Raw genomic sequence first — 61,066 nt, 5'->3', positions numbered from 1 at the left:
CTCTCCCTCTGCTCCCCACCTGGATCCTGGGGGCAGAGAGGGTTCCCTGTCTCTATCTCTTCCTCACTCCCTAACCGGGGGGTGTTGTCTGCCAGGCTGGGTTCTCTGCTCCCTACCTCCAGAGACGCGTATTAAGCAGAGAACACCCATGTTCGGACTTTCTCCCACTACACCTAAGCCTAGGCAGACTGAGCAGAGTACAGATCAATGGGATGCCGGCAGCTGGAGACCCCTTAACCATCTGCTAATTGAGATCTCTGTGGAGGAAGGATGGAGCCTTGGGGCCGGCTAGTCGGGCGTGGGGGCCACGGAGGTCAGAGGAAAGCTCACCTTGCTCGCGTGCAGTCGGCACTCACTGATGAAGGTAGCACTGGCCCCTTTCAGAGACCAGTGCAGCTTCTTCAAGCCAGGCTGGATCTTCCTGTCCAGGTATCGGATCCGCTCCTTGAACAAGGCCCTCTCCTCTGGGGACAGCATAGAAATGATCCTAAGGGGGCACGGAGGGCGAGACGAGTCAGGCTTCCAGCCTCATCAGCAATTCAGATCTATGCAGTGCATTCCTCCCATCAATCCACAGAACGGGCCTGTCTCCAGACAGGTCAACGGTGAGTCCCCAAAAAGGATACGAGGCTGGGAAAACAGGTCGACAAAGCAAGCGCAGAGACGTGGCCATGCTCGGTCTGTAAAAGGGATGGGTGTGGCACATGCTGGTGCGATCAGTCTGGCTCCATGGATCGGGCCCTTGATAGGTACATGCAGCAGGGTCTCCTCCCCACCCCCTGGCTATTGCAACTCTGGACTACACACACACACTCACACACACACCCCTACCTCTGCTGATGCCCCTCAGTCCCCACTCACAGCCCCTTGCTGTCCCAGCCCTGCACTCCCCAAACACGGCTAGGTCATTAGCTGACTGCTTGGAGAACAAGTGAAATCCGAAGATAAAATTCACACTGGACATTCAGCTCTTTCAGACCAGCGCGATAAAGAAACCAACGCATGCACAAACAACCTTAGGGCAACCAAAAGCAATTGACGAGTGAGCGGCAGGGCTGAGTCAGAGCTGTGCTTGGAGGTGCCCTCTTTCAGAGGAGATGCAAAATGAGAGTTGTGACCCTGGAGTTCTCCCTACTCAAGCTCCCCGCCCACCTCCTCTCGCCCTGCTTGTTCCCCTCTTCCTCACTGGACTCTCAAGGGGTAACAGAAGAAACTGAGGAAGGTGGAGGCTGCATGACCCCTATATAACTACAGCCCCAATTGGGATGCCCCAAGGAAGTGTTCTTGAGGCCCTAGCCGTCTCTACTCGCTAGGGAGTTCCAACTCTGTGCAGAGCCCAGCACAGAAGCGGGAATATGTAGAGGGCACTGGGTAGAAAAGTGATGTCCTGGCCAAATGCCATCCTCAGTGACTCCTACTGTAATTTCAGCCAGCCAACGGCTTCTCCTTTGCGTCCTGTTTTAAACTGCTGAGCAGCAATACTGTTGAACAGCGGTTGTGTCCCACGCCAGGGGCAGCTGCATGTCAGTGCTGGGTTAGCTACCCCTGTGCAACACTGGTGTGTGGCTGGCAAACTCCTGCAATGCTCCACCCCAGGGGAAACTGCCTTTCCATGGTGTGTTAAGTGATCATTGCAAGTCTATAGCTTGTAAAGTGCTTTGAGATCCTTCAAAATGAGAAATAGGAGCAGGAGGTATTTCTACAATCAGTTCCTGCGTACCCACCAGAGCGACGTGCTGGGGCTGGTGCAGCCCGTGATTGTATGACTAACCCCTAATCCAGGGCAGAGAGACATGAGCCATGAGGTGTTTGCCAGGCAGAAGAGAGGTGAGCCCCAGAATGCCGAGCCCTGGGCTGGGCAGGTAGGAAAGGCAGAGGTGATTTTCAGACCTAGATTTGGCAGTTGCAAGCCTGCACATACTGGAAGTTTTGTGATTGATGCTGGAAATGCTGTTTTGTTGTTACACAACGTAGAATTAAACCTGTCAAAGGAACTCACTGACAGAGAATGTTATTGAGGCAAAGAGTCAAAAACAGATGAGGTAGTTAGATGAATAAAAACAACATCTGCCACGACAATTGCTTGGGCAGAAATTCCAAGTCTTCAAGATACCGGGAGGAAGGGGGTCCCCGGCGGAGCGTCAGGATGGCTTCAAACATACATGTGTCTGTGCCCACACACGCACTCCCCCAAGCAACACAGGATAGTGCTGGCCTGAAACGGGGTGGCATGTTACTCCTGGAAGCAGTAGGTGTTGGCCCCTGTCGGAGGCAGGGATATCCGACGAGATGAACCGTTTGTCTGGGTCGGTGCTGTGTGAAGGCAGGGATACCACACTACACAGACCAGTGATCTGACCCGATGCATCAGGAAGGCAGGGCTACTGGGCGAGATGGGTACATTGGTCTAACTAGTGCCCAGGAGTCGGCTGGGTTGTCAGTCCTGCCCTCTCTCTCTGACAGGCAGACTTTGGGGTGAAGGAGCTTTCTTATGTCTCTCCAAGAGCCACTCTGCAGCTGACTATGGGGCAGTGCTAACAGGCCCCCAAGGAGAGCTCTGTCCCATTTTCAAGTTGCAGTGGGGGAGGTTTAGATTGGATATTAGGAAAAACTTTTTCACTAAGAGGGTGGTGAAACACTGGAATGCGTTACCTAGGGAGGTGGTAGAATCTCCTTCCTTAGAGGTTTTTAAGGTCAGGCTTGACAAAGCCCTGGCTGGGATGATTTAACTGGGAATTGGTCCTGCTTTGAGCAGGGGGTTGGACTAGATGACCTTCTGGGGTCCCTTCCAACCCTGATATTCTATGATTCTATGATTCTATGACAGAGATAGAAAGGGCCCCTGACGTGGCGGCATGAGACAGGGAGAGATGGACGCTGGAACAGGGTCTTGCCATGGATGTGGGATACTCACCTTTAGGGGTCTGTCGATGCGCCGGTGCAGAGCCCGCAGCCAGTGCGCCAGGCCCGCATAATGGCACATGTGTGCCGGCAGGAATGGCAGCTTCTTGCTCAGCTCTTTGTTGACCAGGGCGAGCTCTCTGTTGAACAGCATGTAGACATCCACGGCTTTCTTGTCAAAGGTGCGCTTGATGGCCTAGGGGAGGAAAGAGGCCAGCTGAGCCCATGCAATGCAGCAGCTGCACCAGCAACCCACTGCCCATCCAGGGGCTGGTCTCCCCACTTCATCTGGGGGATGCACTCGTTGGCATAACCTGGGGGCTGTCAACACCCCCGTACTGCCCAGCTAACCAGTCTGGGAGCAGCCCTCCCACAGCTCACAACCCACGCAGGGCAGCATGGCATGATGTGACGACGTTGCATGCGTTGCGGGGAAGGAGCATCTGCCAGTTCTCCACACATCGCCGCCAGAATGGGGCACTGTAACGAAATCTACCTGGAGCGGCAGGGACGATCAGCTGATGCAGAAGGCTGCGTTCCCACCTCCACCCAGGGCTGTCTACCTCCTTGGTGGGGCTCCCCACTGTCACATAGGGCTGTGTACCGCCCGCGCAGCTCTCCACAGCACACTGGGCTGAACGCTACTGTGCTTTCGGTGTGGGGAGTGTTTGATGCCAGGCACTGAGCTGTTAACAATCACTACACAGCACCTGCTACTTGTCTCAGGCACGGTACAAAACGCTGAGCACCAAACTGCTCTGTCATGGAAACAGATGGATTTGTCCTGGTGCACCTGAGAGCAGCCATTGGCTCGAAGTAAATGAACACCAATAATTGTGAGGCTGAGATGCAGCCTCCTCTCACAACGATGCCAGGGTGCCAATGCTGCAGTGAGAGTATCATCCCGCAGGGCAACGCCAGGCCATGTCCTAGTCCTGTCACTGCGAAGGGGGAATCACGTGCCACTTCCACGTACCTCCAGGAGGTCTTTGCAGCGCTGAACAAAGGCATCCACTTGGGCAAAGATGCTAGTCTGGTCCAGGACCCAGCCTTTCCCGGAGAGCCTGTTAGAAGTGCAGAAGGAGAAAATGTTTGTCGTGCCCAACGGCCGCCTCAGAGGCAGGCACTGAGATGGGGAGTAGACTCTCCTAGGTGGGCATGTTAGCTCCATTGCTTCGCAGAGTCAGCCTCATGTTTATCGTCCAGGCCTTGCAGAAAAGGTAGAGCACCGCTCTGGGGACAGAAGGCAGTGCCCTGCTGGCACAAGGGATAGGAACGTCACCCAGAGATTCCTTGCTCACAGACCTCAGGTTCTGGGGTCTCGGACATGAATCCCAGGATAGGATTTCACAAATGCACGTTATTTGAATTGAGGATCAGCCCACAAAGGGCACATCAAGCCTGCAGACCGTCTCTCTGCTCCCTCTCCCAAGAGAGCCCCAGGAAAGGCTGGAAGAGCTCACAGTCTTTGAGATGCCCCAGAATCTCTTCCCACTGACAGGGAGACAGGGCTGTAGGAAGACACTGGGGGATTATCCTATCCAGGAGCTCTGGGGAGATCACAGACCCTGAGAGCAAAGCTCAAGTACATAATCCCCACTCAGCTGTATTTGCCTGGCTAGCCCGTTAATGTCTTTGTCTTATAAAATATTGATCCAGCTCTACAAATCTGAATCTGAAGCAGACAAGTAACATTTAGACTTAATTGTCAAGGACCAGGCACCCACTTAAACCTGACATCCCTAATCACAATGATAGATTACAGTTTTTACAGCTCAGGAGAATCAGGGAAGGGAGGCTGGAGCCAGGCAGAAGGGACTGGCTGGTTTAGGGGACTGGGACACAGGGCCTTTCCCATCCGGCTCACTAGTTCCACTCATTCCCATCTACCAGCCACCGAGCGTGTTTCAGTTTGTCCCTAGTGGGCTGGATGTCTCTGGCCCACCTTTTGACAGTCTGGGCAAAGGTACCAAGGTGAGCTATATCGCATCCCTGCTCTAACCAAGTAGACCCTCTCAGAGCCGGGGAGAGAACCCAGGAGTCCTGGCTCCCAGCCCCCCTTGCTCTAACCCACTAGCCCCCCACCTTTCGGAAGAGGGCTGTGATTCTCTCTCTGGTATTGTAGTATGGGGAGTTGACCCATATGATGCGGACCAGGCTGATGAGGTGGGGAAGCTTGTCAGGGATGTCTTTGGGCCGCAGTGTAGACAGCTCCTGGAACGGCTCTTTCAGGATGGAAAGGAATCGGAGGTTCGATTGCGCTTGCTCAGACCCGTCCTGCAAAGCAATCACCAGGGGGAGAGAAGAAACTCAGACCCCAAAGTGAAAATCCAAGGGCTCATCTCATCCGGGTTTCTAGCAGGCAGTCTAATGCTGAGGAACAAGGTGACTCAGAGTCTATTAGGCTCCCTGTGAAAGCAGGACGCTCGGCCTGCAGGGCTCCAAGGCCCAGGTTAGACTCTCAAGGCCTTTTCGGTTCCTGCACCAAAGTAAAACTGCATTTCCTCACCGGGAATGCTCGAGGGGCATCGGCAGAGCCCCGGACTGGAACAGTAGCACTGCATGTACATGTAACCCCTTGGGGTTTAGAGGGCATGGCCCCTTTAAATCTTTTTCCTACTGGGGAGGGGGAGCAGTGAGAGAAAGGAGGGAAACTTGGGGGTGTGGCTCTGGGGGGAGGGGGGAAGAAGGGCTGCAGCAGGAAGGCCCTGGACAAAGTGAAGGAGAGAGAACCTGCCTGAAGCCGGGGAAGGACAGGGTGAGCCAGGAGGAGCACTGTGCCGGGGGGGAATCGCCTGAGGAGGACAGGCCGGAGCTGGACCCAGTACCACTGCAGCCCAGAGCTGCACGGGGCGTGAGTACTGGGGCTTGTGACTCTGCATTGGGAATAAGGAGGAAGGCTGCTAGTTAGTTAAGTGGGGAGGCTGTCGCTCTGTGTAGCTTTGCAGGGAGCGGCGGAAGAGGGCACCGAAGGGGTTTGTTGGGGAAAGTTCACTGGCACCGAAGACGACCAGGAGCACCCAAGACTCAGCACTGGCACCGAAGACGACCAGGAGCACCCAAGACTCAGCACTGGACTGAAACGTTGCTCAGGACTCCTGACCTCTGCGTGCAGACATGTTGCTAGTATGTGATCAGTTGCACCACAGAGCCAAAAAATCCATTGTTGCATTGGCCGGGAATCGAACCCAGGCCTCCCGCGTGGCAGGCGAGAATTCTACCACTGAACCACCAATGCAGATGAACTGTTAGGGCAGATATGCTCTTTCCCTTCCTGTGTAGGTGGCTCCCATCTCTGTTTAGCATCCTTCTTCCTGGAACAGCATCCTGTGGTCAAGGGAGCTGAAGCCGAAGCCCTCCTCCTGGCAACACCATCCTCGCAGCCAGGCATTCACCTCCAGGATGCATCTGTCTCTGCCGAGGCCCCTAGCCTTGACTGGAAGGACTGAAGAGACCAGTACCTGTGCTCCCAACTCCCTCACCCTTGGACGAGTAGCCCACATGGACGAGTAGCATGGGGTAGTAGTCAGACGGCCGGATGATCCTCGACAATCCCTCACCTCTCGGATATGGGCCCCTGACTGGCAGCATACCTCCCGGGATGCCATGTCAGGGCGACAGATGGGTGCCTCCGTCCCCCTCAGAGAGAGTCTCCAACGACCACTACCCTATGTTCCCTCCTGGGAGTGGTGGCTGTGATCCTCCCAGCCTTGGGGGTACATGGCTTCTACTCTTCAACCTTTGGGGGTGATTCCTCACTCGTTGCCAAGGCAGCATAACTATTCTCTGTCACCATGGTGGGTGGGTAGGGAGTAGGGGGAGAGCACTGCTTGCTGCCAGAAGTAACCAGCAGCCAGTGTCCTCCCTGTGTCAGAGCCATGTCCTCCTCCTCTGGTGGTGTGACAGCAGTCCTCTCTAGCTGGATAGTGTCCTCAGCCTTGGATGTCTCCACATGAATACTCTCAAGGAATTCCTCGTAGGTACGGATGCTCCTCAGCCTAGCCACCTCCTCCTGTAGCACTCCCACCTGCTTTCTGAGAGATTTCACCAGCAGGTACCTTTCACACTGGATGGTCCCCCCCACTCTAGCTTCCCATGAGTGGGAAATGCAGGCCACAGTCTCTGCAAACCCACACCAGGATCTGGGCAGAGGCATCCATGGTTAGGGTCTCTGTTTGGATACAGCTGCAGGAGGGCCGGTGCAAGGATGTTTCGTGCCCTAGGTGAAACTTCCACCTCGTGCCCCCCCCACCCCCCCCGGGGAGCCCTGCGGCAGCTCCCCGCCCCCCCCTCCATCCTGAGACGTGCCCCCCGGCAGCTTCCCAACCCCCGCCAGCCTGGGGAGCCGTAGGCCAGCTCCCCACCCCAGCTCATCTCTACTCCGCCTCCTCCCCGAGCACGCCGCTGCCGCCCCACCTCTCCCGCCTCCCAGGCTTGCGGCGCCAATCAGCTGTTTGGGGCCGCAAGCCTGGGAGGGAGAGAAGCAGAGCAGAGGTGAGCTGGGGAGTGGTTCTCCTGTGTGCTGTCCCCCCCTGCTACTTGCTCCAGGCGGCCCTCTCCGTGCCCCCCTGCCCCAGCTCACCTCCGCTCCACCACCTCCCCAGTGCGCACTTTTGGCTGCCCCCAACAAGTTGGTACCCTAGGCGGCTGCCTAGTTGCCTAGTGGTTGCACTGGCCCTGGGTGCAGGTGGAGGAGACGGGGCCCTTCCTAACCATCACGGTAATGTTACGACCCCCTCCTGCCAAAACTCCCTCTCTCAAACTCCCCTGCTCGCTAGCTCCCACGGGTTGCTTAGCCTCTGGCGTTTAAGGCCTTCCCTCCTAGGTCAGCCCTACCCCCTTGTTAATCGCACAGGGGGAGGGTGAGCACGAGGCTGATCAAGGGAACAACGGCTCAAACTGTCCCCAAACATACAATCCCAATTAGAAAAGGAATACTTGTGGCACCTTAGAGACTAACAAATTTGACCCTGTAACTGAAATAACCTGAAAGAAAAAGAAAAACACAAACAGCCAAACAAAGGTGTGTGTGGGGGTGCAACCAAAAATTATATTATTTTAAAGAAGTTCTGTATTAAAATCACAAATGAGTTTGATTCCCCAGAGTTTAAATTCCAGGGTATTACTAATTAAGAGGTCTCTTGGTTTTTGGTACTGTTTCTCTCCCTCTATGTGTGAAACTTGCAAGCTGCTAATTGTGTTAGTACTTTCTAAGACAGAGTCTGTTCTCAGAGCAATTCACAGAGAGAGAGACTCAAAGCAATACTCGAACAACAGAAACAGCACCCAGAGACTCCCCACCCTTTTGTTGTATTAACAATTGTGATTAAAATAGAGATAGAGGATGAATGTGGATGGATGCTTGGTGTGGATAATAACTGAATGATCAGGGAGGTGCCAGCCTAAGAATCCAGTGTCCATCGGCTGAAGAAGGCGTCAAGTGGAAATAACCAGACGAACCCCCCCCCCCCCCGCCCCGGAGGGCAGACTGGAATCCACCCAACAGCCTCAAGAATGGGAGAACCAAAGAACAAGATAACATCTTGGAGCCGTCAGGAATGTGCTATCTGCTGATTGATTCAGCAACAGCATGATGAAGCAATTCCCATAGACTGGCATAGGAAGAAATTCCTATAAAAATAGACTCTAAAAAGTGAGAACTTTGGGGTCTGATTCTGCAAACCAACTTCCAGGAGCATCAGATGAGCATCTGACAAGGCCCTGCTCCCTCCTCATGTCCAGGCCACCTGGCCAGTGGCTTGGCATGAGCAACTCTAAGGCTGGTAACTATGATAACAACCTTGCAGAACCTGTGTGTGTGGGTGTGTATGTGTTTGTATGAATGAATGTGTGAATAAATATGAGATTGAATGGAATGTTATAGCTATAACTAACTGCTTACTATGATTCTTTCTGTATTCACAATAAATGTGGTATTTTGCCTTTTTCCCTTTAATAAGATCCTGCTGGTTTTTATTTTATTGGTACAACACTCAAAGGTGGGGGGCTCAGCTCAAAAAGTTTGAAAACAGCTCAGGGGGCAGGGAGGGGGTAGCTAGGGGCTTTGTGTGGGCAGGAGGTAGCTCAGGGGGCAGGGAGGGAGTGGGTAGGGGCTGTGTGTGGGTGGGGTAGCTGGGTCTGTGTGCAGGCAGGGGCTGTGTGCCAGGAGGGCTCCTCTGCAGTCCCTGTTTCCTTGAGGGCTCTGCCAGCCACGGACCTGGGTCCCCCGTCCAGGTAGCTCTAAAGGGGGGGCTGGGAGCTATGGAACAGCTTCAACCCCCTACAGCAGCAGAAGACCAGGGAACCCCCCCTCTGGCTTCCTGCCTCCGACCTGGCCAGGGGGTGGGGAGAGAAGGAGGTGGGGGGGGTAGAGCTGCCCCAAGACTGCCCTGCTCTTGCCCTGTAGATTGGGGGGGAGCAACGCCCCCTGTGCCCCCCAACTCTGCCCATGGGCTATCAGCTTCTGCCCTGTGGGGAGTACTGGGGCTCGGGGCTCTGGAATTCAGCCTGCTGTTCCTGGCTTTAGCCCCGTGGGGGGTGCTGAGGATAGGGGCTTCAACACCCCAGCTCCTGGCTTCAGCCCCATGGGAAGTGTTGGGGCTTGGGCTCTGGGTTTTAGCTGCAGGGCCCCACAGCCCCCCTGTTGAGAACTGCTGCTCTAGGAGCATTCCCTGTGTTTTATTGGAAGCCACCAGAATCAAACCACAGCTGCAGCAAGTATTCAGAGCTAGGCCTTGCATAGGAAAGCGGAGTCTGAATGAGTCCTCCCCTGGCATCTTGATGAGCTGTGGAAGAGGAGCTGATCTCACAGTCACCCTGCCTAGGTGCTCAGCATGATGGGACTGCTTGCCCAAATGATCACTTTTGGCTGGTGTTGGATCCCCAGTTTCCCTCTTGTTGGGGCAGGAGTAATAAAGGGTTGTTAACCTTGTTGTGTGAATCGAGGGCAGCAGAACTGTACAGTAATTCCTCCCTCAACGTGGTAGTTACATTCCTGAAACATGCTACGTTAAGCAAAATGATGTTAAGTGAATCCAATTTCCCCAAAAGAGTTAATGTAAATGGGGGGTGGGGGGAGGGTGTTAGGCTCCAGGGACATTTTTTTCGCTTGGTTGGGGTGGTGGAGGGAGGGGGTGGGCTATTTCCCCGATGCCTCGCTGCTAAATGATGAACTAGCGCTGGGCTGAGCCCTCGGGGGTGAACACGGCATTGTTAATGTAGCCCCCCACTCTACAAGGCGGCACCCATGGAGGGAGGAGACGCAGCATGGCAGAGACACACAACAAACCCAACTGTGGCTTGCCTCGGGCACTCTGTGCCGGCAACGTGTGCGTGAGACACACACCGTGTGTGTGACAAAGACACACTCGTGTGTGTGTGTGCATGAGTGACTCCCACTGTGAGAGTGACAAAGACACACTCTGTGTGTGTACATGAGTGACACCCACTGTGAGAGTGACAAAGACACACTCTGTGTGTGTGCATGAGTGACACCCACTGTGAGAGTGACAAAGACACACTCTGTGTGTGTGCATGAGTGACACCCACTGTGAGAGTGACAAAGACACACTCTGTGTGTGCATGAGTGACACCCACTGTGAGAGTGACAAAGACACACTCTGTGTGTGTGCATGAGTGACACCCACTGTGAGAGTGACAAAGACACACTCTGTGTGTGTGCATGAGTGACACCCACTGTGAGAGTGACAAAGACACACTCTGTGTGTACATGAGAGAGACACCCCCCCCCCCGTGGGTGTCAGAGAGAGAGAGACGAGCATTGCCCCTTTAAGACGAGGGCCCCACTCTCAGGACTTGCCCTTTTCAGTAGGTCAGGCAGTTGAGACAGCAGTCGCGCCCGGTACGGGAGTGGGGGAGGGGGACACCCTGACGTCAGCCCCCCCGACAGCGAGCAGGAGGCTCCGGGGAGCTGCAGGGGGCGGCTCCCCGGCCCGCAGCGGCCCAACCACGTGACAGGGGAACGTCGCGCGACCCTCCAGCCGCACGTTCTCTGGCGGCTCGGCGACGTCACAACGGTCCCCGCGAGGCGCCCGCGCCCCCGCCCCCACCCCGGAAGCGGCGCGGCGGCGGCTGAGCGATGGCGGAGGCCGAGCCCGGGGCCGCGCCGCTGCCGCACGGTGAGGGGGGCTGGGCGCGCCGGCCGGCGGGGGGTGTCTCGGCGGCGGCGTCTCGGCTCCCCTGACCCGGGCCCCCGCCCGCTCTCTCGCCTTCCCTTGCAGGCTGCCCCGGCACCAGCAGCGTCCAAGCCGGCAAAACCGCCGCCTGCCAGGGCTGCCCCAACCAGCGGCTGTGCGCCGCCGGCGGCCCCGCCGCCTCGGACCCCGGTGAGCCGCGCGGGGGGTCCGGGGAGCGCGTGGAGCGTGTCTCTGGGGGAGGAGGGGGGTGGGGCGAATGGGGGAGGGGTAGCTATTGGGGGGTCTGGGGAGCGCATTGAGCGTGTCTCTGGGGGAGGAGGGGGGTGGGGTGCATGGGGGAGGGGTAGCTATTGGGGGGTCGGGGAGCGCGTGGACCGTGTCTCTGGGGGAGGAGGGGGGTGGGGTGCATGGGGGAGGGGTAGCTATTGGGGGAGGAGGGGGGTGGGGTGCATGGGGGAGGGGTAGCTATTGGGGGGTCTGGGGAGCGCGTGGAGCGTGTCTCTGGGGGAGGAGGGGGGTGGGGTGCATGGGGGAGGGGTAGCTATTGGGGGGTCGGGGAGCGCGTGGAGCGTGTCTCTGGGGGAGGAGGGGGGTGGGGTGCATGGGGGAGGGGTAGCTATTGGGGGGTCCGGGGAGCGCGTGGAGCGTGTCTCTGGGGGAGGAGGGGGGTGGGGCGAATGGGGGAGGGGTAGCTATTGGGGGGTCTGGGGAGCGCATTGAGCGTGTCTCTGGGGGAGGAGGGGGGTGGGGTGCATGGGGAGGGGTAGCTATTGGGGGGTCTGGGGAGCGCGTGGAGCGTGTCTCTGGGGGAGGGGTAGCTATTGGGGGGTCGGGGAGCGCGTGGAGCGTGTCTCTGGGGGAGGAGGGGGGTGGGGTGCATGGGGGAGGGGTAGCTATTGGGGGAGGAGGGGGGTGGGGTGCATGGGGGAGGGGTAGCTATTGGGGGAGGAGGGGGGTGGGGTGCATGGGGGAGGGGTAGCTATTGGGGGGTCGGGGAGCGCGTGGAGCGTGTCTCTGGGGGAGGAGGGGGGTGGGGTGCATGGGGGAGGGGTAGCTATTGGGGGGTCGGGGAGCGCGTGGAGCGTGTCTCTGGGGGAGGAGGGGGGTGGGGTGCATGGGGGAGGGGTAGCTATTGGGGGGTCTGGGGAGCGCATTGAGCGTGTCTCTGGGGGAGGAGGGGGGTGGGGTGCATGGGGGAGGGGTAGCTATTGGGGGGTCTGGGGAGCGCGTGGAGCGTGTCTCTGGGGGAGGAGGGGGGTGGGGTGCATGGGGGAGGGGTAGCTATTGGGGGGTCTGGGGAGCGCGTGGAGCGTGTCTCTGGGGGAGGAGGGGGTGGGGCGAATGGGGGAGGGGTAGCTATTGGGGGGTCTGGGGAGCGCGTGGAGCGTGTCTCTGGGGGAGGGGTAGCTATTGGGGGGTCGGGGAGCGCGTGGAGCGTGTCTCTGGGGGAGGAGGGGGGTGGGGTGCATGGGGGAGGGGTAGCTATTGGGGGGTCTGGGGAGCGCGTGGAGCGTGTCTCTGGGGGAGGGGTAGCTATTGGGGGGTCGGGGAGCGCGTGGAGCGTGTCTCTGGGGGAGGAGGGGGGTGGGGTGCATGGGGGAGGGGTAGCTATTGGGGGGTCGGGGAGCGCGTGGAGCGTGTCTCTGGGGGAGGAGGGGGGTGGGGTGCATGGGGGAGGGGTAGCTATTGGGGGAGGAGGGGGGTGGGGTGCATGGGGGAGGGGTAGCTATTGGGGGGTCGGGGAGCGCGTGGAGCGTGTCTCTGGGGGAGGAGGGGGGTGGGGTGCATGGGGGAGGGGTAGCTATTGGGGGGTCTGGGGAGCGCGTGGAGCGTGTCTCTGGGGGAGGGGTAGCTATTGGGGGGTCGGGGAGCGCGTGGAGCGTGTCTCTGGGGGAGGAGGGGGGTGGGGTGCATGGGGGAGGGGTAGCTATTGGGGGGTCGGGGAGCGCGTGGAGCGTGTCTCTGGGGGAGGAGGGGGGTGGGGTGCATGGGGGAGGGGTAGCTATTGGGGGGTCTGGGGAGCGCGTGGAGCGTGTCTCTGGGGGAGGAGGGGGGTGGGGTGCATGGGGGAGGGGTAGCTATTGGGGGGTCCGGGGAGCGCGTGGAGCGTGTCTCTGGGGGAGGAGGGGGGTGGGGCGAATGGGGGAGGGGTAGCTATTGGGGGGTCTGGGGAGCGCATTGAGCGTGTCTCTGGGGGAGGAGGGGGGTGGGGTGCATGGGGGAGGGGTAGCTATTGGGGGGTCTGGGGAGCGCGTGGAGCGTGTCTCTGGGGGAGGGGTAGCTATTGGGGGGTCGGGGAGCGCGTGGAGCGTGTCTCTGGGGGAGGAGGGGGGTGGGGTGCATGGGGGAGGGGTAGCTATTGGGGGGTCGGGGAGCGCGTGGAGCGTGTCTCTGGGGGAGGAGGGGGGTGGGGTGCATGGGGGAGGGGTAGCTATTGGGGGAGGAGGGGGGTGGGGTGCATGGGGGAGGGGTAGCTATTGGGGGGTCGGGGAGCGCGTGGAGCGTGTCTCTGGGGGAGGAGGGGGGTGGGGTGCATGGGGGAGGGGTAGCTATTGGGGGGTCTGGGGAGCGCGTGGAGCGTGTCTCTGGGGGAGGGGTAGCTATTGGGGGGTCGTGGAGCGTGTCTCTGGGGGAGGAGGGGGGTGGGGTGCATGGGGGAGGGGTAGCTATTGGGGGGTCGGGGAGCGCGTGGAGCGTGTCTCTGGGGGAGGAGGGGGGTGGGGTGCATGGGGGAGGGGTAGCTATTGGGGGGTCTGGGGAGCGCGTGGAGCGTGTCTCTGGGGGAGGAGGGGGGTGGGGTGCATGGGGGAGGGGTAGCTATTGGGGGGTCCGGGGAGCGCGTGGAGCGTGTCTCTGGGGGAGGAGGGGGGTGGGGTGCATGGGGGAGGGGTAGCTATTGGGGGGGTCCGGGGAGCGCGTGGAGCGTGTCTCTGGGGGAGGAGGGGGGTGGGGCGAATGGGGGAGGGGTAGCTATTGGGGGTGTCTGGGGAGCGCGTGGAGCGTGTCTCTGGGGGAGGAGGGGGGTGGGGCGAATGGGGGAGGGGTAGCTATTGGGGGGTCTGGGGAGCGCGTGGAGCGTGTCTCTGGGGGAGGAGGGGGGTGGGGTGCATGGGGGAGGGGTAGCTATTGGGGGTGTCTGGGGAGCGCGTGGAGCGTGTCTCTGGGGGAGGAGGGGGGTGGGGCGAATGGGGGAGGGGTAGCTATTGGGGGGGTCCGGGGAGCGCGTGGAGCGTGTCTCTGGGGGAGGAGGGGGGTGGGGTGCATGGGGGAGGGGTAGCTATTGGGGGGTCTGGGGAGTGCGTGGAGCGTGTCTCTGGGGGAGGGGTAGCTATTGGGGGGGTCCGGGGAGCGCGTGGAGCGTGTCTCTGGGGGAGGAGGGGGGTGGGGTGCATGGGGGAGGGGTAGCTATTGGGGGGTCTGGGGAGCGCGTGGAGCGTGTCTCTGGGGGAGGAGGGGGGTGGGGCGAATGGGGGAGGGGTAGCTATTGGGGGTTCTGGGGAGCGAGTGGAGCGTGTCTCTGGGGGAGGAGGGGGGTGGGGCGAATGGGGGAGGGGTAGCTATTGGGGGTTCTGGGGAGCGCGTGGAGCGTGTCTCTGGGGGAGGAGGGGGGTGGGGCGAATGGGGGAGGGGTAGCTATTGGGGGTTCTGGGGAGTGCGTGGAGCGTGTCTCTGGGGGAGGAGGGGGGTGGGGTGTATGGGGGAGGGGTAGCTATTGGGGGGTCTGGGGAGCGCGTGGAGCGTGTCTCTGGGGGAGGAGGGGGGTGGGGCGAATGGGGGAGGGGTAGCTATTGGGGGGTCTGGGGAGCGCGTGGAGCGTGTCTCTGGGGGAGGAGGGGGGTGGGGTGCATGGGGGAGGGGTAGCTATTGGGGGAGGAGGGGGGTGGGGTGCATGGGGGAGGGGTAGCTATTGGGGGGTCGGGGAGCGCGTGGAGCGTGTCTCTGGGGGAGGAGGGGGTGGGGTGCATGGGGGAGGGGTAGCTATTGGGGGGTCCGGGGAGCGCGTGGAGCGTGTCTCTTGGGGGGAGGAGGGGGGTGGGGCGAATGGGGGAGGGGTAGCTATTGGGGGGGTCTGGGGAGCGCATTGAGCATATCTCTTGGGGAGGAGGGGGGTGGGGTGCATGGGGAGAGGAGGGAAGGGGTAGCTATTGGGATGTCTGGGGAGCGCGTTGAGCGTGTCTCTTGGGGGAGGGGTAGCTATTGGGGGGGGTCTGGGGAGCGCATTGAGCGTGTCTCTTGGGGGAAGAGGGGGGTGGGGTCAATGGGGGAGGGGTAGCTATTGGGGGGGTCTGGGGAGCGCATGGAGCGTGTCTCTTGGGGGAGGAGGGGGGGTGGGGTGAATGGGGAGTGGAGGGGAGGGGTAGCTATTGGTGGTGTCTGGAGAGCGCATTGAGCATGCCCCTCAGGGGAGGGGGAGGGGGTGGGGTGCATGGGGAGGCAACAGCGGGTGGTGAATGGGGAGAAGAATCGAAACAGGCCCGCAGCCCTTTCAGGTGGCGGGGGGCCTAGGCTGAGTCTGAGGGTTCCTGGTGTGCTGTCCCTTATGCTCGTGGCGCAAACTCTTGGGAACGCCTTTGACTTTGCAGCTATAGAAGAAATAAAGGAGAAAATGAAAATTGTGAAGCACAAAATCCTAGTTTTGTCTGGGAAAGGAGGAGTCGGCAAGAGCACTTTCAGCGCCCACTTGGCTCATGGCTTAGCTGAGGACGAGACTAAACAGGTGAGAAACCCCTCTCCTATACGTCTTTGTATGGCTGTACAGAGACTACAGCTTGGGGTAAAAATATAGACAGGAATATCGGATTGAAACTTCATTTTAACACGTCGAAGGTGGTAGGAGAAGAGACTACATCACTTTTTTTTAGAATAATGCTAAAAATTATATACCAGACTTTTGTTACTTATCAGACATCCTAAAACTAGAGTTACAGATGGTTCTTATGGTATTGTACTTGATTTTCATTACTGTTGTCAAAGTCCAGTAGCTTGGTGGTTAGTACATGAATAAAAGAAATGTTCTAGATTTATCTTGCACATACCTGGGCACTGTGGGGAGAAGGTAAACGTAGCTCAGGCATGTGGTTGTCTTAGGGGTTCTGTGAGTAAGAAGGAGGCTTTATTTTGCTCCTATACCTTCCTTCCCACCCCAGAAAAGTGAAAGCTATTAACATGCATCTTTAAAAAAACAAACAAACAAACAAAAACAACCTGACATACACAGGAAAAAACCTTAAAATGTCATTGGTTGTTTCAAGTGCAGTTAAGATCACAGAAATAACTATAAAAATGGCGTGTGCCATTCTTCCCCAGTAGCTTCCATTATCAAATCTGTTAAGAGTCTTGTGCTGACTTGTAAGCTTGACTGCCAACAGACTCAATGTCAAGTTATTGTGGTGTGCAGCTCTTCTTGGCTTCCTACTTCCTCAGTTACCATAAACAATATTTTCTTAAATATGAGCTTACACATTTGTATTGTTCATACATGAGGTAGTCTAGAATGTAGCTAACTCTTCTAATGCTGTCTGGATTCTCCAATACCGATAACAGTAAAAAGTTGTCTTTGTCAGTATGCACAAAGAGAGATTTTCTGCAACACATAGAGCAAATAGGTTCAGTAACAACATCTTGAACATGTGTGCTATGTGCTTAGTACTGATAGAATTTTATTTTTATGAACTTTTTTTTCTAAAATCTCTCTCAATAGGCTTGCAGTTAATGCTATGAAATCCGCTTCTGTTTTTCAGGAAAGAACTTTCCTTTAATTAATAGCTTTTAAATTGTTTTCCATGCTTGTAAGTTTCCACATGCAGTATTACTTCATTCAGAAAGACAAATCTTTCACAAACACTTCATATTGTAATCAACTCTCATTTTCCTTTCCCTTGATGTGGCACAACTGATATTTATATGGAACAGGTTTCTACAGAATATTGTTTGACATATACAATCAGTGTTTCAGGCATGTTAAAGAAATAAAAAAAACTAGAAATAAGTTACTTTATTTTCTGACACATTATACATTAGACAAATCACAATGTGTAATAACTAAGTGAAATATTTTCGTATGCTGCTTGCCTGTTGGCAAGTGAAATCTGTGACTGTGGACAGTTTGGCCTTTGTGCTACTAAATAAGTTAGTTCAGTCTGCACTTTCCCAATGTAAATTAAATTACTTGTCTCTGACGTTGCCTCCGTGCAAGTAAAACTAGGTTTGCTGAGGCCTGACAAGGTGAGTCTTCATAAGCAACAGTATAAATTCGGAACATTGGTAATTTTCCCCCTAAGAAAATGCACTAAAAGTTATTAGATCTTCTTTTCAACCATACAGTGCAGTTGCTTAAAATTTTATTTGGTTCATATGCTTTCACTATCAGCCATTGATGGTTGCATTCTAATTACATCTGATAGCTGCTTTCAACTACCTGAAAGGGGGTTCCAAAGAGGATGGATCTAGACTGTTCACAGTAGTAGCAGATGACAGAATGAGGAGTAACGGTCTCAAGTTGCAGTGGGGGAGGTTTAGATTGGATATTAGGAAAAACTTTTTCACTAGGAGGGTGGTGAAACACTGGAATGCGTTACCTAGGGAGGTGGTGGAATCTCCTTCCTTAGAAGTTTTTAAGGTCAGGCTCGACAAAGCCCTGGCTGGGATGATTTAGTTGGGGATTGGTCCTGCTTTGAGCAGAGGGTTGGACTAGATACCTCCTGAGGTCCCTTCCAACCCTGATATTCTGTGATTCTATGATTGTCAGTTTGAAGGTAGTCTGTGCAGTTTGTAGTATTATCCAGTAATTTCTGATACTCAAGATTACATGCGTGGGCAGTGCCATCTAGGTTCTAAACCTTTTTATAAATCCACCACTCTGTTACTGAGACATTAAATACATACACAAATACAGAAACTGTTTCTGTATAATTTATATACCAGTCACTAGAGGGAGCGTGAGTTACGCCCAGGTCGCAGAGCTGTGTTACCATACATAAAGATCAACAGGAATTGTGTGAAGATCATGTTACATTTGTGCCTCTTAAGCGAGAGGGGTTGAGGGTGGGGAGGAGCTGGGGTGGAATTTGTTAGATGTAAATGATTAAAACAGACAAAGACAGGATTTCAAACTTCTGGGAGGATACTACCAATCATTTTGTTATTCAGTACCTCTTTTAAGGTGGCTATATAGCCCTTTTGATTAAGCAATATAGTCTTTGTAGGCAAACTAAGAATAAAATTGAAGGATTAATGCTCAGTCTAGAGAGGGGCTCTTAGTGAAATTCTTGGATGGTGAAAGTTAGATGTAATTGCATATGCAACCTGTTTTGGCTCACTAGCTGGCCAACCTGTTATAGAACATTTGTTCTCAGCTATTCTACAGCTCTACATTCATGTGGGCTATGGAGTTTGTAACTTCCATCACTTGCTTAGAAGGCAGGTGGCATTTGGTGCAAGAACTGAGTGTGCTCAGCAGCTATAAAGCTCTGAGAGCTGGTGGGTACTAGCTCTGTGCCCAAATGCAACTTAGTGTCCCTTTAAAGAATCAAAATACATGTGCTTAGAAGTCTTTCTGGTTGGTTTGTGAGGTTTTTAACTGGATTGCAGGGGGTATGTCTTTTTTGGAGGGAATACTGCAATAGACTAAACGTGAGAATGGCTAGTGTCAGAATGCTTCATTTCCCATTACTAATCTAAGCTAAACACTCTCCAAATTTCAGTTCATTTTAGTGTTTGCTTCTAATTTATATCATGTAAACAACCGTGTGCACTTATTTCTAACTTTTTTTTTCTTAGGTTGCTCTGCTGGACATAGATATTTGTGGACCATCAATCCCTAAAATAATGGGTATAGAGGGAGAACAGGTATGATTGTTTTTGTTTTAAAAACAGTAAGAGCAACTTGTCTCAAGTGGCCTAATAGGTTATTTATTGGGCACTCTGCTTGACTTAATTTGCTTTTTTGTATATTTAGGGCTTGTTTAAGAATAACTTCTTGGGGAATTTTTTTCAGAGTAACAGCCGTGTTAGTCTGTATTCGCAAAAAGAAAAGGAGGACTTGTGGCACCTTAGAGACTAACCAATTTATTTGAGCATGAGCTTTCGTGAGCTACAGCTCACTTCATCGGATGCATACCGTGGAAACTGCAGCAGACTTTATATACATACAGAGAATATGAAACAATACCTCCTCCCACCCCACTGTCCTGCTGGTAATAGCTTATCTAAAGTGATCATCAAGTTGGGCCATTTCCAGCACAAATCCAGGTTTTCTCACCCTCCACCCCCCCCCCCCACAAATTCACTCTCCTGCTGGTGATAGCCCATCCAAAGTGACCACTCTCCCTACAATGTGCATGATAATCAAGGTGGGCCATGTCCAGCACAAATCCAGGTTTTCTCACACCCCCATGCTTACATAATAAAAAGCAAGCTGAGCCCCTTCAAATTCAGTACAGTTTGGCTAGCTTGTACAAGTAAGTTGCACGTTTGAAGTAAACAGTTAATGCCAGGATAACACAACATAAAATAAACTTTATTGCTTTTGAAGACTATAATACTGCACAATCATCACTTTGTACAAAATTCTGAACTTTTAGTGATCTGCAGCCTTATTATAGCTCTGCTTTTCAATTTGAGATGTAGAGGCACATACCGTGTGTTGGTACTAATCATGTACACCATTGGTGTTAGCAAGGTTCACCTTTGTTAAAGACTAGCTAACTGGCATAGGAGAAAGATACTTAACATTCTGAACAGGGAATGTACTTTTAAACATTGCTTATAGGTTATGGTAGGTACTGTTTGTATTAGAAGGATATTTGAACCGCCTTTGCCATGTGATTAGCAGCCTCTAAGACATTTATATATGATTAGGCTGACATATTAATAGGAAAGTAATGCCATTGACATAAGGAAGTATTATCTTGTGTTTCTCTGGAGTTGGTTTCCAGTCCCCGTTCTGGTTTTGTACTACGTAGCAAACTTTTAGCAGGTATCCCCGTACTTACAGGCAGTGGCTAGCAGCATCTGACTCTTTCTTTCCTTCAAATATTTCTCAGAGTGGTGTCCTTCAGGGTTAACTTTTCTGCAGCAAGGGAATGAGGGCTATATTGCAAATTGTTAGGCAGCATGTTTGCTGCAACAGCCATTTGATCAACATCAACAGAATTCGTTGTTTGCTGCCTAATTCAGTGACTCTGCCTTTTTGCAGTTTCTTATATGGCCATTTGACTCTTTCAATACAGTTAGCATATTTCTTGGCATCTGGTTTGAAATGTATCATTACAGTGTAGCTTATATTTTACATACATTGTGTATATACTGCATATATGGGTTTTTAAAACATTGCTTTTATCCTCAGGTTCACCAGAGTGGTTCTGGATGGTCTCCGGTGGTAAGTTAGTGAGGTTTTTTTCTTTTCTGTTTTAAAAAAGAAAACCGTTTAGGGGGGCCTATTCCAGAGAGAAACTAGAACTATTTTCTCCCTCCTACCCACTCTTTTTTTTCCATATACGGAAGTCCTGCTTCTTAAAGATGCACTACAGGTTAAACAGCATAGCTTTAAAAAAAATTCCTTCTGTTACTAACATCACAGTGGGTTATTATAATTGAACATTTTAAAACAAAGTAAAGTTTCGCCTTTTCAGCTGTTTCCCTTTGCACTTATTTTGGTTTGGACAATGAAAATAGACTAGTCAGTTTCAGTTATTTTTGGTTCTCCTGCACTTGCACAATACTTCACTTCCAGTTATAACAACACTGCAGATAATTAAATCCCAAGGAATAACAGAGGTGATGTTCTTAACAAAATGCATGGAAATATTTCAGATTTTGTTCAAATTTTTGTACATGCCACCACACAAATATTTTTCTGATGCTGAGAGAGAAAGGGAAGTCATTTTCGCCACATGCCTTCTCAGTAGTGATTCTGTGAAGAGTTATTGCAGTAATTGGCATTATCAGTTTGTAAAAGGCTCTTTAAAATGTGACTATAGTCAGATTACTGACTGTTGTACAGAAATCATGCAGCCTTTGACTGATGGAAGAAAAGTAAGGACACTTCATTTTTTCAAACATCCATTTTCTTTAAACTATGTTTTGATCCATTAAAATCTTTTTAAGAACTGGTAAGGATATTATTTTGGTAAGTAAATTTCTTTCTGGGCTTTTTTAATAGTATGCTTTCTCTTTTCTAGTATGTTGAAGAAAACTTGTGTGTCATGTCTGTGGGGTTCTTGCTCAGTGGTCCTGATGATGCTGTTATCTGGAGAGGACCCAAAAAAAATGGTCTGTATCTCAAGTATTTTCACTGTTGTTGATTATTGCAATTTAGACAGTGCTTCCTTTTTCCATATAAAACTTTGTTTGTTGGCAAAGCCGTTATTCTTAACCATCCTAGAGTGAAAGGAAATGCTATCGTATATTGAACTGAGCTCTGTAACATAATCAGAACAACTTAGTTTAGACTGGTTAGATGGAAACTAAGGAGTCTATATTTGATATATTGCATGCATACTACTGATTAACATGTACATTTGATACTTTTTTCACACTTGGGCAGAATTTATATCTATAGTTTATTGCCCTGTGTTAACACGGGTCTGTTGAACTTTCTAAATAGGCATGAATATTGTTCATGTTTTAAAAAAGATTCTTAAATTGATTGCATATCTGAAAGAAACCTCAATATTCAACATCATAATTTCCAAGTTACCTGATGTTCAGGGTTTTTTTTTTTTTTTGTAAATGAATGTAGGTAGCAAAACTGTCTTATCTGGTTGTTAATTCAACCTTTTAAATGTATACTGTTTGTTTTACTATCCTTTTGTGCATAAAAGAAGACTGGAAGTAGACTATTTGGTTATGGAAATAGACAATAATATTCTTTTGAGCCAGTTTTGCTGATGAATTTATGTAATAAAACGGCTTATTCTTTTTTCAGACCTTAACGTGTGATTTCCATGTTACTGTAGATTTTAAATTACTTAGTTTTAGCCCTTTCGGTCCCTCATCCCATTGCTTTCTGCTTAAATTTTCTGAAATAGAATGTACCTAACTTTTTATTGATAACACTCAATTCTAGTTTGACAGTGCATATGTTAAAATATAGAGAAATTTGAGTAGAATGCTCTGGAAGTAGAACTTAAGGTGCAGATCTTTCTGAAACAGTGATTCTGTACTGATATTGTAAGGATCCAGGATTGTTTATCCAAAATCTTCAATATTTAAAATGATCAGCTGAAAAGACAGGATCTGAGAGTAAAACTGAATTCTTTACTTTATAGCGACAGGTTTCAGAGTAGCAGCCGTGTTAGTCTGTATTCGCAAAAAGAAAAGGAGGACTTGTGGCACCTTAGACTCACAAATTTATTTGAGCATAAGCTTTCGTGAGCTGCAGCTCATGTCATCGGATGCATTCAGTGGAAAATACAGTGGGGAGATTTATATACACAGAGAACATGAAACAATGGGTGTTACCATACACACTGTAATGAGAGTGATCAGGTAAGGTGAGCTATTACCATCAGGAGAGCGGGGGGGAAAAGCTCTCATCACTTTCGTTACATTCTGATCACTCTGGTTACAGTGTGTACGGTAACACCCATTGTTTCATGTTCTCTGTGTATATAAATCTACCCACTGTATTTTCCACTGAATGCATCCGATGAAGTGAGCTGCAGCTCACAAAAGCTTATGCTCCAAATAAATTTGTTAGTCTCTAAGGTGCCACAAGTCCTCCTGTTCTTTTTACTTTATAGCATCGCTATCAGTAATGAAACTTCTGACAGCAAAAATTATGGCTTCAATGACCTCTTTTATTGCTTGCCATAGATGGAGTTTTACAGATGTAACTGATTGGAACTTGCTAAATAATTCTGATACATGTGAAGTAATAGAATCCATCTCACTCATCTGTGTTGGCTCTGCACTGTTCTGTTAACAGGAGTAAAAATATACATTTGCTGAAGTCAGACAGAGAGCAGATATTTTCAGTGAGAAGGTGCCATTTTACATACTCTCCTTGCAAAATAGACCCATGCTTTGAGTGTGGCTGCAGTCATATTTTGGGTAATCTTTTAGCACAGAATAGATTCTCAAAGTGCCTTTCAGACTTTTTGAACAACAGACCAAATTCTGACTGTCTCACTCAAGCTTTTTGCCCCTTTAAGTTTATGCTGGAGATTGAGGAAACTGCACACTTGCTATTTTCTAGCTTGTATGTTTCTAAATTTCAAATTTGTTGTTCATCTTGCATCTGTTTTTAGGAATGATCAAACAATTCCTTCGTGATGTGGATTGGGGTGAAATTGACTACCTTATTGTGGATACACCTCCAGGTACTTCAGATGAACATTTATCTATTGTGCAGTATCTAAGTTCCTCACACATAGATGGAGCAGTTATAATCACTACTCCTCAGGTAAGAGAAGTTCTGCTACAAATGTTAAATCAAATCTTTGCTTTGGAACACTTATTAACTTTACAGAAATGACCTCGTCAATCAACTATAGCATGTAGGCACAAAGGAATGTCTCTCCATGGAAGGAGATGATTTAAGTCTGCCAATTGGCTTCAGAATCTTCTTCCTGCCATTTGTGACCCATGCCCAGCATGATCCATTCATCACAACCAAATTATTGGATGCTGATCCGTAGAGATCAGATAATTTTCTCATTCAAATGACACTATGTGGAACTTGTTTACAGCTCTATGGCATGTTGGAGACTTCCTGAAGGCAAAGGACTGTGAACTTGCAATACTGTAGACTTACAGATGGTGCTAGGAGGGAAGTAAGGAATGATGATAATAGACAGCAAGAAGATACTAGCGATGTTGGGGTGGGGGGAATCATGGTGAGCTTTTATTGATTGATTGATTTACGGACAGTAGAACCTCTGGGTTAGTATACTTTTCCTTCTTAGGATATGTATAGTGGGGGGGGGGGGGGTTGGGGCGGGAGAGGGCTTTTTGTTTCAAGTCAGGTACCAGTGCTGAGATTAGTGGCAGAAGTCTAGCTAAATCAGAGGTACGTTCTCAGTGGGCAGTTTGAAGGAGGGGGAGAAGAGGCCAATTATGCAGGAAGAGGCACAGTTTTCCAGGAGTAGGATCAACAAGAAAATGTCCAAAGGCACAAGTGGCAGGAAACAAGTGGAACATTAAGTAGGGAGTAGTGAGCAGAATGCAAGGGACGTGTAGGAGGAAGTGGAAGGAAATGAGGTCAAACATGGTTTTAGTAAAGGGAAATCATGCCTCACCAATCTACTATAATTCTTTGAGGGGGTTAACAAGCATCCAAGGGGATCCAGTGGATATAGTGTTCTTAGATTTTCAGAAAACCCTTGACAGGTCCCTCACCAAAGGCTCTTATGCAAAGTAAGCAGCCACGGGATAAGAGAGAAGGTGCTTTCATGGATTGGTAACTGGTTAAAAGGTAGGAAACAAAGGGTAGTATAAATGGTCAATTTTCAGAATGGAGAGAGGTAAATAGTGGTGTCCCCCAGGGGTCTGTACTGGGACCAGTCCTATTCAACATGTTCATAAATGATCTGGAAAAAGGGGTAAACAGTGAGGTGGCAAAATTTGCAGATGATACAAAATTACTCAAGGTAGTTAAGACCCAGGCAGACTGTGAAGAGCTATAAAGGGATCTCTCAAAACTGGGTGACTGGGCAGCAAAATGGCAGATGAAATTGAATGTTGATAAATGCAAAGTAATGCACATAGGGAAGCATAATCTCAACTATACATCAAAAATGATGAGATCTGAATGAGCTGTTACCACTCAAGAAAGAGATCTTGGGGTCATTGTGGATCGTTCTCTGAAAACATCCACTCAATGTGCAGCAGCTGTCAAAAAGGCAAACTGAATGCTGGGAATAATTAAGAAGGGGATAGAAAATAGGACAGAAAATATCATGTTGCCTCTATATAAATCCATGGGACGCCCACATCTTGAATACTGTGTGCAGATGTGGTCGCCCCATCTCAAAAACGATATATGGGAATTGGAAAAGGTTCAGAAAAGGGCATCAAAAATGATTAGGGGAATGGAACAGCTTCCGTATGAGGAGAGATTAATAAGACTGGGACTTTTCAGCTTGGAAAAGAGACGGCTAAGGGGAGATGATAGAGCTCTGTAAAATCATGACTGGTGTGGAGAAAGTAGATAAGGAAGTGTTGTTTACTACTACTCATAACACAAGAACTAGGGGTCACCAAATGAAATTAATAGGCAGCAGGTTTAAAACAAATAAAAGGAAGTATTCTTTCACACAACACACAGTCAACCTGTGGAACTCCTTGCCAGAGGATGTTAAGGTGAAGACCATAACAGGGTTCAAAAAAGAACTAGATAAATTCATGGAGGCTAGGTCTATCAATGGATATTAACCAGGATGGGCAGGGGTGGTGTCCCTAGCCTGTTTGCCAGAAGCTGGGAATGAGTGACAGGGGATGGATCTCTGTTCTGTTGATACCCTCTGGGGCACCTGGCACTGGCCACTGTTAGAAGACAGGATACTGGACTAGATGGACCTTTGGTCTGATCCAGTAGGGCCATTCCTATGTTATGTAGGCATGTTTATGAGAAGGGTGAGGGTTAGGGAGTGGTGTTAGAATTGATCTTGGAAAGAGTGAGTAAACCTGTTCCTGCACATCTTCCTCAACACCTTCACCAGATTAGTTTTTTGATGTCTTTCTGTAAACTAACAGTAGATGCAAAAGTAATATTCGCATAATCCGTTCTATTTAAAGAATACTTTTCACTGAAGATATGACATTAATGCAGGCGATATGCATAAAGATGGTTGAACCCATGCCAGAATTGTTGGACAGATTTAAAGGTGTTGGAAGCTAAATTGGTTGAATAAAGATCTAAATAGCTTGATCATCTTTGGTCAGTCTCAAGACAGAAGATACCTTAATTGAGTAAACCAGATAATAGGTTATTTGTTTAATCTGCTGGTGGAAAACATGCTCAGAATGTGAAGAGAAGTCAGCAAGATTGTAACAGTTGCTTGAAAGATTTCTGTGCTAGGTAAGTTTGCTTTGTAGGAAAAACCCATAGATCGAAAAAGTCCAGTGTATGTGGACTGACAAAATAACACTTGCTTTTGATAGGAAATATCACTTCAGGATGTTCGAAAGGAGATCAACTTTTGTCATAAGGTGAAACTGCCAATCATAGGTGTTGTTGAAAATATGAGTGGCTTTGTATGCCCAAAATGTAAGGTAAGACTATCTAAAACTTATTGCTAATATTTTCACTCGTCTTAATATACGCAGTCCAAATGTATGTATGTTTTGTGGTGACCATGAGGGAAGGGAAAGGATTTACTTATCATGGCACAAACTTGCTTGATCTCCTGAATTAAAAAAAAAAATCCTGTTTCTGTTGGTGGAAACAGTATCAAGCTCTTTTATACAGGAACTGTCGTCCTTAAATAGTTACGAAAGGTGCATTCCTGAGGCCAAGGATTAGTTTTGTAGGTTCTTTTAGGAGCCAGAACATTGGATAACAATGGAGGCTTCAGCTACACAGCAGGATGCTACGTTGTTAGACATCTATATTTGAATAATAGACCTACTTTAAGACCTGTAAAAAGAGAAGGAGTACTTGTGGCAGTGTTTAACAACTCTGTCTTAAATGCTCCTATTAAGAGGAGCCACTGGCTGGCATCGCTGAATCGCTGATGTGGGATGTTGCAGCTCCTGTGAGGTAGGAAACTTCTGAAGTGCTGTGTGTTCAAGAACTACGGCAGCCTGCCTTCTTGTTTAGTTTGTATGCAAACATTGAGGTGTTTCTAACAGTTTACTAACAGTTTCCTTTAGATGCTGAACTCCTGACCCCCCTGTTACATAAGTGAGCTACACATGTTGCTTTTGCTTCAGAACTTTCCTGGCATTTTCAACACGTGAAAGTACAAACTGGGAGCATTATGGAATGGGGGGTTGCTACACTGTGTACCGTAATCATTTTCTAGAAACAGTCCCATGCTGGATTGTATGTGCCAGTCATGATAAACGTGGAGTCTGAGGATTGGGCTAGGATGGGAACAAGATGACAAATTACATGTTACTAACTCAGAGAGAGAACTAAAGGATGGTAACGACCATCCAAACATGCAGACTAATGCACGATCAGCTTGTCTTAGGAATGTGGGTCCATGGGTTTCAGGTGAGTTCCTTGGCATCAACCTGTTACCCATTTGAACACATCCTCAAAGCAGTATGAGTTCTTGGAAAAGTCAGACATAATTGTCAGTCTCTGCTTACGAGTCCGAGGTCTTGGAAAGAATTAGGTTTCCGCAGGTCAGCATTAAAGAATATTGACAGCTTTTGTCTGGCCACACTGTCTGCTTTCAAATCCCTCGCTCTTGTAAATTTAAATTCTAACCCACAGTTTTAAAATTAGGATTGTGTATATACCACAATAAATGTCTTGGAGGAATAGTAACGTACACTAGAAGAATAGAGGACAAATGTATTAGAAATGGTACTTGTGATTTATATTTGCCCCTACAATGCTCTTAATGGGCAGAAATGATTTGTGTGAAAGCTTAGGTCAAATGTTTTAATGGTGTAGAACTCCAACGTGCAGCGATAGTATGCCAGGAAACTACCATACATAGCCATCAGAAGCCCACAATGTGGGGCTGTTTTAACTGGGATTTCAGTTAGTGATGTTTTGAAAATACCGCTAAAAAAAACTGAAGAACTGTAGTTCTCAAAATGATCTTTTGTGGAGATGTCTTGTAATACTAGTTCTTTTTTTTTTTAACATTACAGATTGAATCTCAAATCTTTCCTCCAACAACTGGAGGAGCAGAGAAGATGTGCCAAAATTTAAATATTTCTCTCCTGGGGAAAGTGCCTCTAGAGCCTCAAATAGGTAAGCTTGGCAAATTACATAATAATAAACAGCAACACTGTGCTTGCCATTACTTCAGGGTCATTTTTGGCATATCAACTAAGGTTTAGATTTATTCACTGCGATAAACAGTGTCCAATAGTTGACTTTTTTAGAATGAAAATTCCTGTAAATACAGTTTGTGGAACGGTGATAATATGGTTTGGTCTGAAATGAGTAAAATGATGAGAGAACTTCCTGCTTAGGTTTAAATAGTAATCATGTCAGCTGTTCACCTTTAGTAACATGATTCATCTTGTGTGTGCCATTTTTTTGAAAAACTGCTCACTTACTGTTGCATACTGGATGTAACCATACCACAAGGAAGAATAAAATCTTGTAACATCAAGTTTTGATACAGTTAGAGTTTCTATAACAACTGAAAAAATGCTAGTTGTATGAATTTAGTTAGGTTTTTTCCAGTGGATAATTACATATACTAAAAGAAAAGAGCTAGTATGTAAAATACCACGTTACGAGTAGATCATGTACACCAATCTACACAGTATTGGGTGTAAAGCAAGGCCATCTTGGTGCTAATTTTCCATGGAATTAAGGAATAGCATCCCGTGTAGACGGAAGGATGGTATAGACAGGACGTGTACAGAGACGTCTAAATCTAGGAAAGCCGAGGACCTCAGTCTGAAAAATGACATTGTTCTGCTACTTAGTTCTAATAGCTGTCTATAAGACAATAGCTACCATGCTTCATTCATGTGTTACCAACACAGGAAGAACATAAGCCCTTGCTTGGTTCACTGGACTGGTACAGCAATTTTGGGGAGGTAATTTTCAGGCAGGTTTTTTTTGTTTTTCTGCATCACAAGGTTTTTAGCTTATTTTTTTTTTCTTTTTTAGGGAAAAGTTGTGATGAAGGCCAATCTTTTTTCTCTGAAATACCTGAGTCCCCAGCTACTTCATCTTACAGGAATATCATCCAAAGTAAGTATGTCATGTTAAAAGGCTGATATGTGAATTACTTGTCTGAGCAATTAGTTTCTTAAACATGTTATGAAGGTGTAATTTTGGCAGAATGTACAGTATAAGAATCATGAAATCGCACCATTTGTTATCTCTTTACTTGTCTCAAGAATGACTTCATTTTATATATATATTATATTTTAAACAATTAAATTCTGTTAAAAGGATAGCTATTTAACTCCAGGTAACTAAAATAAGTGTGTCTTCTATGGCTTCTTTGACCTTCATTGAGTTCCAGCAAATACATCATGTACTCTTACTAAGAAAATAAAATAGTTCTGCTAATTTTCTACGAGCAAGCATTTCTTAAATGGAATTTGGCAGCTTACCAGTGAGTGAAGTTTTGAATATGTCACTCTGACACTTCTGGAAGAGCAAATGTACAAAATGCAGAAAGTATTCAAATAGCAGAAGAAAAATGGGTCTAAAATTCTTTAAACCATTTCAAATATAAGTGAGGGTAATATGATAGACAAAATTTTGTGACTTATGCCCACAGCAGGCAATAGATCCATGCAGTGATTGACCATACATAAAATAAATTCACTACTATCTTGTTTTTTGCCTCTTTGCAGGGATTCAAGAATATTGTGGCCTACAACACTCACAAGAAAAATTATCTATCCAAGGAATGGAATAAATGTGCAGTTAACTATAGGAAAGCAACGATTGTGTCATGAATTGATAGGCAGAATGTAAAGACTTGTACTTCTTTTCTGTATTGCAAATAAATAATTTTTAAGTTAATGTCCTTGCTTTAATTTCCTGTTCTTGTTGTGTGCGATCACCATAATATTTGAACACCAGCTAGTCCACCTGATGTCTCAAAGCTTTATTATAAGTTTATAGAAATAAGTCACTTAGTGCCTCACAGGTGAAATCTAAATGCAGTATTTTGTGATACCTGAAATCTTGTATTTGTCGTCAGTGAAATTAATCTCCAAAGATGGTCACATAGACTTTATTCAGAAACTCTTGTACATTAAATACATATTTTCACTGGAACATTTACCTGAGTCTCATTTTAAAATATTAGTACTTTCAAGCCTCCTTCATTTGGGGATTAATTGTAGTGTGCATTTCCATGCTGTGTTTCATTGGATAAAATCACCTGGGCATCTTTTTCTTTGATTAGTAGAGTTCCATATTTAGAGTACACTCAAATTTAGGATTGTCTCTTATTTTTCTTTTCCCAGACACTGATCACAAAAGAAGTGTCAGCCTAGTGGGAACAAATTACTAACCAATTTTTTTACTTAGACAAGTTAACGTTAATTTCCTTGTTTGTAATACAAGAAATTAGAGGGCAAGTGTCAAGAGAAAATTAACCGCATTTGCTTTCAAATTAAAATCAATATAAACTTGACTGTGTGGCTGCAGAACAGAATGAGTTGACTTGAGGGAGCTTGCTGCCTACTTGATTTATAGCAAGGAACTAAGTCAGTGTTCAGGCTTAATTTATTTGTAGGAGTTTAATTCACTAAGTAATAAAGTGTTGTGTTGCCAGAAATCCCTCTCAAATGAGCCTTTCCTCTTCTCTGCTCCACCCAATCTCTGATTCCAGACCCCCCTCCTTCATGCCAGAAATTATCCAGAGGGAGCAAAGAAAAAGGGGATGGGTAACTACTCTACTCTGCACTCACTCAAGAAGGATATTCTCATCCTGAGTGTTAACAAGGCTTCTCACTTGTCCAGTGGTTAAACATCCCAAACTCTGAGAAATGAGGAGCACATTCTGTAGGAGAACTGCAGTTGCCTTTTATATTACACTTCTGAAATTATGTTTCCTGATCTATATAGTATGAATATCCACAGAACTGAGTATTAGAAACACCCAGTGATCAGGAATCCTCCAAAGGTCTTTATCTTAATGACTAAAATGGCTCTAATCATTAACAAACAAACACTCTGTATTGTGACAGGGTTGGGCCAGATGGCTACAGGAGAGTGATCCTATTGGGATCCAGTTTCCACCCACCCACTGCTAAAGGACCCCCCCCCCCCAGCCTAAGGGGAGGATCCATGTGATAGAAGGCAGATATATTAGCCCCAGATTAAGCAGGTACCTTTTTCCTGGATAAGATAATGGGGGCGGTTCCAGAACAATCAGGAACTTGCTGGAACCAATTAAGACAGGCAGGCTAATCAGGGCACCTGGTTTAAAAAGCACCTCACTTCCGTCAGTGAGGGGTGCACAAGGACTGGGAAGTGAGAGGGTGTGCTGCTGGAGGGCTGAGGAGTACAAACTCTATCTGGCATCAGGAGGAAGGTCCTGTGGTGAGGATAAAGAAGGTGTTGGGAGGAGGCCATGGGGAAGTAACCCAGGGAGTTGTAGCTGTCACACAGGTGTTACAAGAGACACTGTAGACAGCTGTGATCCACAGGGCCCTGGGCTGGAACCTGGAGTAGAGGGTGGGCCCGGGTTCCCCCCTTTCCCCCTCCCCTCCCCCCATATTGGGTACAAGAGGAGTTGACCTAGAATGTGAGGTCCTTGGCCTGTCCCCTGACCCACTAGGTGGATCAGCAGAGACTGTGGGCATTGTTCTCCTCCCTTTTCCCCATGCTGGCCAGCAATGAGGTTAGCTGAGTGAATGGCAGGTTTGAGCCACTAGCAAAAGTGGCCAAACTGAGGGCTGCTGTGAATCTCTGAGGCGAGCAAATCTGCCAATAAGTGCAGGACCCACCCAGGCAGAAGAGGAACTTTGTCACAGTATTAACTTCTCAAACAGAAGCAAGAAATGATTTGCATAGTAGGATATAAAGCTAGTCTTTGGCCTGTTTTAAGTAAGAATTGAAATTTTCCTTCCTGCACATGCTGCCTTTTTATCTTAAGGTGTTAGCTTATAACTGCAAGGAACTCGTCGCTAAAAATCTGAGTTTGACATGTTTTGACCAAGCAATTCTTTACTCTTTCAGACAGGGCTGATGCTCTAGAATAGTGTTACTTAATAAATGTTGTCTTATTGTTTATCCATTTTTCCAATATCAGTCCTCAACTTACACAGTCACCTAGTGGTTATGTATTTCCATATCCTTCAGGACATCCATACCCTGAATTTCTTCTTCTCTTTCCTGTAGAATGAACACATGAAATCCAGAGACGACGTTCTACCCCGTTGCTCCAGCATTAGTATCTAGAACATCATCTGCAATCATTTCTCCATCATTTTTGCTGCTGCCGCTAATGTACTTTACAAAATCTTAACTATTCCAAGGAGATAATACAAGAGCACAGAATGGGTCTATTATAAAATACAGTGTCTAATTCTTTTATACCTCAGGCATACAAACAAGACACTTCAGAAAAGTTACATGGTCATTTTTTCCACGGTGCATGGGAAAAAATGGTGCTTATTTTCTTAAGCGACTCAAGTTGGCATCTTTTGGGAAAGCAGAAACTGATTTGCTGGTCTTTGCCATCCACGTCCATAAAAGAAAAGAGGGTAGTAGCAGGAGCAGGATATTTTCTTGTACCATACCCCAAACCACGAACAGAACGCTAACAAACACCAGAACAATTGTATAGACCCTTTTTACAGGCTACTTTTCAAGGAAATCCACCTTCATTTATTGCAAAGCAGTCCTTCTCTATGGGTCCTTTCGGCTTCTCTGCTGCCATCACACTTACTCTTTTACAGTGCAGCAGTTAGTCTGTACAATTCCCAAACTGGGTTTTCAGATTAAACATTAATTTTGCATTTCCAAAAGATGGACCACAAAGTGTTGACAGACTTGTGCGCTGGTACTATTTTTTTCATAGCTACTAAGATCAGAAGGGACCATTATGATCGTCCAGTCTGAACTCCTGCACAACGCAGGCCACCAAATCTCACCCACCCACTCCTGCGATAAACCTTTCACCTACGTCTGAGCTATTGAAGTCCTCAAATCGTGGTTTAAAGACTTCAAGGAGCAGAGAATCCTCCAGCAAGTGACCCGTGCCCCATGCTACAGAGGAAGGCAAAAAACCCCCAGGGCCTCTTCCAATCTGCCCTGGAGGAAAATTCCTTCCCGACCCCAAATATGGTGATCAGCTGAACCCTGAGCATGTGGGCAAGATTCACCAGCCAGATACCCAGGAAAGAATTCTCTGTAGTAACTCAGATCCCACCCCATCTAACATCCCATCACAGGCCATTGGGCCTATTTAACATGAATATTTAATTGCCAAAACCATGTTATCCCATCATACCATCTCCTCCATAAACGTATCGAGTCTAATCTTGAAGCCAGATAGGTCTTTTGCCCCCACTGCTCCCCTTGGAAGGCTGTTCCAGAACTTCACTCCTCTGATGGTTAGAAACCTTCATCTAATTTCAAGTCTAAACTTCCCAGTGACCAGTTTATATCCATTTGTTCTTGTGTCCACATTGGTGCACAGGAAATCCGTAGGGCCACTTAGATGTATATGTGATGAACACAATGTACTTACAAAGCACAACCTGGCATTCCTTGTTCATGTCTATCAAAGTGTAAATCAGCCTAATGCCCAATTCCTTAAAAGCTGCTGCGGAAAACACACACGTGATGTGATTATTGAGAATAACTAACTTTAATACATGCCCTGTGAAACATCTGCTGTGACAATACCCTGGAAGTCACCTTGCTGATGCTTTTTTCCCCTCCTAATTTACAGTGGATGCAGCCCTGTAAGTTAGCAGCTTGAAGGGAGATCCCAGCTATCACAAGAGCCTGCAGAAGTTGGCCCAGTAAAAGGTCTTACCTCACCCAATTTGTCTGTCTAAGAGGCTGTTGACAATCAACAGCTTAGTATGGACAAAACGATACACTGCTGCTTACTGTAAGTAATGGCAAAAGGAATTGACCTCCAAATAATAAATTAAAACTTATATTCTAGGATGCTTAAATACCCAGTAACACTCCTCCCTACCCACTGGCAGATTCGCCTTATTTTGGGAAGTCTCACTTCACATTTCAAGGATGGAAATCATCCCTGCCCCCCCCCAGTTCTGGTCTCATGCCTTCCAGCTTGACCCAGCTTGTCAGTGCCTTGTGCCTAATTATAACACATCAGTCTGACTCAAAAGAATAATTTTAAATCTACATCCCATCATGTTCCCTTCATTTTAAGACATTCATAGCCAAATTCTCACTACCAGCTACTTACAAGACCTTGAAGTTAATTTAACCTTGAATGGCACGACCCCTTTACCTACAAAGGAGGTTCTATAATAATTTGCAAATTTATGAAAGACTGAAGAGTACCGTTTAGAAGATGTGCCACCCTCTGCAGAAAGCATCATTTTAGTACCACAACGATTTGGTAAACGTTTTCTAATCGGTCCGCTTCAGCAGCTTTCCGAATCCTAGAAATGTTGGGCTGCTGAAGGGAGAGTTTATCAAGTCCAGCCCCCTGTGCTGAGACAGAACCAACCAGATCTAGACCATCCCTACCCTGACAGACGCTTGTTCTTAAAAACCTCCAGTGATGGGGATTTCCAGCCTCTGGGAAGCCTTGTCCAGAGCTTAACTATCCCTATAATCAAAGCGTTTTTCCCTAATATCTCCCTTGCTGCAGATTAAGCCTATTATTTCTTGTCCTAACCTTCAGTGGTCATGGAGAACGATTGATCACTGTCCTCTTTATAACAGCCCTTAACAAATCTGAAGACATAACAGGTTCCCCTGCCCCTCTGTCATCTTCTCCCCAGCCTAAACATGCCCAGCTTTTTAACCACTCCTCATGGGTCAGGTTTTCTAAACAATTTAGAAAAGTTACCTGGTTACTTTTTCCACAATGCATGGAAAAAATGGTGCTTATTGGGTGATGAAATGGTGATAGGTTTTATAAGTCTCCCCACTGTATTTTCCACAGTATGCATCCGATGAAGTGAGCTCTAGCTCACGAAAGCTCATGCTCAAATAAATTGGTTAGTCTCTAAGGTGCCACAAGTCCTCCTTTCCCTTTTGTGGCTCTCCTCTGGACTCTCTCCAGTTTGTCCAAGGCCTTTCCGAAAGTGTGGCGACCCAGCACTCCAGCTGAGGCCTCACCAGTGCCAAACCGAGTGGGGCAGGTGCCTCCTGTGTCTTATATATGACACTCCTGTTAATGCAGCCCAGAACGTTCACCTTTTTCGCAGCTGCATCGCACTGTCCATTCATAGTCATGTGATCCAGCACACCACCCAGATCCTTTCCACCAGCACTGCCGCTAGCCAGTTATGCCCCATTTTGTAGCTGTGAATTTGATTTTTCCTTCCTAAGTAGAGTACTTTGCACTTCTCCATCTAGTTGTCAAATGAACTTAAGCAAATTAATATTATTGACAGTACTCTCTTCCAAAGAAAGTATCGGACATTGTCAAGACAACAGTATCTTATTTTGGAACTAGTAATTGTAACTGACGTTTGAAAGGCCTCATTTCAAACATCTACTATACACCAGGGGTGGGCAACTTGCAGCCCATCAGGGTAATCGGATTGTGGGGTGCGAGACATTTTGCTGACGTTGACCATCCGCAGGCACGGCCCCCCGCAGCTCCCAGTGGCCGCGGTTCGCCGTTCCCGGCCAACGGGAGCTGCAGGAAGCGGTGGCCATCGCTTATGAGTCCTGCTATATAACTTGTTACATTCCAGCCCTAGAAAGGCCAGTATGGTGGTGGCTTATTGACAATAAGCAGCAACTGCTTGTTTCCGGTAAGGCCTGCCAAACCATTAAACCAACCAGTGGAACAGAGGGGTCTGGTGCAAGTCATGGAGAACAGGAGGCTGGGTGGTGAAAGGATGTTCGTACAAATATTCTCCAAGTGCCCAGAAGACATGCCAAAGTAAAACCCAACTGCAGAATGGTTTCTCCTTTTTGTTTCTCTGGAACTCATCATTTTTGCTTGGGGTGTTGTATCGGTGGAGTCTTCTGAAGTGAAGCTGCAGTGATGGCTGCCGGCAGAAACACTGGACTCAGGAGAAGAGGGCTGAGTGACCAGGACCTAGTGGGCATGGAGAGTAAGGAATGATACAGTCTGGGCCAGGCCAAGGGGATTAACTTCAGTTTGGGAACAGAACCCTGCTCTATACCTTCTTGAAGCTGTCATTGAAACTTAAATTCTCGCGTCCTATGGAATCTAACTTAACCCTATGTTTCTGTAACCCTTCTGCCCATCAGAGTTGGCAGCAACAAGGGCCGGGTTCAATATCTAGGGGATTCATTCCAATAACACAATGCAAACCGGCTCGAGCCCCCACCCAGTGACCTGGGACAAATAGATACCACCCCCGCTGGGCACCTCCAAGATGCAATACATCCCCTCTCGCAAACACGTAGTCTGAGTGTAGCAAAAGCCTTTTAATAACAGAGAGAAACAATGTGGCATTATGTTGGGGAAACACCACCAACAGGATTCGTAACACAACCCATGAGCAAAGAACCCACCCCAAGCAAATTGGGGCATGCCCTTTCCCTTTGGTTCTCGAGTCCAGCAACCCAAAATCACCCAAAGTCCCAAAAGTCCAATGACCCAAAAGTCTCTGTCCGTGGTCAGGGCAGCCCCAGAGTTCGAAAGTTTATCTGCAGAGCTTTACCTCCCAACCTGGGTGGAGATGTGGAGGGGAGAGAGGTAAGGGGCACCTTACATGATCTGAAGCTGACCGCCCCACAGCTCCATAGGCCTTCGCTCCGCTCCGCCAGCCGCCCCATGAACTGCTTCGCTTGGCTCCGTGGCCCACAAGCAGCTCCTGCCGTCCCACAAACTGCTCCACCAGCCTGTCCGCAAGGTACTCCAGCCACCCCACAAACTGCTCCACAATAGATCTTCAGGCTCCCCCGCTACTTAACACAACACTCAGTGATTTCAGCTCTTAGTCAGTTCAGCTCTTTGGTGAATTCAGCTTCTAGTAGGGGAGCCTCAGTGCTGGTGCACCATTAGCCCAAAGTGAGCTCAGCAGCTTGTAACTAGACTCCTAATAGAATCAAAATTAGCTCTGATATTCTACAGTGGAAACAGAAGGAAGTGCAATTAGCATGTAAAGCCCTTACCCAGGGGGCCATGCCACCAAGTATTACTACTTGTCCCCAACCTCCCTCAATCCACAAAGCTTTGGAACCCATGATCCTTGCCTAGCGAGTGCTACTTAGTTGATGGTGAGTCTCTCCCTCTTAACAAAAGGCCAAGTACAGTTCCAAGCACAATTCCCATAATCAGGGTAATAACAATTTATTCTTCCTGCCCCAATAACAGAGACACTGGGGATCCCACAGCAGCCAAAGTGACCATTTGGGCAGCTATGGCCTCATTCTAGGCAGGGTGGGTGTGCCTATGCAAATGAGATTGGCCCCTGAAGTTCTTTTCCACAACTTGCCACACCTCACCACCAGATGTCAGGGTGGAGCTCATCCTGACACTGCTTACATTTTTAATAGACTTGTCTTTCTGCTCCTGTCCCCTTCACTGCACGTATCACCCCCAGCTCACCCCATGCTTACCAGCCTTGTCAACTTCAAGGAAAACGAAGTGCTAAAAAAGGACACCGTCCAAATAACGGGACAGATAATCAGTCCAAGCCAAAGGATTCGAGCTTCAGCTTCAGCTGAGGCAGCTAGATACCTAGTAACCATGGGTAAGGACTGAGACTTTCCTCTCTCTATGCATTGTCACGTTCCTGTTTCTGCTGTTTTATATAATATCAGCTGTTGCTACGTGAGATAAATTATTTCCCATTGCCTGGCGGTTTGCATCCCGAGGCTGCCATTCAGCTAACTGAGATCACTGCAGCATGGGAGAACAATTGACAGCTTCTGAAGACAGTATTAATGGTTTCACACAGACAAAAACTGATCATGCCCTGAACGCTTAGGACCATGGTTATGCAGGGTAACTGGTGGAACTGCCAAGCATTTTAGACCTTTATATTTTGCATGAAACAGCTATTAAAGTCCAAGGTTTATCTTCAGCACGATGAAAGGGTAGAACTCAGTAGATTTTATTTAAATGCTGCAAAATCACGACGGACCCGAGGATGAGAACGTCCAGCACGCGGCACTGGTTCCCAGGCGGGAGCAATGGGGACTGGAACTGCCTCCTATGTTCAAAAACCCAACGTGTCCTTTTGGCTCTGACTTTCCATGACCCTGTGGAAGCTCACCTTGCATTTGGGACGGCGAGGAGTACCGATCAGTCCACTCCAGTGCGCACCAACCGCTCGATCCGAGACACTCTCCCAGGCAATGGCCATCTCTGGGGGGCAGTGGGGCTCCCCTCACGCCGCTCCCAGAACTGGCCCGGGGGTGGGGGCAGGGATCTCTGGGCGCCGCTCCTGCCTGCAGGCACCGTCCCCGCAGCTCCCATTGGCCACAGTTCCCCATTCCTAGCCAATGGGAGCTGCAGGGGCGGTGCCTGCAGAGAGGGGCAGCGTGCAGAGCCACATGGCCCCAGCCCACAGGGGTGCACTGGTCCCGTCCGGGAGCGGCATGGGGTCAGGGCAGGCAGGGAGGCCGCCCGAGCCTCCTTGCACCGTCATCCAGGAGTCACCTGAGGGAAGTGCTGCCCGGCCTCCCCGAGCCAGCACCCCATAACGCCTCCTGCACCCCGAACCCCCCTGCCCCAGCCCTGACCCCCCCTCCTCCCCGAGTCAGCACCCCATACCCCCTCCTGTGCCCTGAAACCCCCTGCCCCAGTCCCGACCCCCCTCCTCCCCGAGTCAGCACCCCATACCGCCTCCTGCACCCCTAACCCCCCTGCCCCAGCCCCGACCCCCCCTCCTCCCCGAGTCAGCACCCCATACCGCCTCCTGCACCCCTAACCCCCCTGCCCCAGCCCCGACCCCCCCTCCTCCCCGAGCCAGCACCCCATAACGCCTCCTGCACCCCGAACCCCCCTGCCCCAGCCCTGACCCCCCTCCTCCCCGAGTCAGCACCCCATACCCCCTCCTGTGCCCTGAAACCCCCTGCCCCAGTCCCGACCCCCCTCCTCCCCGAGTCAGCACCCCATACCCCCTCCTGTGCCCTGAAACCCCCTGCCCCAGTCCCGACCCCCCTCCTCCCCGAGTCAGCACCCCATACCGCCTCCTGCACCCCTAACCCCCCTGCCCCAGCCCCGACCCCCCCTCCTCCCCGAGTCAGCACCCCATACCGCCTCCTGCACCCCTAACCCCCCTGCCCCAGCCCCAACCCCCCTCCTCCCCGAGTCAGCACCCCATACCGCCTCCTGCACCCCTAACCCCCCTGCCCCAGCCCCAACCCCCCTCCTCCCCGAGCCAGCACCCCATAACGCCTCCTGCACCCCGAACCCCCCTGCCCCAGCCCCGACCCCCCCTCCTCCCCGAGCCAGCACCCCATAACGCCTCCTGCACCCCGAACTCCCCTGCCCCAGCCCTGACCCCCCCTCCTCCCTGAGTCAGCACCCCATACCCCCTCCTGTGCCCTGAAACCCCCTGCCCCAGTCCCGACCCCCCTCCTCCCCGAGTCAGCACCCCATACCGCCTCCTGCACCCCTAACCCCCCTGCCCCAGCCCCGACCCCCCCTCCTCCCCGAGTCAGCACCCCATACCGCCTCCTGCACCCCTAACCCCCCTGCCCCAGCCCCAACCCCCCTCCTCCCCGAGTCAGCACCCCATACCGCCTCCTGCACCCCTAACCCCCCTGCCCCAGCCCCAACCCCCCTCCTCCCCGAGCCAGCACCCCATAACGCCTCCTGCACCCCGAACCCCCCTGCCCCAGCCCCGACCCCCCCTCCTCCCCGAGTCAGCACCCCATACCCCCTCCTGTGCCCTGAAACCCCCTGCCCCAGCCCCGACCGCCCCCTCTCCAAGCCAGCACCCCATACCCCCTCCTGCGCCCCGAACCCCCCTGCCCCAGCCCCGACCCCCCCTCCCGGAGCCAGCACCCCATACCCCCTCCTGCGCCCCGAACCCCCCTGCCCCAGTCCTGACCCCCGCCTCCAGGAGCCAGCACCCCATGCCCCTTCCTGCGCTCCAAACCCCCCTGCCCCAGCCCCGACCCTCTCCTCCTCCTCCCCAAGCCAGCACCCCATGCCTCCTCCTGCGCCCCGAATCCCCCCGGCCCTGAACCCCTCCTCCTCCTCCCCGACCCAGCACCCCATGCCCCCTCCTGTGCCCCGAACCCCCCTGCCCCGTCCCTGACCCCCGCCTCCTGGAGCCAGCACCCCATACCTCCTCCTGCGCCCCGAACCCCCCTGCCCAAGCCCTGACCCCCGCCTCCCAGAGCCAGCACCCCATACACCCTCCTGCGCCCTGAACCCCCCTGCCCCCCCGACCTCCCTCCCGGAGCCAGCACCCCATGCCCCCTCCTGTGCCCCGAACCCCCCTGCCCCGTCCCTGACCCCCACCTCCCGGAGCCAGCACCCCATACCCGCTCCTTCGCCCTGATCACCCCTCCCTGAGCCAGCACCCCATACCCCCTCCTGCGCCCCGAACTCCTATGCCCTGGCCCCGACCCCCCCTTCTCCCCAAGCCAGCACCCCATACCCCCTCCTGCGCCCCGAGCCCCCCTGCCCTGGCCCTGACCCCCTCCTCATCCTCCCCGAGCCAGCACCCCATGCCCCCTCCTGCGCCCCGAACCCCCCTGCCCCAACCCCGACCCTCCCCTTCCCCGAGCCAGCACGCCATACCCCCTCCTGTGCCCCGAACCCCCTGCCCCAGCCCCGACTCCCCCTCCCAGAGCCAGCACATACCCCCTCCTTCGCCCCGAGCCCCCCGGCCTGTGAGCAGGGCCTTTTCAGCGAAAATAAATGCCCGATGTGTAGTGGCAGGAACTGAAATGAACTTTTCTCCCCATCTCTCACCATTTCCTTTTTGTTCCTCCCCCCCAGAAAAATCCCCTACCCCCCAAAAGTCAAACTCCCCTTCACGCCCAGCTGTCTGTAGCCCGATAAAGGTAGAATATCCAGTGCTGGACTTAGCTAGTGACGTGAACAGTGCTGCAGAACTCAGGTGCTGGCTGTCAGTTTTAAAGGAGAGAGATGCCTAAATGAGGAGAGGGAAATAACTGATGAGGAAGGTCTGGGTTTAAAGGATCAAGAAGCCCTGAAAATCGGGACTGAAGCTCCATTCTGTATCCATGGGAAGGTCAGGGTGGCCAAAGAGATGGCAGTGGTGGGATTCGAACCCACGCCTCCAAAGAGACTGGAGCCTTAATCCAGCGCCTTAGACCGCTCGGCCACACTACCTCCTGTAAGTAAAGATGGCTGCCTGCTCCTCTCCCTATGAGGGCTTGTCTTCACTACCAAATTAGGTCAGCACTGTAGACTGGAGGAGGGACCCCCCCAGCAGCTCAGGGGGGTTCTAGTAACAGAAAGAAAAGGAGGACTTTTGGCACCTTAGAAACTAACCAATTTATTTGAGCATAAGCTTTTGTGAGCTACAGCTCACTTCATCGGATACATGCAGTGGAAAATACAGTGGGGAGATTTATATACACAGAGAACATGAAACAATGAGTGTCACACCGTACACACTGTAACCAGAGTGAGCAGGTAACGAGAGCGATTACTAGTAGGAGAGAAAAAAAACTTTGTGTAGTGATAATCAAGGTGGACCATTTCCAGTAGTTGACAAGAATGTGTGAGGAACAGTAAGGGGCGGGGGGGGGGGGGAAGTAAACAAGGGAAATAGTTTTACTTTGTGTAATGACACATCCACTCCCAGTCTTTATTCAAGCCTACTTTAACGGTGTCCAGTTTGCAAATTAATTCCAATTCAGCAGTCTCTCGTTGGAGTCTGTTTTTGAAGTTTTTTTGTTGAAGAATTATGACTTTTAGGTCTGTAATCGAGTGACCAGAGAGATTGAAGTGTTCTCCAGCTGGTTTTTGAATGTTATAATTCTTGACGTCTGATTTGTGTCCATTTATTCTTTTACGTAGAGACTGTCCAGTTTGACCAATGCACATGGCAGAGGGGCATTGCTGGCACATGATGGCATATATCACATTGGTAGATGTGCAGGTGAATGAGCCTCTGATAGTGTGGCTGATGTGATTAGGCCCTATGATGGTGTCCCCTGAATAGATATGTGGGCACAGTTGGCAACAGGCTTTGTTGCAAGGATAGGTTCCTGGGTTAGTGGTTCTGTTGTGTGGTGTGTGGCTGCTGGTGAGCATTTGCTTCAGGTTGGGGGGCTGTCTGTAAGCAAGGACTGGTCTGTCTCCCAAGATCTGTTTGAGAGTGATGGGTCGTCCTTCAGGATAGGTTGTAGATCCTTAATAATGCGTTGGAGAGGTTTTTGTTGGAGGCTGAAGGTGACGGCTATTGGCGTTCTGTTATTTTCTTTGTTAGGCCTGTCCTGTAGTAGGTGACTTCTGGGTACTCTCCTGGCTCTGTCAATCTGTTTCTTCACTTCCGCAGGTGAGTATTGTAGTTGTAAGAATGCTTGATAGAGATCTTGTAGGTGTTTGTCTCTGTCTGAGGGGTTGGAGCAAATGCGGTTGTATCGCAGAGCTTGGCTGTAGACAATGGATCGTGTGGTGTGTCCTGGATGGAAGCTGGAGGCATGTAGCTAAATGTAGCGGTCAGTAGGTTTCCGGTATAGGGTGGTGTTTATGTGACCATTGTTTACTAGCACTGTAGTGTCCAGGAAGTGGATCTCTTGTGTGGACTGGTCCAGGCTGAGGTTGATGGTGGGATGGCAATTGTTGAAATCATGATGGAATTCCTCAAGGGCTTCTTTTCCATGGGTCCAGATGATGAAGATGTCAACTACACTACCCACCTGCTGAAGTGAAGAAACAGATTGACAGAGCCAGAAGAGCACCCAGAAGTCACCTACTACAGGACAGGCCCAACAAAGAAAATAACAGAACGCCACTAGCCGTCACCTTCAGCCCCCAAATAAAACCTCTCCAGCGCATCCAATGAAGTGAGCTGTAGCTCATGAAAGCTTATGCTCAAATAAATTTGTTAGTCTCTAAGGTGCCACAAGTACTCCTTTTCTTTTTGCAGATACAGACTAACACGGCAGCTACTCTGAAACCTAGTAACAGAAAGAATTTCTTACTCACAAAGATGCAGCAGAGAATCTGATGATTCCAGGAGCCTGGGGAGATGGACCTGGGGAGACAGGTCAGGTTGCTAGGAAGATAACAGGATGCTGACCCCATCAGGAAAGGGATAGATAAGAAGACAGAAAAGATCCAGTTGTCTCTATATCAATCCATGGTACGCTGTAAGGTGTTTGCAGCTGTCCCTCCATCCATCTGGGAGGGAAGCCATGCCTCCTTGCTACAAGTCCTCTGGAAGGGCACAGTTCAGGGGGAATTAGCACTGGGGTCTCTGCCACTCTGCAGGGTAGCAAAGTACTTAGGGTAGGGGGCCCCGGCCCGCTGACGGGGGGGTGGGGGGGAGGGCACCAAACAGAGGGCTCTGGCCTACAATCAGAGTAGGTCAGCAGTGTCCATAAGCCCTGGCCCTCAGGCAGGGCGAGGCAGCAAAGTCAGGAGGCTCTGGCCTGTATTCAGGACAGATCAATACTGCGTCTATATGCCCAGACCCTCAAACAGGGCCGGGGGGTTCTGGCTCTGGCAGACTGCCAACAAACACAGGTCTCTTTGCCTATGCTGGAGAGGCTGCCAACCCAGGGGTGGGATGGCAGGAGTAGGGGGATGCGGGGCCACCCGACTGCACCACATCCCATCCCAGGGCAGGAGGGAGACATCCTTTCCCTCCGGCTGGAGGTACTGCCTTTTATACTTCCAGTTTCTCTGCTGCCCCTCTGCTTGCCTCCGGCAGGTGTGGGTGTCCCGGCTCTGCCCACCGTGGGGGGAGCGCAGCTGGGCGGGAGGCCATGCCCCCTCGCTACAAACACCTACATCTTGAGTATGCATGCAGATGTGGTTGCCCCATCTCAAAAAAGATAGATTGGAATTGGGAAAGATACAGAGAAGGGCAACAAAAAATGATGAAGGGCATGGAACAGCTTCCATATGAGGAGAGATTAATAAGACTAAGGGGGGGATATGCTAGAGGTCTGTTAAATCAGGACTGATGTAGAGAAAGTAAATGTGGAAGTGTTATTTACTCCTCATAACACAAGAACTAGGGGTCACCCAATGAAATTAATAGGCAGCAGGTTTAAAACAAACAGAAGGAAGTATTTCTTCACACAACGCACAGTCAACCTGTGGAACTCCTTGCCAGGGGATGTTGTGCAGGCCAAGACTATAACAGCGTTCAAAAAAAGTACTAGAGAAGTTCCTGGAAGACAGGTCCATCAACGGCTATTAGCCAGGATGGGCAGGGATTCAAAACCATGCTCTGAAGTGTCCCTAGCCTCAGTTTGCCAGAAGCTGGGAATGGGTGACAGGGGATGGATCACTTGATGATGACCTGGTTTGTTCATTCTGGCTACTGTCAGAAGACAGGATACTGGGCTAGATGGACCTTTGGTCTGACCCCGTGTGGCCGTTCTTATGTTCTTAGAAAGTGTGTGAGGGGCATTGAGGGTCCAGATGGGGAATGTAGGAGAGGGAGAGGGAGCTGAGCGGGAAGGTCTTGGGGAATTTGGGCTGAAGCAGGAATCACACAAGGGAAGGGTTTGGGGTGCGCAGGACAGGATGGAGCTGGATGGGGAGTGAGTCTGGGGTCCCAGCTCACAGTACTGTCCCAAGCTCCCCAAGTCCCATTGACAGCTGAGCTCTTCCTGCCCATTGAGACCGTGGGTGGTGGGTGAGTTTGTACCCAAATAACTGACAGAGCCAAGCAAGGAGCAAAGAAATGTTTGCTTCAGTCACTAGGTCTCTGTTTCTATCGCTCACTCTCCCCTTCTCTGACATGTGCTGGGGTGGCTAGGTTTGGATGACAGATTTAAAGCCATCACAGCACCCTCCAGTGTGACACTGACATGATCAGATTCCGACCTTCCACTGACACTTCACCAACAACCGTTTCCCTGAAGTACGTTGCTGATTATTTCAATGGCTCCGACACCTGCTGCCCCATCCGGCTGGTTCATTGCGCCCTTTGGAACCTGCACCTAAAATCACCCCCTTCCTGGGCGCAAGATTCAAAACTGCCCAAGGAAACCCCATTGGGTTTCAAGTGCGACACGGACAGGGAGGCGAGGGGACAGCACAGGGGTCTCCTCCTTTGCCACAGGGAGTGGGGTCTCGTGGGCTAGAGCAGGGGGGCTGGGAGCCAGGACTCCTGGGCTCTATTCCTGGTTGTGGGGGTGGAGTGGGGACCACTCGGTTAGAGCAGGGGGGCTGGGAGCCAGGACTCCTGGGTTCTATTCCTGGCTGTGTGTGGGGGAGTGGGGCCTAGGCTAGTGGCTTAGATTTAGACTTAGGCCTAGGAGTCAAAGAGAAAACACCTCCCTTTTCAGCATCAATGCACATTGAAGAAGCAAATGACTTCTCATTCCTTAGGTTCTGGCGCCATCATGTGGCCGTTTCATTTCACTTCTTATTGTTAAAAGTTTTGGGTACTTTGCACAGAAACGTTATTTCCTGGGGAGAGACGGAGAAGCTGCACTGATTTAATCCTCCAAAAAATAGAGAAGGATTAAAATATTCCCCAGACAGCTCAGTCCCCCCCGTCCCCCCTCGCTGCTGCCCGTGCAGCTCAGTTCTGCCCCACAGCCCCTGCTGGGTGCAAGCCCTGGGCCTGGTGTGAAGTGAATTTAGGGATGTTGTTTGTTTTTCTCATTTTAAATGTACTTTATTGTTTCCATGGCAAAAATATTTGTATGAGACCATGAAAAAAGGAAGAAACCGGGAAATACCCACAGGAGAGAGGGAGGTTTCTGAAAGGCAGGGTAGAGATGGAGATTTTCATGAAGTGGGGAGTGGCCAAGTAGGGCCTTTAGCTGGAGCAAATGGGGAGGTTTCTTGTGCAGTTTCATTTTATCCAGTCCTCCCCATTCCCTCCCCCTGCATCCTGTAGTCCCTACTGCCCCCTCCCAACATGTGATCTAGAGCCTCCCCACTGGCAAAGCCACCTGAGACAGCCCCACTGGTCTGGCCTTCCTCCCCACTGTAAAACTGCAGCACCCCCAGCACTCCCTCTCCTGGCCGGATCCCCTGGCAGCCAGAGCTCTCTGCAGAACTGCCATGGTTGCTCTCCTAGGTGTGTGTGCAAGGACGGCTACTGGCTTCTCCTGAGAATGCAGCTGAGAAATGACTCGCCCTTCCCTAGACTGTCTCCTGTGGGCTCTGAGAAGCAGGATGGGGCCTGTACGATAAAGTCCATGCAACATTCCCCTTTCATCCCAGCCCAGGGATGTCGTCGATTCCCCGCTGTCCCCTAGCTCCCACTGGCTGCGCAAATGAGGCAACTTCAGGCTTTTCCTCTCTCCTCTTCCTGGAATCAAGTTCATGTTTTTACCAAGAGTTAAAGCAGCCCGAACCCCCAGAGTCTGGATTAATGTCACAAGCTCCCAATGTCTCCATGGAAGACAATTTTTAAATCCCAGATTATGATGAAGCGGGACTGTTCTTAATGGTTCCTCTGAATAGTGTGGGGGTGCCTCAGTTTCCCCTAGGCAGTTCTTAAGTATCTAGGTGGTGGGATAAGGGGGTATGATCATTGCAGAGCCCTAGAGGGCAGGTGTGTGCAGGGGTCTGGACACAGACTGGCCGACACCCTTTTTCCTGGCAACTGATGGCCTGGCCCTTCCCCCTGCAAGGTGAGAGCTAAAGGGTTGGAGAACAAAGGAATCAGGTGACCTCCTGGCCAGGGAAAGGAACAAAGCCCAGAAGAGGAGGGGCTGGAGGGAGTTTCAGTTTGGGGCTGGCTGGGACATGGAGTGAAGGGCAGACGTGGTTCTCTGACTCACTGCCCCCCAAAATGGACCCAGCCGAGAGGTCCCATTCTCTGCACCTGCAAGCTCTGTTTTAGACCATGTTCCTGTCCTCTAATAAACCTTCTGTTTTACTGGCTGGCTGAGAGTCACGTCTGACTGCGGAGTTGGGGGGCAGGACCCTCTGGCTTCCCCAGGACCCCGCCTGAGCGGACTCGCTGTGGGAAGCGCACGGAGGGGCAGAGGAGGCCGAATGCTCCGAGGTCAGACCCAGGAAGGTGGAAGCCGTGTGAGCTGGGTGTCCTGCAGACAGGCTGCTCACAGAAAGGCGACTACCCCAGAGTCCTGACTGGCTTCATGGGGAGCAGTTCCAGAGCATCGCCCAGGGACTCCGTGACACAGATGTGTAGAGGGGCTATTTCCCGCCTCTCTTTGCACGGACACAGGAACAGCAAGATCTTTCTCTGTCCCTTGTGCAAAGCAGGGTGTCAAATTCCATCGAAACTTTCTCTTCTGCAACAGAAACAATGGACAAACCAAGAGGGCCAGGGCACCTCCAGCCCTGGCAGCGAGATGGTCACTCCCCGATTGCTTTGTGCCGCTGTTGTTGTTTCATGGAGTCTCTCGGGGATGGGGCAAAAAGCTGAGTTCACTCCATGTTGAGAGGAAAAAAGGACTTTGAGCACTGTGCCCAATGTCACAAATTGTCTTCCATGGAGACACTGGGAACTTGTGACATTGATCCAGACTCGGGGGCTTAGGGCTGCTTTAACTCTTGGTATTTCTCCTTCTGCCCCATGGCTGGAGCTCCCACAGGGAAACCATGGTGGGTGGCAGCCTCCCTATCAGCACCTCCCCCTCCCTCTGCAACTAGATCCACCTCATGAACCACCGACACAGACGAATCATGCCGCGGACAGAAGAGAAACTGGGAGCGATTCTTTGCTGTCAGCCATAGAAACAGTGACCCGATTCTACCACGTGCATGTGCTGGGGAAAGCTGGGCTTCACAGGCAGGTGGAAATAGGAGGTCCTAGAAACACCTGGAGCGACCCCCCCCCATTTCTGCCACCAGGGTCAGGTGTTGAGCTGCTCACAGCACCCCCCACCACCATGACCTTCCAGCGAGGGATTGCAGCACCCCCCACCCAATGCAGGGGAGAGGACTGAGTGTATCTCTGCACCCTGAGTCCAGGGCACACACTCTCTCTGGCCCACACATCAAATCTGGCCCTGCTGCAAAGTGACCCCTATGAACCAGCAACCTCCAGGACAGCAGGACTGGCCCTCAGAGCAGGGAATGTGTCCCCCACGCTGCTGTTGGGCCTTTACAACATCCTCTGGCAAGGAGTTCCACAGGTTGTGTGAAGAAATACTTCCTTTGGTTTGTTTTAAACCTGCTGCCTATTCATTTCATTGGGTGACCCCTTATTCTTGTGTCATCAGGAGTAAATAACACATTCTTATCTACTTTCTCCACAGCAGTCATGATTGTATAGACTTCTATCCTATCCCACCTTAGCCATCTCTTTTCCAAGTTGAAAAGTCCCAGTCTTATTTATATCCATGTTCAAGAATCTGAGAAAGCTGAGATTTTCTTAGTGTTTTAGAGAGACAAGGAAAAATCTCAGGGCATATTCAATTAGAAATAGCCAACTAGAGAGAAAGTGGGGCAAATGTTTAGGATATTTTATATCAATCTTTGAGATTTGCAGAGAATATGTGTCACAAACGACGCAATTGATAACATGAGAGAAACACACCAAGATCTGAGGGGATTTTATTTTGCTATTAACGAATTAGTAGAAAAGGGGGACAGTTTGACTGGATTTTATGTGACTGTCCAATACATAAACAGAAAGTGATGTTTCCCCTCACTGCATTCACATGGGCAGCAGGGAGCCCTTTGAGGCGCAGCTTTAAGAGGGCAAGGGAGTGCGAGCTGGAGCACGAAGTCTCCCTGGGTGAGGGAAGGGGGCAGCAGTGGGCGATGGGCAGGTGACTGGCAACTGAGGGCTGGGGGCAACTGTGTTGGTAGTTCGGGGGCAGCAACTGGGATTGGGAAACCAGGGTCTGAGCAGTCCCCGTGGGGGACACGTGCTTCCTCCTTTCCCCGCCCCGGCAGAGAACCGGCATCTCCTCCCACCCCCACTCCAGGGGCAGCCAGGTTTTGGGGAACAATTTCCCACCTGAACAAGGACAAATCTCTGGGGAGAAAATGGGTGGGAAAATCTCCCCCATCGGAGCGATCTGAAATGGACATTTGAGAATTAGGGAGAGACCAGGGGGAATGAGGAGAGAGGAGAGAGCGGATCATTTGAGGGGAAAGGGGGGAATCTCCCCGGATTTTATAGCCACGTGTGAGATAACGAGAGAGAAAAGGGGAAGAACCGGAGGGAATTTGTATCAGGGTGTGAGAGGCAAGTTGCACAAACAGGGAAAGGATCCAATTAACAGCCCCCGCCCATCCCACTGACTTCCCCTCCCTTCCTGACACCTCCCCCACACCCTTCTTCCCAGCGTTGCCCCTGCCCCGTCAGGGTTACGATCCCCCTCCAAGTCTGGCCTGCAGAGCCTCTTGGCTGGGGGCATCTCCCTGTGCTGGGCCCACTGCCCAGGGTCCCCCCTCGCTCTCCCCAGCTGCTCACCGCACCCGGCTCCGGACTGCTCCAGCCCCAGCTTCACCGCTCTGCCCCAGCCGGCTGCTGCTCTGCCTCCAGCTCCCTGGGCTGCTTCGCTGGCCCCTCTGGTCCGGTTGCTGCAGCTCTGCTCCCAGGACAGGTCTGCTCTGCAGGCTGCTTCTGAGACTCTGCTCCCAGCACGGACCTGCTCCCTGGGCTGCTTCTCTGGCCCCTCTGGCCCAGCTCAGGACCCTGCTCTATCCTTAGCTCAGCCCCACTCATCCTGACCCAGGCAATTCCAGCTCACATGGAGGATGGGACCTCCCTGGCCTCCAGACTCCCTGATTAGCCTGTCCGCCTTGTCACTCAGGCTGACCTGGAGCATTGGCCTCTCCCCATTGTTCCTGGGGACTGTCAGTCTCAGGGTCCTGATTCCCCATCGACCCTTCTCCTTTCTTTTGGGACTGGGAGCTAGCAACCAAATCACCCCGACTGAATGTTAGTGTACTCTCTATGCCATTATCTAAGTCATGTTCTCTAGACCTTTCATCATTTTTGTTATGCCTTCTCCGGACTTTCTCTAATTTCTCCACATCTTTCCTGAGACGTGGCGACCGGAGCTGGACACAGTCCTCCTGTGCAGGCCTAAACAACGTGGAATGGAGCGGAAAAATTACTTCTTGGGTCTTGCTTACAGCACTCCTGCAAATGCAGCCCAGAATGTTCAACAGTTCTACACCGTTGACTCCTATTTAGCTTGTCATCCACGATAACGCTCAGACCCCTTTCGGCAGTACTCCTTCTTTGGCAGTCCTGCCCCATTCTGTGTGCATGCAACTGATTGTTCCTTCCTAAATGGTCTACTTTGCATTTCTCTGTGTTGAATTTCGTCCTGTTTACTTCAGACCATTTCTCCAGTTTGGCCAGAGGATTTTAAATTTTAATCCTGTCCTCCAAAGCACTTGCAACCCCTCCCAGCTCGGTATCAGCCACAAACTTTATACGTGTACTCTCTATGCTATTATCTAAATCATGGATGAAGATATTGAACAGACCAGGACCCGGAACTGATCCCTGCAGGACCCCACTTGATATGTCCTTCACACTCATCTGGCATAATCTACCATATGTAAAACCATATTATATTTTATTCGTATTATTGTTTACTTTTATGTCTGTGTGACGGCCCTCACTCAGGATGGCTGGTAGGGGAGCGTTGCCTAGTGCTCAGGGCTTAGGCCTGTGAAATACAGGGGGGTTGTTGGTAGGGGAGCCCGGGCCCTCCCAATCCACCAGGCTCTGACCCAGGGCCCTTCTAGGGCGATCAGTACTCTGACAGTACTCTGCTGCTAAGGGGCACTTCCTATCACCTGGCCCTGAAATTCTCCCAAAGTCGCTGTCTGGATTTAGGAGGTATGAGGGTTGTCTCACCAGAAGGCACCTTCTCACATCTGTCTGTAGTGAGGTTGTTCTCCTTTCCTTTCAGGCAGCAACTGCCTCCTCCTAGGATACAGCGCAGCCTCCCTGGGCCAGCAGAGTCCTCGGGTGGTATAGGGGAACCTGGGCCCACCTGCTCCCCTGAATTCAGAGATGGCCCTGGGAGGCTGGTTCGCTTCACTTACCCTTGTGACAGCCTCAAGTCAGCCCCCCTAGGTCACTCCCTACCTCCCTCTGACTCTGGCCAGGACCCTGGCAGAGGGCAGGGCCTCAAGGGGAAGAGAAAGAGAAGGGACCAGGGAGTACTAAAGTCCACATCAGCCCCTCCACTGGGAATAGTCTGGTGCTACCAAAAGGGGCTGGCCAAGCCTGCATGTTGTGTTTCACTACAACACTATCTACAACCACACACAAAGACTTCACAGCTGGAGCCACGAGGGAGGCTCTGTTTAGGGTGAACCCCTGAATCAGGGCAAGCTAAGCACAGTTCTGCTGCTCTTTACTCCTACGATAAGCACAACATTTCATTAGCCCTGCATTCAAACACACAAGTGATTTGTAACCCAAACCAGCCAAAATTAATAACTTGGGCAAAGCAACGCTCTCTGCTGAGCACCTAGGCAGAGTAGGCGTGCCTATGCAAACATGGTCTGCTCCTGAAGCCTTTGCCCCAGCTCATCACTAGATGTCAGAGGAGAGCTCATTCAGACCCTGCTTGCACTGAGGAATTGACAAGGGGTGCTTGTGATTCAATTATTTCCCGGGATTGAGAAGATGTACTTGGTACAGAGGGCTTCTGTAACGGATGAAATAGTGACCCACCAAAAGATGTTTTTAACACATTAAGAATTGTTTGTTGTTACAGCTAGTAATAATGACAGGGTTACAGATTCCATTTTACTCTTTGATTAGGTAAACCAAGGCCCATCAAAGAAATTCCATCAGTAATTAGGAAAACAGAACTCCTGGGAAAGGACTTTCCCTCCCAAAAGAAGTTTCTTTTCCTCACACACTATTAAAGGAAAGAGGATGGGAAGTGTGCCAATGAACACTGCCAGCTTTCCACTAGGTATGGAGGAAGGGGCCAATTTACCTTCTCTTTGCCACTTACAAAGGGTGCTAAAGTATATCTTCTTTTTGTATCGTGTGGTGTTAATCGTCTGTTACTAATCTTTGATTCAATTGCACTTGAGCCTGTTTGACAATCTTCAATCGTTATATTCAAACGTGGAGCAGCATCTCCAGTCCATTAATATTGAAAGTGGCTAGCAATGGAGGCTTTCAGAGCGAGCTTCATCTGCTGCAAAGCAGATTCATACTCTGCAACATCTGAGCAGCAGTAGGCAGGACTGCATAGGGGGTGTAGCTCAGGGGCTGGCTGCAGGCTTTGTACGTGTGAGTTCCCAGGTTCAGTTGTTTGCATCACTAGGAGCTGCTTTTGTTTCATTTCCCATCACCAAGCTGGAGGCATTACCTGAACAATTTAGGGCTCTCTTTTGGGTACTCAGAAAGTAAGTGACCCAATTTTACGGCTCTGCGGGCTCAGGGCTAACACCCATTCCCAGTGGACTCAGGGCTCTAAGGATCTGTGGGGTCTTTTCCCAGTGAAAGAGCCTTACACAGTAATATCCTTAACCTCTATTTATTAACAACTGATCAACAGCATACACGTGCTAAACATACAATGTTCATAACTCCCTATAAGGCAGACAAACTTTTCCTGGTGTATAGTCAGCATCAGGTTGTCTGGGGCTCCAGCTTCTGCATGGTATGTGTCAAGGTTCCTTCCCCTCTCTGAACTCTAGGGTACAGATGTAAGGACCTGCATGAAAGACCCCATAAGCTTATTCTTACCAGCTTAGGTTAAAAACTTCCCCAAGGTACAAAGTTTGCCTTGTCCTTGAACAGTATGCTGCCACCACCAAGCATTTTAAACAAAGAGCAGGGAAAGAGACTGCCTGGAGATGTCTTCCCCCCCAAATATCCCCCCCCCCAAGCCCTACACCCCCTTTCCTGGGGAAGGCTTGATAAGAATCCTCACCAATTGGTACAGGTGAACACAGACCCAAGCCCTTGGATCTTCTTCAATCAGAAGAATTTTAATTAAAGAAAAGGTAAAAGAATCACCCCTGTAAAATCAGGATGGTAAATGCCTTACAGGGTAATCAGATTCAAAACATAGAGAATCCCTCTAGGCAAAACCTTAAGTTACAAAAAGACACAAAAACAGGAATATACATTCCCTCCAGCACAGCTTATTTTACCAATCATTAAACAAAAGCAAATCTAACACATTTTCTAGCTAGATTACTTACTAACTTAACAAGAGCTGGAATGCTTGCATTTCTGATCTGTTCCTGGCAAAAGCATCACAAAGATAGACAGAACCCTTTGTTCCCCCCCCCCTCCAGATTGGAAAGTATCTTGTCCCCTTATTGGTCATTTTGGTCAGGTGCCAGTGAGGTTACCTGAGCTTCTTAACCCTTTACAGGTGAAAGGGTTTTGCCTCTGGCCAGGAGGGATTTTATAGCACTGTATACAGAAAGGTGGTTACCCTTCCCTTTATATTTATGACAGTATGGTTGGCAGGGTATGATGATTTTGGCAGCTTTGGTCTTGGGCTGCATCCTAGAATTACATTCCAAAGAATTTGGACCCCAATTTTTATAGTGAAACTTGAATCCTGTCTATTTGTATGTTAGCCAATTATTTTTATGAAATAATTCTTTAAACAATCCTAACCTATTGCGAAACACTTCTTTGACCAATTGTTTCCACCACCTTAGTTGGTTCCAATCTTGCAAAATTAGTTATGCAACCACCAGAATCAAAGTAAAGAATCAGACAGAGACCATGAAGATAAATAATAGGGATGTAGGGCCATAATGCTGAAATACTAGAGAAGTATGGATTTCCCTATCACAACTGTTCCTTGCTGGACAGAATGCTATCAAATAAGGTTTTTTTAAACATCTTAAGATCTGTTACTTTAGCTGATGATGGTGGGTACTATTAGGCAGGCACGCCTTCTTAACAGTCTGATGTTACGTGGTTTTGGGGCAACAGACAGACTGTGAGGATGTGACTCTCTGCGACTGAGTTTATGGTGGCTGTTTTTATGGCAGAAAAGGGCCTCAGAGGCTTGCCCTGGGATAGGGAGTGAAAGGGGAGACTATTGGCGCCCCCAAACCACTGCTGCCACCATGATCAGGCAGGGAGATGCTCGCTGCCCTTCCACCACTGCCCTGGAGCAGTGTGCGGGCGGATTGTATCTCTGTATCCTGAGGCCGGGATACAAACCACCCCAACCCCAAACTCTGCTGCGCAGGATCCAGCCCAGCCTCTCTGAGCCAGAAATCCCCCAGGAAAGAACAATCTGGTAGGGAGAGGAGAATGTGTTTTTCCATGTGGCTTTGAGGCCACAGGATGGTCGAGGGACAGCCGAGCTCCGGGTGTAACAGGTATATTAGAAGAAATCACTCTATGAGACTGAATCTCAGCAGAGAGAGTGCATGTTTTGTGTAGCTGAGATCCTAGGTTCAAATCCTGATATCTCCAGTATCTTTTTATCTTTGCCCTCTGCTCAGATGCCGACCAAGTGGTTAAGACATGGCACTTGAGAATCCAGTGGGGTTTCCATGTGTAGGAGGATCAAATCCAGCTCACTCATGGGGGCAAGCTCCAGCACCATGGCAGGTCAGTGGAGTATGTGCTCCAATGACCTGGTGTCACCTTTGGAAAAACCCTACTGGAGGTGCTTCCTGGGATGATGGCTCAGGCTGAAGGAGAAGGGATGAACAGGACGGATATAAAGGGACACTCAACTCTTACAGATGTAAGCAGAGACAGGGTGGGCTCCACCCTGACATCTGGTGGTGAGGTGTGGCAAGTTGTGGAAAAGAACTTCAGGGGCTGATCTCATTTGCATAGGCACACCCACCCTGCCTAGAATGAGGCCATAACTGCCCAAATGGTCACTTTGGCTGCTGTGGGATCCCCAGTGTCTCTGTTATTGGGGCGGGAAGAATAAATTGTTAGTACCCTGATTATGGGAACTGTGCTTGGAACTGTACTTGGCCTTTTTGTTATGATGGAGGACTCACCATCAACTGAGTAGCACTCACTAGGCAAGGGACATGGGTTCCAAAACTCTGTGAATTGAGAGAGACTTGAGACAGGTATTAGTGCCTGGTGGTGTAGGCCCCTTTGTGAGGGCCTGAAGCACCAATTGCACCTCTGTCTCTCTCCACTGTGGAATGTCAGAGCTAATTTTGGGTCTATTAAGAGTTTTGTTACAGGTACTGTGCTGAATTCACTTCAGCCTTATGGTGCACCAGCACTAAGGCTCTCACTATTATGAGCTGAAATCACTGAAAGCTGAAATCACTGAGCACTGTGTCAAGTAGTGGGGAGCCGGAAGATCTAGTGTGCAGTGGAGCTGTTTGTGAGACAGCGGTTTGTTCGTGAGACGGCGAGCGGAGCAGAGCCGGTCGTGGTGGAGCGGAGCAGAGCCCTGTGGGGCAGTCAGCTTCAGGACACGTAAGGTGCCCCTTACCTCTTTCCCCCCACACCCAGGCACATTTTAGCCAAAATTGGGGAGTAACACTCTGCAGGTGAACTTTTGAACTCCGGGGCTGGACTTTTTTTGGACTTTGGGTGATTTGTGGATTGCTGGACTCAAGAGACGTTTGGGTTCTGGGACTCAAGAGCCTGAGGGAAAGGATGTGGCCCAATTTTCTGGGGTGGGTCGGTGTTCATGGTTTGGTTAATGAACACTAGTTGTGGTGTTTCCCCAATTTAATGCTGATGTTGTTTGCCTCATGTTATTAAAGATTCTCTACTACACCAAGACTCTGTGCTTGCTAGAGGGGAAGTATTGCCTCCTTGAGGCGCCCAGGGGGTGTGTAAGATTTTCCCAGGTCACTGGGTGGGGGCTCGAGCCAGTTTTGCATTTGCTTTAATGAGAGGGAACCCCTGTGTACTGAACCCGGCCCTTGCTGCTATCAACTTGGCCTGGCAGAAGGGTTACACAGATGAGACACAGGCACCTTAAACATTGCCTCTTTCTGGCAGCAGGAGCCAAATGCAATGTGTTTGGGAAGATGGGGATGAATAGAAACAACGCTAATGGCCACATGATGGTGCCAGAACCTAAAGAATGAAAAGCCCCATGATTCCTTTCCACCCATTGTCTGTGAGAAGGGATTTACTTCGAGTCCCTTTTTTTCTGTGGCTGGTGAAATACAAGGACAAATCAATTTCAATGATTGTGACACTGGATTTGAGGATGCCTTAGTCTTATTAAAAACATAATAATGAGTTTACACCCGGGTGTCCTTGCATTAAACAAGGAAAGAAAACAGAAGTAAGGAACCAGAAGTTAACTATGGACAAAGCATGAATTCACAAGTAGCCTTTTACTAAAGAACGGAAGAGTAAGAAGAGTAATGTGTGATAGGCTGGGAACTGTTGTTGTCTTTATCAGTGTATTTTGTAGCTTCTGGACAGTTAAGGATCTGCACAGGGATTGGTTACAAAAATTAGTAAGGCAATTACAAAGTGGTACAATGTGGAATGTAATGTACATGCGTCGGTCGCTGGAGATAATCTTATTGGTATATGCTTGTGGAGCTGTGGTAAATGCCTCTACCCACCCTCCTGCATGTGAGCTTGACCACCTCGGTGTCCTATTGCTGTGTGCTCATAATAAATAATAAGAAGAATGGTGGTTAAAAAAAGCTCAGTGACAAGTCTGGATTTGAGCTAATCTCTTGGGAAGTGAATGGAAAAGGTCTCAGAGAAAAATCCCAACATACCTGAGTTATTAAAGGTGGTATCTTCCCAAAGGCAATTCCTATTTATTCCTCCAAGAGATGGGTGATATTGGGCTGGAAGGAGTCTCACTAATCTCTGAGCCCCGCTCTCAGTTCTCCGTTGTTTCCACCCCTTCTCCCCTAACAAACAGAACCCACACAAACAGACACACACACGCATGCCTCCCCATTATGAATATCTAAGCATGACTCAGAGCCCACCCCCTCATGCTGTCGGGTACAGACCCTGTGTCTCATACAGACTGGTTGTACAGACAAATGTCCTAAACGATTCTGTCTCAGAGACTAATGGCTCCTATCTCCTTCTTTCTCCTCAATGCTCTGAGACAGCCACGGTCCAGATGGAGCTTCCCCTGCAGCTGCTCCCTTGTGAGAACCAAACGGTTAATTTAGAGGGAGATGGTTAGGCTCTGACCTAGGCATCTGATCTCCAGCCACATCCTCTATGGCTCTAGCCCATGCTGTGAAAGGAAAAAATTACTTGATATCCCTTTGAGACATTTCATTAAACTAAGAGCCAAAACCAAGAACACACGTCATGAAGGCTGAAGTACTAAACTCCACTAAATTAACTATGGCTTGAACACACATTTATGAAGTTAAGGCCAACTCAGTAAATCAATGTGTTAACAATGATATTGCATTGGATTGAAGTAATCAATTTAATCAAATCAACAGATACTAAAACCTTATAAATCCTAAAACAGCAATCCAAAGCATGGTCTATCCATTTACTGATAATCCCCAACCACAGCAGAGCAATCCACATGGAGCTGGTTGAATATTTCAACACTGAAACCAAACGATTGTCCATATTTAAACTACAGCCTCAAACATAAACCAACCTTCCTCTTTAGCTTTCACTATTGTGTGGCTAAATCCTTCAGTGTCCCCCTACAACACAGATAAATACTTTACTGATGCTTTAATGAGGCCTGGTCTACACTAGAAAACGAAGTTGGCTTAACTATGTCACTCAGGTATGTGAAAAATCCACCCAGAGTGGCCCAGTTAATCCGATCTAATCCCCAGTGTAGACCACGCTAGGCCAAAGGAAGCATTCTCCTATTGACTACCACCTCAAGGTGGGGGGGGTGGTTCTGCAGTTGTGCTTCTGTAGCATTTGAAATGCTGACAAGCCCTGAGAAATGCTTAACAGCCCTTGATTAGCAATGTGTCATAGAATCATAGAATATCAGGGTTGGAAGAGACTTCAGGAGGTCATTTAGTCCAACCCCCTGCACAAAGCAGATCCAACCCCAACTAAATCATCCCAACCAGGGCTTTGTCAAGCCTGACCTTAAAAATGTCTAAGGAAGGAGATTCCACCACCTCCCTAAGTAACGCATTCCAGTGTTTCACCACCCTCCTAGTGAAAAAGTTTTTCCTAATATCCAACCTAAATCTCCCCCACTGCAACTTGAGACCATTACTCCTTGTTCTGTCATCGGCTACCATTGAGAACAGTCTAGATCCATTCTCTTTGGAACCCCCTTTCAGGTAGTTGAAAGCAGCTATCAAATCCCCCCTCATTCTTCTCTTCCGCAGACTAAATAACCCCAGTTCCCTCAGCCTCTCCTCGTAAGTCATGTGTTCCAGCCCCCTAATCATTTTCGTTGCCCTCCGCTGGACTCTCTCCAATTTGTCCACATCCTTCTTGTAGTGTGGGGCCCAAAACTGGACGCAATACTCCAGGTGTGGCCTCACCAGTGCTGAATAGAGGGAAATAATCACGTCCCTTGATCTGCTGGCGATGCTCCTACTAATGCAGCCCAAAATGCCATTGGCCTTCTTGGCAACAAGGGCACACTGCTGACTCATATCCAGCTTCTCGTCCACTGTAACCCCTAGGTCCTTTTCTGCAGAACTTCTGCCAAGCCATTCGGTCCCTAGTCTGTAGCGGTGCATGGGATTCTTCCGTCCTAAGTGCAGGACTCTGCACTTGTCCTTGTTGAACCTCATCGGATTTCTTTTGGCCTAATCCTCCAATTTGTCTAGGTCACTCTGGACCCAATCCCTACCCTCCAGCTCTTGATTCTTTACATGCTTTCAGAGAGTGAAGAGCACATGTTCCATGATTTCATAGGACAGAGTTTTAGGGCTATTTTGAGTCAGGGAACTATGCTATCGGGTGCTTTCCCTGTGTGGATTTGACAGGGGGATCAACACAGATGCACACTGTGACCCTTCTCAGGGTGCTGAGGACAGAGAGTCTCCTTGTTGCCACCTGCCACTAGTAAGAGGGACTTTTGCCTTTGGCAGCTGGATGTTCGTGACCAAACTCACCCAGCCTGTCAGGCACTCAAGCACCCTTCTCTGAGCTGCATCAGCCCTGCCAGTTGACAATAGAGGCACCTGAACCCCTGAGTTCCTTCAATGTGTCCCCCTCTGGGGTCCAGCCCCGATCACCAGATACTCAGAGAAATCCCAGATCCTCTGTTCCCAAAGCAATGGCGTACCCAAGGTTACCAATTTTACTGTAGACCCAGTGGTCTACATCACACATAGCACTTGAGTACAGTTATCGAACAAAGGGAAATTTATTTAACAAGGGAGAGAGATTTAAACAGAAACAAATGTAAGTGATGGAAACAAAGAGTTACAAACAAAACCAAACCCCAAAACGACACTTTTTAATAGTTACCTTTCAAGTAGATTCTCACCTCACACTTCAGTCTATTGCAGTGATTGCTAGTCCCTAGGAGCCAGGGCCCTGCCTTTCATGACGCACCACTGGTCATCAGGGATTTCCTTGGTGAATGGACCCAGAGTGTTTTTCTCCCCCTGTTATAAACTGAATCAGTCTTTTGTCTTTATTCACAGAAAGGACGATCTCCTCATTGTCATATTGTCCTTGTCACTTCCACAGGGTTTTGATGTCTATAGTTTGATAGTTTTCCATTGGCTTTTCTGGGTTGGTGCAAAGGTTGACAATGGAGCAATATCTCACATAACTGGTTAGCAAAGGACGGGTGACAATTCCCTCCCACTGGAATGGGCCGTCCTCACCAAGACCTAGGATTGGGGTGACTCACTTTCATGACAATACCGTATAGGCGTAATTTTCCATGTACTTACATTACTCCTTAAATATGACTCATACACACCTCTCGCAGTGACTAGGAGTAACAATAATTTACAAGCTTTCAGTAGAGATCTCACTGCTATGCTTCCTGGATAAATATCATAAAATCAGTGTATTCAGTGTGGTGAGTTTCTCAGGTCTGAGACAGGAGTTGCTTGTGAATAACAGTGACCCCTTTGCCAATTGGCACAATGAGCTTTTGTTGCACACGCATGAGCTATACTGAGATATGCAGTCACACCCTGATATAATAGAAAGGCCAGCATGTCTCCTAGCTATTAAAAACAAAAAAGAGGGAAAGGAACAATAAGATACTAAAATGACAATGGTTGGAACTCTCCATTTCTCTCAGTCTTTGGACGGATGGGTACTAAGAGCTGTAGCTACAGCTGAGGAACCAGGCGACTGGACAGCTGGCCCAGCCCTCCATACTAGTAGCTTTTTCACACACAGGGAGATGGGTCAAGATCGGAACTGATGTCATGCCTTGCTTCCCATAGGGGATCAATCTGTCTAAGGCTCTGTCTACCCTTCAAACACTGGAAGTATTCTTCTGACAACCTAACACTGTCTACACTGGGGCTCAGCTCACAGTAACTACTTCTCTCAGTGGAGTGGATTTTTCACACACCCGAGAGATGTGGCTATGTCAACATAGCTTTTCAGCGTAGACCAGCCTTTAGACGGCTTTTTGACCTGAAAGGCAATGGACTTCAGCCTTTTCTTTGATATTTATGGTTCATGATTGCAGCTTTCCTACCTGTTGGACACATCCTATGACAGATGTCATGCCTCTCCTTTGCAAATTAGAGAAGTGGGGAAGTCAGTGACCCTACAGTCTAAGTGGGCAAAAAGTTATACTACTTGTCTCCTGGAGTAGTTTTCCTTTTAATAGAAATTGACTTTGAAGCTAAGCAAAAGAAGTTCCATTTGAAATACAAAAAATTAAAATCTATACTGGGCCAATATTCTCTTATACATTATTTCTCACACACATTCTCCCATACCAACCTTTGGAGTGAGGTTTTCTACCAGAACTCCTTACACTACAGGGGGTAAATTAGATCAAATGAACTTTTCAAGATTCGCCATCATTTCCTGTACAACAAAACAAAAAACAAGACAACTTTCAGTTTTCCAAAATAATTTAGATCATCACACAATTAGCCTCTTACTCTTTAACCAATAACTTCACCTATAATTTCATTTTCATTGGAACAACAACATATTCCAAGACCACAAATTCTTCTCATATATGTTAGTTTTCTTTTAATCCCCATTGCCAACAACTGAACTTGGCTCAAGTTGTGGTTTGTCCCAACGTAGGTCCGAACCACTTCTGTGAGTTCATATATCTCTGGTTCTTCTGCCATGTGCGTTGGTGGAAGGGGTCTCCTAGGTGGGAATGTTTGCATCATGAGGAAAAATACCTCTCTTTTCACACTTTTTAATCTTTC

At 49.5% G+C, this 61,066-nt stretch overlaps 1 protein-coding gene, 1 long non-coding RNA gene and 2 other non-coding genes across 4 annotated transcripts; 1 reads left to right on the top strand and 3 right to left on the bottom strand.

The window, feature by feature from the left end:
• Positions 1-405: 405 nt before the first annotated feature.
• On the bottom strand, positions 406-5,342 carry LOC140904277 (uncharacterized). The gene is made up of 4 exons (XR_012156486.1): positions 4,987-5,342; positions 3,878-3,965; positions 2,915-3,097; positions 406-487 (listed from the first exon to the last, which is right to left on the bottom strand). It is a non-coding gene; the product is annotated as an uncharacterized lncRNA (long non-coding RNA).
• Positions 5,343-6,068: 726 nt separating this feature from the next.
• Positions 6,069-6,139, bottom strand: TRNAG-GCC (transfer RNA glycine (anticodon GCC)). Its single transcript has one exon. It is a non-coding gene; the product is annotated as a tRNA-Gly (tRNA).
• Positions 6,140-10,775: 4,636 nt separating this feature from the next.
• LOC140904249 (cytosolic Fe-S cluster assembly factor nubp1-A-like) lies at positions 10,776-29,679 on the top strand. Its single transcript, XM_073326727.1, has 11 exons — positions 10,776-11,039; positions 11,142-11,246; positions 15,641-15,774; positions 18,837-18,905; positions 20,404-20,436; positions 21,239-21,329; positions 23,309-23,463; positions 26,163-26,273; positions 27,831-27,933; positions 28,810-28,893; positions 29,508-29,679. The coding sequence occupies exons 1-11, from the start codon at positions 11,000-11,002 to the stop codon at positions 29,570-29,572; spliced, it is 990 nt and encodes a 329-aa protein (XP_073182828.1). The 5' UTR covers positions 10,776-10,999; the 3' UTR covers positions 29,573-29,679.
• Positions 29,680-40,989: 11,310 nt separating this feature from the next.
• Positions 40,990-41,071, bottom strand: TRNAL-AAG (transfer RNA leucine (anticodon AAG)). Its single transcript has one exon. It is a non-coding gene; the product is annotated as a tRNA-Leu (tRNA).
• Between the last annotated feature and the right edge of the window lie 19,995 nt (positions 41,072-61,066).

This window comes from Lepidochelys kempii, chromosome 28 (assembly GCF_965140265.1).
Source record: "Lepidochelys kempii isolate rLepKem1 chromosome 28, rLepKem1.hap2, whole genome shotgun sequence".
Classification (NCBI taxonomy): domain Eukaryota; kingdom Metazoa; phylum Chordata; order Testudines; family Cheloniidae; genus Lepidochelys; species Lepidochelys kempii.
The sequence above is the reverse complement of the archived record's forward strand: the minus strand, read 5'-3'. Positions and strand labels throughout refer to the sequence as shown.

Excerpts from the sequence above, each read along its gene's own strand:
- LOC140904249 (XM_073326727.1), top strand. The coding sequence starts at position 11,000 with ATGGCGGAGGCCGAGCCCGGGGCCGCGCCGCTGCCGCACG. Across the intron at positions 20,437-21,238 it reads GTTCTGGATGGTCTCCGGTG|TATGTTGAAGAAAACTTGTG; the intron begins GTAAGTTAGTGA and ends TCTCTTTTCTAG. Across the intron at positions 21,330-23,308 it reads GAGAGGACCCAAAAAAAATG|GAATGATCAAACAATTCCTT; the intron begins GTCTGTATCTCA and ends ATCTGTTTTTAG.